Source organism: Trachemys scripta, chromosome 7 (genome assembly GCF_013100865.1).
Source record: "Trachemys scripta elegans isolate TJP31775 chromosome 7, CAS_Tse_1.0, whole genome shotgun sequence".
NCBI lineage: Eukaryota > Metazoa > Chordata > Testudines > Emydidae > Trachemys > Trachemys scripta.
Window position 1 is genome coordinate 77,200,411 of NC_048304.1, and position 72,089 is coordinate 77,272,499.

The 72,089-nt window shown below is 42.7% G+C and overlaps 1 protein-coding gene across 6 annotated transcripts; it reads right to left on the reverse strand.

The window, feature by feature from the left end:
- Positions 1–20,434: 20,434 nt before the first annotated feature.
- SLC16A9 (solute carrier family 16 member 9) lies at positions 20,435–54,329 on the reverse strand. 6 transcript variants are annotated; one of them, XM_034777249.1, is made up of 9 exons: positions 53,647–54,117; positions 52,699–52,877; positions 52,055–52,139; positions 44,032–44,097; positions 40,189–40,399; positions 26,612–26,755; positions 25,128–25,223; positions 21,974–22,885; positions 20,435–21,593 (listed from the first exon to the last, which is right to left on the reverse strand). In XM_034777249.1, exons 5-9 carry the CDS (start codon positions 40,382–40,384, stop codon positions 21,415–21,417), a joined length of 1,527 nt encoding a protein of 508 aa, XP_034633140.1. In that variant the 5' UTR covers positions 40,385–40,399; positions 44,032–44,097; positions 52,055–52,139; positions 52,699–52,877; positions 53,647–54,117; the 3' UTR covers positions 20,435–21,414. The 6 variants fall into 6 exon arrangements, with proteins under 6 accessions (XP_034633140.1, XP_034633139.1, XP_034633141.1 ...); XM_034777248.1 differs by having other exon boundaries at positions 52,471–52,877; XM_034777250.1 differs by lacking the exons at positions 52,699–52,877; positions 53,647–54,117 and adding an exon at positions 54,166–54,329.
- Between the last annotated feature and the right edge of the window lie 17,760 nt (positions 54,330–72,089).

Genomic DNA, 72,089 nt, shown 5'->3' on the forward strand with positions numbered 1-72,089 from the left:
TAAACATACCAAACAAGAGAATTCTCAGTCCTGCCAGGCTCAGCCTTCAGCCCCCTTTCTCACAGGCAGGATCCCAGCTACAATCAGCCTGTTTTCCCATTTAACAACCAGTTCTATGGCTCTTCTCTAATCAGTCATCCAGGACAAGCCTACCTCCTCCCAAGGCAAGCTACAAACCATCTGTAGTCTCTGGTCCCAGCCAAGCTCCTTAACTCACACAGCAGCAGCTTGTCTGATTCCCTTCTCAAAGAGCTATCTACAGCTGGGAACTCAGCACAGGTGTAGTGAGGTAGGGCTAACTAAGCCCAGGGAATACACTTTAAAACTTTCCTATCTTGTGTAGGGTTTGTCTACTCTACCATATCATCTTTCTTCGATAAAACCGATATTGGTTACAAACAGTCAAACCTTACCCGTGATCTGAGCAAGTTAGAACCAGGGAAGGCCTATTTTAGGCCCTAATATGGTCCCCATTGCTATAGTATCTGAGATCCTCACAATTGTGTGTATATTTATCCTCACAGAACCCCTTTAAAATAGGGAAGTACTATCAGGTCCATTTTACTTATGGGAAACTGGGTGTAAAGAGGCCAAATAACTCACCCAGCAACACATAGGAAGTTTGTGGTGGACCAGGTATTTGAACCCAGGTCTCACAAGCCCTAACCATTGGACCATGCTTCCTCACCAGTTATCCTACTGAAGACTACTTGTTGATAATGAGATCAGCTCATGTTAGTAAAACAAGCAGGATTGCCCTCAAATCCTTAAAAAAAAAAAAAAAAAAAAAAAAAAAAAGGAAGTAACTTTGTGTTCTGATAAGTGCACACAACCATGTGAACCTCAGACTTTTTCAACAACCAGTGAAAATAACATTGCAGTTAAACTGTGTCTATCAACAGCTCGTTGAGTTACAATCCTTTTTCTGGAAAAATGTGTATTTCATACGGGTGCTATTAAAAAAATGTGTCACTAGGTAAGATTTTTCTCTTTACTGTTAACACGTTACACTGTTCGGTAGGACGCAAGATGGATGTTTTGACTGCTCATTATCTTCTTCATACCATGAATACGAACACCATTGTCTAGAGCACAGTGAATCCATAGTTAAAAAAAAAAAAAAAAACCCACTAGCAGTGTTCTCCTGACTCCAGGTCAGAAATAATTTCTCCTTTGGGCACATACAAATAGCATTTATTAAATTAACTGGAAAAGTTAAAAATGAAATTGACAATGAACATTTTATTTTTCTAACAACCCAAATCTATCATTTGCAAGCTTTCTTATTCATTGAAGATCCCTGTGTATGCCACAAATTTCATGAAAGAACATGAACTGCTAGACATTATTTTTGTACCACTTTTGCTTAATTTGCTATTATTTTTGCATACCTCAAAAGTTCTCAAATGAGAATAAATTAAAGCAGATAGTTTCCAAGACTGAATGATTTGACCTCTGGCATGGTGTAGGGAGCCAGGGTGCCTTCCCTCCAAACTTGAGGGTAAAGGGCTGCTCTCTCAGCCTGAGTGGGTGGGGCCAGGCCAAGCTCACTCCACCCCCCGGAAGGGGAGGGGTGGGACAGGAAGTATAAAGGGCGGGGCCCTTAGCTCAGTCAGGGCAGCACCAGGGAGGGAGGCAGACGCTGACTGCTCCCTTCAGACCCTGCTGCCACACCAGGGGAGGCCCTGGACTGGGGGAAAACCTCACCTGCAGGAAGGACTTGGGTTACCAGGACTGCCAGCAGCTGAATTCCCCGAGGAACCCGAGCCTGAGGGAGAGCTGGAGCTGCCAGCGGTGGACTACCCAGCCGACCCGCCTCGGGGCCAAAATCCAGACACCGCCACAGACCTTTGCCGGTGCTCCCCTGCCTGAGGGGTGCGCTCCAGACTCTCCCTGCCACTAGCCAGTGACGCTGTAGCTCCCCACTGCCCCCTAGTGGCTCGGGGGGGCAGCTGACAAGGATCACACATGGTTTGTATAAAATAGATGAAAGCATAACAATTCCAATATCACATTCATCGGACATCGATTTTTAGTGAAGTTAGGAAGTGCTGTATATTGAAATCATAAAATTGTAGGACTGGAAGGGACCTCAAGAGGTCATCTAAGTCCAGTCCCCTGCATTCATGGCAGGACTAAGTAATGCATGTATACAGCTCACACACTATTGTGATAGAGTCAGATCTTGGACTAAACTGGTGATTCATTTGTTGTTGCAAAGACCATTGTAGACAAAATTTATTGCAAGAAGTTTACAACCACTAGAGATCAGCCAGCTAATATAACTCTTACAAAAGGAGTCCCATGGAGTGAGTTTATGTTGCAACAAAAAGGGAGGTGCAATAAAGAAAGCAACTGGAATTTTGACCAAGTGACTGCAATTTCATTATAACAGTTAAACTTCAGACAAGGTAACTCCCAAAGGCAGCCTATCCTAGTAGTAAGGGGAAGCAATAGCCAACTTGAGCTGTCTGTCACAAGCCTCCACACAGTCAGTACTCAAATTAAAGTAATGCAACATACTAGGCTTGGCCATCCCAAATAAATCCCAGGCTTTAAAACATCTGCATCATTCCGAGGCCTAATGAAAATCTGCAGCCCCATTCAAGCTACCACACACGAGAAAACTCCTAAGTATTGTCATAAGAGCTTAGGTCCCCCTGGGAATGCCTTCTGCATGGAAGTCATTTAATGCCAAGTTTTCAAGAAAGGGACATTACTGCAGCTTCCAACCCTTGAGGTCAGGAAACTCAATAATTGTATCCCTACTGAAGCACATCTAACCTCAGCTGCTGAGAACTTCCATACAAAATTTTAATCCTGGTTAAACAGCCATAAGTTTTGTGAACTAAGGAAAACATGCATCTTCAGCTGCTCATGATTTTATTGCATGGCTTAAAATAAGAGATATCAGCAAAAACTGATGGCTGCAACTGTAACACCACATTAATAGAGCAACAAGGAAGAATAAGATTTAGGAGAAAGTATAGCGTGTTTGTAATAGTGGGGGGCAAAACCACCATCTGTTTCACCTGGCATAGCCTTTTATTGATGCACCAGCACTTCTGAGAAGCGGGATTAATCAACAACAGCGTTTTTGACAAGAGGGAACTACCATTGGCCAGTAGTCCTGTGATATCACCATCCTAGATCTTGCCGAATATGGATGAGATGGCAAAAATTAGCCAGTTGAGTAATAAGCTATATTTCCATACCTCAAACTATGATCATCAGTAGGTTAGGTAGGAGACATTTCAAAATAAAAAGAGAATAAAAATAAAGGCTATAAATCCTATTTAAGTAGTATAATTTAAGAACAATTTAAGTGGTATGGATATTTCATTGTTTGAAAAGGAATCTTTTTAAGTTTTCCTAGTATCTTCCCAAAACACTTTAAAACTAGTATCTTTTCAACTATTTTGTCACGTTTTTTTAAAAAAAATTCCATAAAGATCTATAGTAGAAATGCCATTCTGTCACTTCACAAATTCGCTTCCTAACAATGCTAAAAGTTAGGACTTATTTGACTTAGCTTTGTTCAATTCTGTTGCCATGGCACATATGCACAAAAGGTGTTTCTTACCAGTATATTAGAAAGTTTGACACTAGCTCAATGCTGCAGTATATGATTAATCTACTTAAAGAAGCAAATACTAACATGTAAAAAGAACTATAATTTTGTGCTCCATTTACACTGTATTGACTTTAAAGTCAATGAGATTAACAATTGTATTAAAAACTCACACTTAAGGGTGTCCTGGTCTAACAATCTCTCCCTCCCATGCTGCTACATATTACAGTGGGGGGGAAAAACCTGCATCTTTCTCAGCAGCTTTTGTGAATGCAGCTAGGACACAGAATAGAATAAATAAGCCAATGAAAATCCACTTACACAAACCAAAAGGGAGGCACTTGTTCCCATGTTAGACCTGCGTTGGTGTGTGCTGCATTTTCAGATGTTCCACTCAGAAGACATGGCCACATTGCTTCTGTTCAGTCATGCAAACTTAACCACAGCCATTCAGAATGTTAGCATGGAGAGTGAAGATAGTTAATTTGCTATTTCTAACTTTAGTCTAGAATGTCACAGATTTCTACTGAAGGTAGAAACTGAGTACTTGTAAACATGGATTCCTCAAGGTAAACACTTGCTGCTACAGAGTCATATGGCAAAAGCTCACTCAAGTGCACTATCAAGAGATGTTTCCATGGTACCTAACACCCACACAATATCATAGCTTCCTGAAAACTCAGACTGATCATTTGATATTCAGTTTCCTTTTCAACATGGAGAGATGTAAACAAAACAATCTCATTGACCAATCGTCCTTGCCACCTGCAAACAATGGTGAAGAGCATGTTCTGAATTTATGGAGTAAGCAAGGGCAAAACACATGCAGAGTTAAGTTTAGTTAAGTGCTTTCATTCCTTGCTTTTGTGAAGTTTTTGCAGGCTTTTAGCTATGACAGGTAATAAAAATATGAAGATCCCTTTGCTAGGCAGGGAGAGAAAAGGACAGGGGTGTATAATATAGTAGCCACTGTAGTAAGTGAAGGCAATGTAGTAAGTAAAGGCCTAATGAAGGCCCAGTATGAGGCCTGAACCAAACTAAAGTAATGGTCAAGACTTTGCTAATATGAAGCAAAGTTAAGCTGTGAGCAAGAGGCAGGCCCTGCTCACAGAAGTTGGCAAGGAAAGGGCTGATGTTGCATAGTTACAGTATAAACATGGTACCAAGACACACTATACCGGAACATTCCACAGATAACATGGAACAGGCCGACCCATCCCAATGACAGGGGCAAAAGGGTAAAATGATGGATAGAGTTGTTTTGATCGAACCAACAGGTACAAGGTGAGAGGTGGCACCTTATTACGTAGAGGGGTTGTACCTTGCTACGTAGAGGGGTTGCATCTCAATACGTCAGGAGTGATGTGTAACTTGTTTGTACCTGTGTATAAGAATGTGTCCCTGGGGTGGTGTCTTTGTCCGGCCACAGGGGCAGTGGAAAGTCCCGCCACTGAGCCGGGTCCTTGCCAAGAGGCATCTATTAGTAGTATGCCCGGTAGACTAAATAATCTATGGGGAACTGCAATTGTGTCCGAGATCGCAATAAACCTGGCCGAGGTGCCTTTGTATCTTAGTAGACTCTGTGGTTATTGGGGATTCTCGTCGGGTCTGCTGTGTCAGCTATCTGCGCAGAGCTGGGGCAGCACACAGAGGGAACACACGCACGCAGCCGAGTGATATCAACAGGAGAAAGCAGAAGCACCACACCGGTAGCCTCTCACAACAGCCACTACCCAAGCACTCCTCCTGGCCAGAGGCTGCTCTACAGTACTCTACCTCTGATTTCCTTCTTTTCACAGGGCACTAAAGATCCATCTCAATCTCCCCTCATATCAGGGGCCACTGACATTCAAATACCCATATGGGACACAGCAGGGCTTCTCCCCAGCCTAACAAGCACTCACTGCCATGCCCAGTCTTCTTTAAATAGGTTTCTTTATCCAAACCTAAGCACATACAGCCAAGACAGTTCCTTAGCTTACCTTTTATCAAAAGGTTTCATAGCCTCCCCTCCCAGAGGGCTCTGTTCAGGGCTAGCTCCAGGCACCAACAAAACAAGCAGGTGCTTGGGGCGGCACATTTCTAGGGGCAGCATTCTGGCACCGACTATGGGGAAAAAGTGCCCCCGCTGCCCCAGCTCGCCTCTGCTATGCCTCCGCCTGCTCCCCTGAGCGTGCCGCCACTGCTCCGCTTCTGCCCCCTCCCTCTCAGGCTTGCTGCCTGCGAAACAGCTGTTTCACACAGCAAGGCTAGGAGGGATGAGAAGCCGAGTGGCGGGGCACTCGGGGGAGGTGGCGGAGGTGAGCTGGAGCAGGGAGTGGTTCCTCTACTCCCCCCATTACTTCCTGCACCCCCCTCACCCTAGCTCACCTCCACTCTGCCTGTTCCCCTGAACGTGCCGCTGCTCCGCTTCTCCCCCCTCCCTCCCAGGCTTGCCGCGTGCGAAACCACTATTTCGTGCAGCAAGGCTGGCTGGGAGAGAGGGAGGGAGGGAGAAGCCGAGCGGTGGGTGCTCGGGGAAGGCGGTGGTGGAGCAGAGGTGAGCTGGAAGGGGGAGTGGTTCCTCTACTCCCCCCACCCTAGCTCACCTCTGCTCCGCCTGCCCCCCCTGAACGCGCCGCTGCTCTGCTTCTCCGCTCTCCCTCACCTGAGAGGGAGGGGGGAGAAGCGGAGCAGTGGCACGCCCAAGGAAGCAGACAGAGCGGAGGTGAGCTAGGGCGGGAGGCCCGCAGGAAACAGTGTAGGGGGGGAAATGCGGCATGCCCAGGGGAGGAGGCAGGGCTGGGGATTTGGGGAAGGTGTTTGGAAGGGGTGGAGTTGGGGCAGGGCTGGGGGCATGAATAAAAGGGGGGACGGCCAAAATTTTTTTTGCTTGGGGCAGCAAAAATCCTAGAGCCAGCCCTGGCTCTGTTTCTGGTAGTTTCTCAGTCCCAGCCAACTCCCTTCTCATAACCAGCTCTCATTCAACCAGATCTGCTCTCAGCTAGTTCTGTTCCCCTTCTGATCACCAGGAGTAACCCCCACCCACACCTGTAATTCCTCTCCCCAAATATAGTCTACCCCAATCACTCCTCCACTTACTGCCCTCTGACAGGCCTTTATAGCCCCAGGTGTAGCCCTGCTCTCTTTAATTGGCTCATCTGGGCCCACTTGCTCTGCACAGGGTGGGGGAGACTGGTCTACGGACAGAGACCAGTTTCCTTGGGTCTGCCTGTCACAAGGTAAGAGAAAGGAAGGCATTTTTATCCTGCTAATACAATGTGCTCTGTTGACCGACAGTGTAGTCTAAGTGGGTCCCCCATCTGCTACCCAAGCTGGGGGCTCATAAATATGGTGGTCTTATCCTGACATTATCCCACCTAAGACAAGGCTCTGTGAGGTATTGTCCCCCCACCACTTCAGCAGAAAGTCCTGCCATATGAGCCTCTCCTGCTACCCCAACACAGCTTTCTACTGGGGTAGGGTAAGGATGAATCTCCTTACATATATGGCAGGCTCCGGGCAGTGACATGCCACCCCACAATTTTGTGTTCCAGGGCTTGAGATAGCCATGCACCAGGGCACTCACTCTTAGAAGGAGTGACTAGGCACTCTCTCATCTCACTTTCCTTAACACACCCAATAAATGGCTTTGTTACCAAAATGGAAATTTCTGCAGGAAATGTCTGTTTTTGACTAAGTTTTTCAGATTCTCATAAAAAATCCCCAAACCCTCCCCCTTCCACAAAAAACACCCTTTGGTTTTTAGGCCATTAAAATCTGAAACTTTCATCCAAAACTGAAAGCCAGAACCAGTTTGTTTTTGGGGGGGTTCTTGTTTGATATGAAAAGAAAGTTTTTGTCTCAAACATTTTTTTTTAATTTTCATAAATTTGACATAGGGGAAAAAACATTTCCCAACCAGCCCATTGGTTCCACTCACCACATGTTTACAAGATTTTCCTCATTACCAGGAGCCCAGAGACTTTTTTTTTTTTTAACTGAAAACCTAGATCCTGTGGAAAGTGGTAGCTCTTGCCATTGGTTAGTGGATTATTCAAGCTCTGATAAACATTCTGGCTCACACGCAAATCTGGATGTCTGCAAGAAGAGCAATAACTCTAGCTGTATGAACAGAAACCCATTTATATATATAGGAAATAAAAAGCAACCCAAACAAAATCAAACCAAACAGCCTTCAGGGTTTGAACATTGTTTCTTCATTATTTGATCAGCTCTGCTTATTATCATGTTGTAGATAACTTGATTGTAAGGTGGAAACAGATCTTTATTGCTCCTGTACCTGAGTTGTTAAGCCATTTATTGAGGCAGAAGTTGTATCATTTTTTTCCCCACAGGATTCCTTAGGAGCCTGAATCATGCTCTCTATTAAAATCTCAGAAGATAAAAAAGCATATTCCCTAACACCTGTGGTCATTTAGTTTAAATATATTTGAAATAATTTCTCAGCCAATTAATGAAATGAATAATTCTATATTATCTATTGTCACCATGTATTTCCCTATCAGGAAATCAAGGAAGACAGACTTGTTCTTGGAGGAGGTCTGTGAATTAAAAGATATGTATCTACTCAATGTTTGTCCAGGGCTAGAATCACTGGAAGAACGTCTCCCAATCTCTTTCTACTTCCAAGATAGAAAAAGCTTTCTTAAAACCATAGTCAGTTAGAAACAGCTTTTCTCTTGCTCTACAGATAGGCTTATGAGGTAAATGTCAATAAATATTGATTTCAGCATACACACAAATGGATGAAAAAATATTTCCATAGATAATCTAAACTTACAGATGGACAAAACAAGAAAAATGCTTTGTTTGCTTAGTATATTTTGACATGTAATGTTGACAATTTGTGTTTAACCAACTATAAAGCTTTAGCTTTTTGCCTCTCAATGTGTCAATTATTGTCTGATCCACGCACGACTTCCTGTAACTGAATGTTTAAATAGATAAAATAGGAAAAAAAAATGCTGAAAAATATTGATATTATCTATTGATATTATTTAAATATTATATTCAAAATATTATACATCAAAATTATATTAAAAAATGAGTTCTGTTAAGTCTATCTATAGATTTGGGATGTCAGGAGTTCAGCCAAAAAAAAAAAAAAAAAAAAAAAAAACACCACACCTCAGTCCAATTTAAAAAAGAACATGAAACAGTGTAAGAATTATAACTGACGTAATCCTCCTCGGACCTAGTAGATAACATTAGCCCTAAGCAAATACCTTTTAAAGCAAGTTGACAAGCAGTGGCTGAACACAAAATGGATTTTCTGTTCATTTTTCATGGGCTCTTCATCTGAGGTAGCACAAACAAGAAAAAAGGAGCTATGAGTCATCATTTATTAGCCTGGAAAACTAACTGTTCAGTCTCTTTGGTTTTTTAATCGCCATTATTCTTTGAGAACTCATTTTCAAGAGCAACCTGCTGTGTTTGAATATCAAATACAAATAGGCCCATTTAAAATGAAAGGAAAACACATTTCAGTTCCCTTGAAACAGTGAGGGGCTAATTTTAAAAAGGTGCACCATGTCATTGACATCAGTGGGCGCAAAGGGCCCTCAGCACCCCACCAAAGGTGTTCAGTACCCTGCAAGATTGCATCTTTCAGTTGCATGCCCCAAACAGTCACCAGCTCACTCACCAGCGTAATAGCACTTGCTCATTTTCAATAGGTGGCAATACTGTAAGTACAAAAAATGCCCATCTAAACTAGGGTATGAAAAATAAAGGAGTGATCATGTATTCAGGGCTGTAACAGAAGGCTGGGAGCTAGCACCTGAGCCAGCACTCTGATCCCCCCTGGTACCAATTAGCGTGGGGAATGGAATGAAATTATCTAAGGTGGGAAGCTGTGGGAGCTAAAGAATTAGTCCACCAGCTGGAGCCTGATAAGATAAAAGAAGGAAGTGTTGGGAAGAGAAAAAGGGTTGACTAAGCCTAGACTTAGAGCTAACAAGGAAGGGAGATCTCCTCTCCAGCCATAGGGAGAGGGGCTGATGGTACAAGAGTCACTGTAAATAGCATTGCTTCAAGGAAATGTGAGAAGAGGTGGTTACTGAAATAAGCCATACAGTGTGGATACGTAACCTATGAAGTCTGAACAGGGGGAGTAGAAGCCAGGAGCAGTGTGCGACCTGCTCCAAGGGCATTCACTATTTAGTTAATAGCATATGTTGTGCTACTTATGATGTAAATCTCCATCATTAAAGAATCAGGGGCTGCCAAAGAACGCTGCTGGTAGGGGTTTGCTCTCTTTTTTGGTATAAGTAATATATGAGTGACTACTTAAAAACCAGCAATAAGAACCTTTTGTAAGTGTCCTTTATATTCTAAAAAGCAGGAGTCCATCACATAACCCAGTTGTGACAAAATGCATCATATGTTAAACAAGAATGGGGGAAAAAATTAAACAGAACAATTGTAGGTCATAACAGTGGGCCTGCCCCTCCAAGCACTTACAACCAGATGGAGGTGGTGACACATACTACTCTTAGTAGTCCCAATGACCTCAAAGATCAGGCCTGCAGTTATAAGAGAAACCCCTTGTCTGTGTTAGTAGATCTAACAAATGCAGATAGTTAAGCATGTCTTTCAATGATGAAATGGCTCTTTGACTATTAAATGTTGAGTGCCACTGTCTTAAAGGGCTTCTTCCCAGACCTGTTGCAGTCATGAAAAGAAGAACACAAATAGGAAGGAAAAGGAATAGCTTGCTGGTTTCTCCTGGTAAATGAAAAAGGTTAGTTCAATATTTTTACAGGAATATCAGAGATGCCAAGATCACAAGTGAGGCTAAGGCAGCTATAGTAAATCGGTGATCATTCAGCATAAATTATAGAAAAGCAGCAGCAAAAAAAAACAAAAAACAAAAAACGTATTTTATAGTTCACTACAAAATGTGATTAGGTTAATCCACTGGTCTGCATCTCATTTTGGTACATAAGAAACTATCCAGCCATGCCAGGAAATAGAGATTTTATTCTAAACCTGTAAGATCTTTTCTATTTTAAGGAAAGGGGTATAAAATGATATTTTTTTAAAAAAAAGACTAGGCAGGCAGAAATAGCAGTTGTCTATGCATGTACTTTTCAGTATGGCCACAGGGTGGTGATGCAACACTGGGAATTATTTTAATAAAATGATACTTTAATTATTCTATATTCAGTAGCGGAGTCGGCAGTATTTTGGCTCTGGTCAGGGACAGCTCCAGGCACCAGCGCACCAAGTGCGTGCCTGGGGTGGCAAGCCACAGGGGGCGGCCTGCCGGTTGCTGTGGGGGTGGCAGTCAGGGAGCCTTCGGCAGCATGCCTGTGGGAGGTCTGCCGGTCCTGTGGCTTCAGTGGCAATTCGGCGGCGGGTATGCCGAAGCCGCAGGACAGGCGGACCTCCCGCAGGCATGCCGCTGAATCCGCTTTACCAGCGGACCTCCCGCAGGCGCACTGCCAAAAGCCGCCTGACTGCCGTACTTGATAATTGCCCTGTTCTATTCATTCTCTTCGAAGTATCTGGCATTGCTCACTGTCGGAAGACAGGTATCAGAGGGATAGCCGTGTTAGTCTGGATCTGTAAAAAGCAACAGAGAGTCCTGTGGCACCTTTAAGACTAACAGATGTATTGGAGCACAAGCTTTCATGGGTGAATGCCCACTTCGTCGGCTGCATCTTAAAGGTACCACAGGACTCTCTTTTGTCGGAAGACAGGATATTGAGCTAGATGGACCATTGGTCTGATCCACTGTGGCCAGTCTTATATTCTTCTTATTCTGCCCACCTCCATCCTGCAATTAATGGACGGTCTTTTTCACCTTGTGAATTACCAAAGGCCAGGTTGCTTATGGCATATGCCCATTTCTGCTGTCTCCCAGTGACAGTTGAATTATATGGATAAATGGGTGAATGGATAGGGGTGAAGATGGAAAAAGAAAAAAGAGAAGGAACAAGTGAAGATGACTTTGTGTCCTTATATATGTGTAAATATTTAATAAACTCTCCTATATCTATTTTCTTTTTTTGAGTCTTTCAAGTAGTCACAAAACCAAATCCTTATCTGAGATCTCCCTTGCCAATTTTGTAGAGCTACAAAGATGCAAAAAAATGGCAACAACTAAGCTCTTGTGAAAATGTCATGAAGACGAGTTGGAGCCTATCTGTAATGTTTTTTAATGTAATTCCCTCCATAGACCTAAAGGTCTCTGAGTGGTCTTGGCTGGTGTTCTGGGTTTATGGGAAAATAACTGAACATTAAAAGAATATTACCTCACATTATTTAAGAGCACCATTCTGTGGGTGCACCATGAGTAAGAATTCCACTGAAATCAGTGACAGTTTTGTATGAACAACAACTACAGAGTAAGTCTGAAAATCAGCATCATATAGGAGGCCTGCTCAAGGCCCTGCACATTATTTAAGATCCACCTAAGCCCATATCACATTTAAAATGAGGGTTAGGGAGGCATAAGACTTTGTGAAGGCCATCTGCATGGGATGAATTACATTCATGATGGGGAGGAGGGAACCTAAGCCTTTTAGATCAGTAAATGGAACAGAGATGATAAACTATCAAGACAAACTGACAACCTAAAATTGCTGTAGCTGCAAATGCATCCAGTAATCGAACATAGCATAGAAAGAGCTGCTGTGCTTTGGAGTGACTGGTTTTGAGCATTGCTCTAATTACAGCAACCTGTATTTAAAGGGCATACACTATTTCTTTCTGCAAAAGAGCTATAGAGAAGTATTTAACTGGGAAAGTTAGTTAAGTTACCTCCCTCCACAGTATTGCTATTACTAACTTGCAGGACTGACAACAAAGTACTGTCTTGTTTCTTCAGCTGCTATGTTATAAATAACCGACAGCCGCTCAGAAGTGCAAGATCACTCAAAAGGCTGTTTGACTTGAAAAATTAAATTTCTGACTGGAAAGAAGTTGTTCCTTGGTCCATGTAAATTTTAGTGCTATTCTGAATTGCTTGTGCGTTTTGTCCTTTGCCATTTTTAAAGCAGAAACATGTTATACTATCCGATAAAATGCATATCTGGTAAATATTGTAATTTTTTTAAGTAAACTCTCTTTCACTATAATGAGGACCTTGGTGCCAATGGGAGTTGCATGCAATGATGTAGGGTAGTATACACTACCTATGGTTGCTCTGGTCATTTAGTAAATCCTCAGACTTCAATATTTAAGTAAACAGTGGGCTCTAGGAACAGCAGTCTCACTAGGGGATCTGAATCAAATGAATTTACTTTTTTAAAATAAAATGGCCAAGTGTGAAATGAGGTGTCAAAATGCTCACAGTACTCAAGTGGCTTCCATCTCATTTCAGAACACCTGAACATTTAGCATCTTTAATTACAATAAATACCATGTTTCTGGGCATGAAACAATGACTTATTAATGCTTAAATTGAAATTACTATGACTACAAATAAGGTTATGTAGAAGTGTCATAGGTGAACAAATTACATTACCATTTTTGAGCTGGTGTGGGCGATTGGCTCGGGGAGGGAGGGGGAAAATCAAAGGAGAAAGAAAAGGAACAAACTTAACTTTCATAACAAATCCAAACCATTGACTTTTTTGACACTTTGAGGGCTTTAAAAAAAATTCCCAGTGGGTGCTCCATCTATATTTCCTCAGAATTTTGAAACCTATATTTACATAAGACAAGACAATTACTAAAAAGGGGCTTCATCTTCTTGGGTTGAATTGGAATGCTTAATGGAACTGCTACAGACATCTCCTCAGTGTTTCTCAGCAGGGGTTGTAACTGCGAAGTGTCTTTCTCAATTTTGAACTTTGTCTGGTATGATTTTGCTTAGGAACACAGAATCACAGGACACTCTAAATCCAGGAAAGTAACAAATCACTTGAAGCTAGCAGACAGGAGGCAACTAATCTAAAATAACAATGATTCAATCAAGACAGAAGGTTCCAAAATTATAAGCCTTTAAGAAGTCACAGATACAGACTGACTCTGCCTGACCTGTCCACAACTCCCTTCCCCCCATGCTTGTACCCCTCCTCACACCATGTAATAGGTGATGCAGGTGCCACCCTCTACTGCTCTGGACCTTGTGGAGATGCTCTCCAAGTCCAAAATCCATGTGGCAGGAAAGGGAAAGGCTGGTGCTAAACATATATTACTCTCTTGCCAATCCTGCAGAGATTCCCTGGAAAATAATATAGTTTAGGAATGTATTTATTTATGTGGAGCTCCAGCTCATGGTGCAAGGGCAGCCACACTGGCTAAGGATGCAAGGGGGGTCCAGAACAGATGTGCAGGCACATGGCTTCCACAGGATCAATGGGAGTCTCTCGCGTTTATAGATGGCCCCCATGACCCAGGCTTATGGATGGAGTGGCAAACCCCATTGGGAAAAGAACCCTGTGAGATGATTGTTGTGGATACTTCTTCCTTCAAGGCCCTTGCACTTTGTCTCTTATTAGAGGCAGTTGAAATTTTTCAAAATTTGTAACTACATTTTTCTTTAATGCCTCCCATTTTTTTCATCTAAGTAAATTTTTTATGCCATCATGCAGCAAGGAAAGTCTGGGCTTAATCAAACTGAAAGAAAAGAAGAAGATACTTTAACTTTTTGGCACATTTGATTTTTTTTTTTTTTTTTTTTTTTGCCCCAGTGAACCATATGAGTCATTCCTACTTGTTACCACAACTGCTACTGTAGTAGCAACCTCAGAAGTAGCATTATGCTCTATGAAAGAAAGTGCCCTTAGTCATAAAAGAAAAATCAGTGAATCAGTTTTTGGAAGGGGGACTGAATGAGAACATGACCTTATGAAACTTGATATGCATGTCATGTTGCATCAATTTTTAAAATAACTGCAAAAAACTAAAGTGCGTAATTTGGATATGCTCTCTCACTATAGGTCAAACTACACTGGCCACCTATAAAGTTGACTAGCTATTAATATTGTTACTCAAGAACTTCTTCTAGCTGTCACCATAAAACAGAGCATCCAGTGACATTTCAGCACAAACAGTACTTCCCGGAGAAGAGGAATTATAGGAGGTCAGCAGGTGACACATGCGGACTTTCTATTTAAGACAAGAATCCTACTACATTATAGAGTTCATGATCGAACATTATAATGTTGTTCTTAGCAGTTTAATGGATATAGTGTTCTATGCACCCTACTCGCATTTCCAGATTTATAACCATGTATGATTTTTGCTGCTAGAGGCTCTGGCACAATTCAAAAGTGGCCTCTCATTTTGGGCACCTCTGCTTCTGGGTATTTAGCTTTAGACAACTGAGTTCTTCTTTTAAGAGCTAATAAATATGCACAATTCTAAGTCAAGGCAGTGGTTACTGTGGGTGCTTAGCATCTCTGGAAAAAATAAAATCAAGCTTTTGATCTCTAAAGTTGGACATCCAAACAAAAATACCACAAAAAAAATCAGAGGCTACACTAAAAAACATGGACCCCTATATTAAGTCCCCTAAAAAAAATGGTGATTAAAGGCATCCCTTCCCAGTCTGACTAAAGAGATGGCACTTCAGAGGGAGTGTACTTTAATTAGGGTTATAATTGTTCCTATGAAACCAAATTTTTAATGCCTTTTGGGCGCAGGGAGAGAAGGGCACAAACTGTATTGTGAAGTCAGGGATCAATTGGGCTACCTGCAGAGGTGTTATGTTGTATATCTCACAGTGACTCTGGCTACAATTTAAATGTAAATGTAGGCTGGATCTGGTTCACCCTTTTCAGTGGGTCTGCACTATGGATGAATCAGCAACAAAACAGAGATGAAAAATCAGTGAGAAACTTTAAATTGCTGTAACATCGAATGAACGTAATAATTAGCTTTATAGTAAGAGCACAGCATAAAAATGAGAAAACATTGCTGGGCTTTACAGCAACTGCTTCTGCAAACTGTTTCAGTTACATCAGGCAGCATTTAAAAGGCATATAGTATTTCTCTCTTCAAGAAAGCAACAGGGAATTATTTAACTCGGACAGTATGTTCATAGCCCGCTCTCCAGCGAGTCTTGATATAACTCTGAAGAGGATGATAAATCACTGTCTGCTTCTGTGGCATAAATAATTGAGCTAAGATCAGAATCATAAGATCACTGATATGGTCCTTTGGAGTTCAGCTAAATTTAGTATTAGAAAGTGGTTTCTATTATTTCTTTTCAAATTGTTGTGCAATTCTGACTGTGTCGTGGGCAGATTAAAAAAGGTAAAAGACCAATGTCAGACTTATCTCAAAAATGTACCGTGACACTTGCCCCTAATAAATTCCTTAAATAAAAATCCCTTGAAATACAAAGAGCCATGACATCAATGGGTGTTCCATGCCAACATGTAAGCAGCATAACCCCATATGGCCCCTAGTTCCTCTTAATATATTCTTAACCATCAACATTGATTACAAACCATGGGACTCAGGAATACTTATCCATTTGGATGCACAAATAGGCTGTCAGTGGACTACAATATGTTTTTGCAGTAAACCATAAGAATTATCAATTAAGTAAAGCACTGCAGAGATTTAAACCCCAATAATCCTTTTGGAATTAATTGCCAAAAACAAAGAAATCGACATAAATATTCTTACTATCTGCTAATAAGAAAATAGATTGTTCTACTGCCTGACTCACTGCTAACTTGACTGATTTAAGCAACAACCATTGTTCATATATTGAGTGTCCACAAAAAGGGGTACAGAGAATAATTTGATTAGTATTCCATTTCTGCTCCAAAAGTTGTTACAGGTCTCTTTGGCAAGGACAGGTCCATTCTGAAAAGTTGTGTGCTACTTCAGAGTTTGCCTCTACCCAGAAGATGTGTTCACCTAAAATTGGACTGAGTCACATTTTTTTCTTCACATTAGACACCATCACAGTGGGGTGTCTTCAGAATCTGAAGACTTCAGTAATTCACTGCATCACTGGAACACTCCAGAGACAGTAGTTCAACCTTCCTAGCCATAAGGTAGTGTGCTCACAACAAGCTTGTATAGAGAAAGTTCAAGTAGTATATATAAATTGAGACAGCTGGAAAAAAAAATTCACAGATTTTCTGTACTAAAAAATGCTATTAAATTTTAATCCCAAATCAGTCTAAAAAGCCAAAATTAAAAGAAATGAGAAACCAAATCCCTCCCCCGCCCCCAAAATGGCTTTGGGGCCATTAAACATTTTTAATTTTGACCCCACTGCTAGGGTGTCTCCTCTTGGCTGCTCTGAGGATTAGCTCTTTCCAGATCCAATGCTCCCTTCTGCCACTCATTTGCTCACCCTTTATGTGCAATTCAGTATGCTCTCCCTTCGTGTCTTGGTCTTCCAGCCAAGTCACTATTGTCCTCCCCTTCCAGGGTTTCAAATTCCTATCAGATGACTGTCCCAGGCAGTCTTCTGCTCCACTGCCCAGTCTGTTAGTAGGGGAACCCAGGCTACATTCCAGCCCAGGGACCCTACAACTAAGGTCTGTACTATCCCAAACCTTGCTACTACTTCACCTACATCAGGCTTTCTCCACCCTCCCCTGGTAGACCCTTCACTCATGGACAGCACTCCAAGGCTTCTAGTTTCCCTCTTTCCACCAGCAAAGCATGGCTGCAGGCTTCACACTGTAGCCGCCTCTGGCCTCAGCTTCCAGCTTTTATACCAGCCTGTTCCTCTCCAGCTGGGCTCCATCTTCTATTAGGGCTAGCCTAGCCAGCTTAGTTCTCCCCAAGTGCAGCCTATTAGGTTAGTTAGTCCTTTCCCAGCTACCTTAATACTTTCAGTGAGGGGTGGAGTGAACACCCCATCACTGTATATGAAACCTTTCAAAATGAAGTCATTTTGAAACAACAACAAAAATCCAAAAATTTGAAAGCTTTTTTTTTTGTCTAAACAAAAATTGTCAAAGTGGATACAATTTTACAAAAAAAAAATTATTGGTCAACTCTAAACATTTTTTGACTGAAAATTGTTTTGATTAAAATTTTCCAATCACCTCTATGCACAAGAGGGAAAAATACATTTTTCACACTGGCAAAGTTCACACACTCTCTAGTATCCAATATTTGAATTTCATGACCTGACCTGCCTAGTAGCTCCCAATACCTGGTGGCTCATACCACAGAGCTAATGTCATGTGGAAATCTAATATTTGAACAAGATTACCCAGAATACAGAACCAAACGAAAAATGATGCAACCATAGTAAATGCTGCTAGTTGTCTTCTCTCAATATATCATACTCACTGAAAAAGATGAGATTCATACCCTCAGCCATGGGCCAGCTCCTTAGCTGTTATAAATCAATGTAACTCCATTGAGGTCAATGACCCTATGCAGATTTTGCGCCAGCTGAGGATCTGGCCCTATGCCTCTCTTCAAAGTGAAATTACATCAAGGATGTAGACTACAGCATGAGTGCCATCTTTGGACAAATTGCCTAATAATAAATTCCATTTCTTATGAGGAGATGTATGATATTGCTCTATCATTACAGTGTTTAATTTTTATAACAGAATGACAAGTATTGTAATTATATTTTCATATTCATGAAATAATCAAAAAGTAGGTGTACAGGGAGAAAAAAGAAATAAAGATTTAAGATGAGGCAATACTGATTACAATGTATTCCTCTTCAAGTTGGATATGTCCTGGATAAGATGTTATACACTTTGCTAAAGATAATACATGATACTGCTATGGCTATATATTATATATTCATAGGTAAGGCTATGATTTTGTAATGGATATTCTTAGTAAAAGTCAGGACAGGTCACGGGCAATGAACAAAAATTCACAGAACCTGTGATCTGTCCCTGACTTTTACTAAAAACATCCCTGACAAAATGGGGAGGGAGGGAGGTCCAGCACCCTGCCCCACTGCATACAGTGGCAGAGAGCTGCAGCCCCTCACCCTACCTAGTGGCTGGGAGGGGGGTATCCCCTCTGCCCACAGGGGCTCGAAAGCACCGGGGAATCCCATGCCGCACTGCAGGACTGGAAGCTGGGGGGACAGCTGGGAGCTGTGTGGGGTCCCCCGCTGCCACAGCAGCTGGGCTACTGCGGGGCCCCAACGTCACAGAGGTCGCAGAAAGTCACGGAATCCGTGACCTCCATGACATACATGTAGCCTTATTCATAGGGCAGACCCTCAGATGATGTAAATTGTCTTCAATGGAGCTAAGACAGTTTGCACCTGCTGAAGATCTGCCCTATAATTCTGAGTGTGTGGCCATATGGATTGCCCAGCCTAGAATTTGAAAATACTTTAGGCACTCACATTTGAAACTTGGGTTCTCTAAGTGGCAAATGTGTACACACTAAATAATTACCTAAAGTTCTCCAACACACATAGTTTAACACCTCAGGGAAAAAAGTCACTTTACACACCCAAAAGTGGCCAGTGATCTGCAACATACAAAAACCAGACCTCCCCTACCTCAATCCTATTGGCAAACACTAATGAAAACAAAAATAAAGGAATAAGAGATCCCACTCGTTTGACACAGTGCAGATTTTCCTGCTGTATGAAAGTACTCCCTCTTCCACTTGCAGTTTATGAAGATGGTGCATGCCTGTGTGTGTGTAAATCAAGAGGGAAGAGGAATGGGTAGAGTGGGGGTTCTCATGACCCCAGGAGGGGGGACCAAAGCCTGTGACTGCCTCAGCCCCCACTGTCCTGGGTGCGGGGACCAAAGCCCAGGGATTCAGCCCCTGACAGGGGGCCTGCAATCTGAGCCCCACCACACAGGGCTGAAGCCTTTGGTCTTCAGCTTTGGTCCCGGGTGATGGGGCTCACGCTTTGGCCCCAGGCCCCAGCAAGTCTAACGCCAACCTTGGTGACCCCATTAAAATGGGGGTGTGACCCACTTTTGGGTCCAGAATCACAGTTTGAGAACTGTTGGGCTTGAGGAACCAAGCAGGAAAGGCAACATCATAGCCTAGATAAGGAACTTCCTAAAACACACACAAGCCAGGTTTATAACTGTGAAGAGATGACTCTTCAGCCCCAACCTTGGTGAGACAGCTCCTTTGCCAAGGCTGGAAAGAGAATCAAAGACAACACTAAAACATTAGAGGAGCCCAGGGCCTAGCCTTTAAAGGAGTGGGCAGAGACTGCCCAGGAAAGTGCCACCAAAACATTGACCAGGCTGACCAGGGAACACACAGACAGACAGAGGGAGCATGTTTTGAGCAGGACAGTGTTTCTCCCTAGCCAGAGGTTGAGGTTAGCTGGGATGAAGAGAACTTGCAGAAGCTGGCAAGGAAAGATTAGAGTACGAGTAAGACGTATAAGGCTTTACATTGTACTTTCAGTGAATAAATAAATGCTGCTTTGTTTTGAAGACCCCCTTTTTTTTTTTTTTTGAGCCACTCTAATCAAATTGGTGGTCACAGCTCCCCACAGTGAAAGAGCTTACAAGTGCCAAATGCAGTTGGGCCTGTTGCATTAACCTAGTTGATAAATAGGAGCAGACACCTAAAGACCGAGTTCCAGAGTGGTTGGACCATGTGGTTCTGCTCAGAAAGATACAGGAAGCCATGCCCGTCATCTAAGAAGGACTAAAAGGGGTCTAAAGTGCAGTTCATAACCATGACAGAAAGCACACAATCAATCTTCGTGTAACGGTTTAACAATAATATTTCTTAATTATGCATCTGTTTTTCTTAAGGAATTTAAAACCATGCAGTGACTTCAGTGGGAATTTGGGTTGCAGAAAGTTGGTGAACTTGATCCCACTGCACAGGGCCTGGAAAAGCCAGACTCAAATAATAGAACAAGAATAAGTGAAAGTGCCTAGGAACATGTCCTTGGGGGTGAGATCCCACAGCTCCAATCCAATGTAGGATGAAGCGCTTGCATAACTGAGTCAGAGTTTAAGGTGGTTTCAAAAAATCATATTTATTCCTTGGTTTGAAAGATTTTGGTTCAACAGTTTTTAAACAAACTTCAAAAAGTGTGCAGCAAAATATTTGGAGCATAGCATCTTAGTTTGCAGTGGTATGCAAAATGTTAAGTTTTACCATAATGTTTACTTCAGTTATACAATAGAAGTTTTTCCTCATTAGCACTTTACAGTAAAGTGGGGAACCTTAAAAAAGGAAACATTTACCTTACCATGATATAAGCACCTCATCAATGTATTGCATTCTAGGTGATAAGGTATTTTTTTCAAGCCTCTCATTGTACAACTATTGGAGACATTAGTGCCATCCTTTTCCATTAAGAAAAGGGCCTTCTAATATATTCCAAATTGCTACAGCATAAGATTTTTTTTCATAAAACAACAACAAAAATAGAGCTGATGATAATACAGCAGAATATCCCCATTACTGGGTGAAAGGAAGTGACAGTAGATGGAGGCTGAACACATGGAGTACAGCTACTCTGCAATAAGAGAGCGTTGGCACAGCTGTGGCTGGCCCTGGCTAGCTGACTCAGGTTTATGGGACTTGGGTTGAAGGGCTGCAATTTGCAATGTAGACACACATTCAGGCTCAGACTGAAGCCCGGGCTCTGAAACCCCATGATGGGGGTGGGTCTCAGAGACCAGACTCCAGCCCACTCCCAAAATATCTACATTGCAATTTTTAGCCCATGCCCCCAGCCCAAGTCAGCTGACCCAGGCTCCGAGACTTGGTGCTACAGGTTTCTTATTGTAGTGTAGACAAACCCACAGTCTAAAGTAGAAGAAGCAAGACCATTCTTAAAAAAAAAAAAAAAATGAATGTCAAGCATCATTGGATTTTTTTCTATTTGTAAAAGGATTTTTGTATTTCATAAATAAGTGGAAAAATTACTAAAACATTTTGTTATATAGTACATAGTATAAAAAGGCATTGAAGTGTTTTCCAGCTGCCATTTAAACACTAGATGCAACTGTGTAGGAGTAAGTATTTGGAGGTGGCTTTGCACTCTGATAATTACAGTTGTCCCAGCATGGCAGAGCTGCCACCAACAGAAGAAATCCACCCAGCAGAACACAAAGTCCACTAAAGCAGAATGCAATGTCATATGTCTGTGTCCAGTCATAAAACCAACCTGAAAAAGAATAAAACTTAGATCAATGATATGCAATTACTGAACATACAGCAGAAATGTATTGAGAATCATCATATTTGAATTCACAAAAAAATGTAACATTACAACATTATATACTAAACCATAAAACATGCAAACTAACAAATATAATCTAAAAACTGTTTAGCACAACATGTAATATTTCATCATGTTTATATTCCCCTTACATTCGTCTAGTCAGCTATAGAGAAATGTGTTTGTAACTTTCTAAATATTTTAATTTCATCATTCTACTATCATCACAACTAACTAGAAAGGACTTCAGTGTAAACGCATTTAATTTGGTACTGAACTGAATCTATAACAATTAGAATTTGACATCACTTAATCCAATATCTTACCAACAATTGGTGGTCCAAGGCTATTTCCAAGTCCAGCAAAGAACATTAATATCCCATATGCATGTGCCAGTTTCTCAATTCCCACAGTCTTTGTGGTTACATATGGAAAAATTGACCAATTCCCAGTGAGAAAACCTAAAATTCCAGAAAGAACTGCCAACATAATGTAACTTTTGGCAAATGGAATTGCAACCAAGGCCACGCCTGTCATTATTAAGGTAATTACATATAGGTATAAAGTATTAATCCATTTAAAATCTGCCAGTACTCCTAAAACAAGTTTACCAACTGCAGTCATAATCCCTATAATGGAGATAAGAGGCATAACATATTCTTCTTCACTAATGTTTGAACTTCTTGCTACATCTTCCATAAGCAGTGAAGGAGGAAATCCACCAATGTCAAAAAGTAAGATGGCAATAAAAAGTGATGAGAATACTTTGTTTTTAAACAGAAACAACGTTTCTTCCCAGTAGTTTAAATACAGTTGCCATTTCTTCTTGGCAAGCTGTTTGCAAAAGTATGTTTGTTCTACAACTTTCTGTTTATAAGTGTCTGTCTCTTTTGCATGTATTGATATTAATCCATTCTTATTTAAAATGCTGTCCTGTTTGCAATCACGACTGGACATATTATTCACACTTTTTTCTTCACTGTAGCCCTTTTCTAGGATGCTTGTATTTTCTTCAACATTTTCTTTCTCGTAGTAAATCAAGTATTGATCTGGAACTTTTTCTAGGCATGACTTTTCTGGCAAAGGGGAATCAGATAACTCCAAAGGTCTCATTAGACTGCCACATGCTAGTATATTTAGAGATAATGCTCCAACTATTAGCAAACATCCATCTAGTCCATATAGCTCAATGAGTTCTCTTTGTAATGCTGCGTATATAAAAAGTCCAACACTTGAACCTAGAAAAGGAAATAAGATCAGTGTAAGTTATTTCATGAGGTTACCTCAGTTCTCCAATAGCAAGCTTTAATATTAAAGAGACTGAACTACAACTGACAGATAAGGTCTTTCAAGGAAATTGCCCTATTATATTAAGTGTATGTATTATCGTGGGCTAGGATTGTATGAAAGATACAAAATCTGGAAATTATAAAGTATATACTGAAAATGTGTCAGACAAGTATGGACTTTTAGGACAATAAGTGTTAAGTAGACTTCCTGGGGAATCCCTAGGAAGAGGTTAATGAAAATTACCCAATTCCCACTATGCAAATAAATTACCATGAAGAGAGTCTTTGTCTGCTGATTACCTGCTACAGAAGACCATGACCAAAGCCCGAGCTCTATAAATAAATGGCTGCTCTGGACAGCCATTGTGCTAGTTCCGGATTTAAGACAAATATGAACCTGTAACCATGCAGAAAACCCAGTTATGGGTTTTGAGGGAATAAAACCTACCAGAGCCCTAGGCTGGAGTGGGGGGTAACCTCTGCTAAACTTTATCATATATGTAGGTTCTTTTCTTGTTTTAATAGGTCTTCTCTGTAATGTTTTTACCTTAAGAATGAATGTGCTTGCTTAGAAGGAACTGTGTGATAACTTATATTGTGGGCAATACACTGGTCACAGCCATCAGAGACAAAGCAAAGCACAGGTACTGGCCTGTTTAGGCAGTCTGGCTTGCTGGGGATATCAGAGTGTAAATCCAGGGAGTTGTGCCTTTTGACATTAAATTTTCTTTTTTTGAATCTATGCTTGTAGTGAATGAAAACCCTTGTCATTTCAATTTATCTGAAAAAAACCATACTGGAAGTAATCACGTCAACAAGGATTAATACAAGTTAAAATATCAATATGAATAAAGTATGAAATGAATGACTAAAAGGGTGTCATCAACTTGAAATACAGTGTTTTTTAAAAAATGAATAAGGACTCAGCATAAGCACACCAGGTAACCATCTTTCTCAGAATTTTTCTCTGGGGTTTTGCAGAAGGAACAGGAGGCTGAAGCCAGAGGGGTTCTATAACGCAGCGCGGCCAGTGGTGCCGTCCACAAGCATGAATATTCAAAGGCAACATTCACAAATAACTGCCAAGCAATCGTTTTATACAGCCTTACCACAATAACTATTTTATAAGAAATCTTCAAGCCAAATTCAGCCCTTGGTTTAAGTGAATGCAGCTTCACTGCTGTCAATGGCGTTCCAACTACTATACAATATTGAATCTGGTTGTTTGAATAAAGTTAATGGGACGTTGTCATGTAAATTTGTTATAATATGGTGGAGAAAGTCTACCAATTTCTAAATTGGGGGGGGGGTTTAAATTCTACATAGCTATGACATAAATCTGAACTTTTTTTATTGTACCACATTGGGAAAAATTTAGACATAAAAAAATTCACAGAATTATTGGTCTTCCACACGACATGATCACCAAAAACAACCACAACTTTGACAAAATTAAAAAATAGTATGGATCAGATCATGCCCTGCCACAGTAAGACACTGAGATGGGATAGTATTTAGACTCTATGCAGCAGGACTCCACACCTGGGCAAAACTGCTCCAGAAGGGGACTCAGAGAAAAAGATAATGCAACCCACAGGGCCAGAGGTGGGACAATGTGCACTCTCAACTATACCCTGCTCTGCCCACTCCATGCTGGCTTACTCGGTCTACAACCCCTTATCTGTAAGGATGATGGACAATTCCAGGAGACCAGAGGATGGATGGGACAGCACTGTGAAGGAGGCTGAGCCAAACTGTCTCAAGAGATCCACACTCGGTGGATCCCTTCCATGTAAATATTTAAGTAGCTTGGTTTGGGCTGTTGACTTCAAGCTTTTTAAAAAAAAAAAATTAAAAACTTTTCAGTGTTCTTTTAAAAGTCAAAACCAACGTCTAGAAAATGTTCCATTTAAATTACAGCTTTGCTAATTGTCCCCTAATAAGCTTATATAAACAGCAATTCTAATTATAAACAAAGGGCTACATTTTATTCTAGAGCATCATTTTTGTTATTTTGCACTACCATTCACAGCTATATAGACTGCTAACAACTACTGACCCAAATTTTGGCTTTGTTAAAGATATTTTTGACTAATCCTTTCTGATTCTCCATTAGTCACTAATATCAGCAGTAAGCAGTTTAGGACAAATAATTTATAAACTAGAGATCTGTAATATTTTAAAAACATACCTGTTGAAATCAAACCAAGTGCAAGGCCTCTGCGTTTATCAAAATACTGACAGGTGATGGTTACTGTTGCTGTATATAATAAGCCACAGCCAAGCCCTAATAAATATAGGAAGTTTATCAAAGCGTAAGGCATCCTGTATAACTATACATAGTTTACCTTTTTTTAGAAAATTCAAGAACTAGCTAATACTTGACAACATTCAATTAAAACATGTAGAGCAGTATCATTAATGAATATAATTAAAGATTGGATGTGAAGGATCAACCTATAAATAAAATCTTAGGTCTACATTCTTGTTTCCCTCAAGTTACATTTATGGTTTGTTTTTCCTTACATCAGATACATTTTTATAAATATGAATTTATCTTTCTATCCAGATTTAAAAACAGAAACAAAAAACAAACCACCAGACTTCTGAATTTTAAAGACTTACTTTCAAAGCACAAGCAATACTTTTTAATCACATGGCGTAAATTCGGTTGGTCTGTACCTCCAGATCCAACAAATCGCAAAGACCAATAATGCTCTTTGTATATTTTCTTAGTCTATATCACAACTACCTTAATTTTGGCCATACATAGCCAGACTGTCTAAAGCTACTCCTGCCATTTTTTAAACGATAGTCATTTTTCAAGACTATTACAATAAAAGGAGCCTAAATGTGAAACTTCAATATTAATCTTCCTGTTTTCCATATGAATCACATACTCTACCAATTACTACTGCTTCATTGGCTTCCATCCAAACAGCTGTAATGACGGATTTTCCAAATTACTAGGATGGCTAATTGTGTGCCAGGTAGTTTAAGATTAGAATACTAATCCAACCATTATCAAATAGGAATGCTTCCTTCCTTTGTTTTACTCTACATCAGACTATTTCAAACAGAGTGGCTGGTTGCTAGCTAGTTGGAATACTGCAATTTCGTGTATCAGTGTAACTTCAATTCAGTTACATGAAGAAAACATAAGATCATTTGCTAATGATCTCTGGTTTGTTATCTAAAATTAATAAACAACTACTCCTTCTACTACATGATTCCTTATAAGCTTTTATTCTTACAAATTTACAACTTCACAGCTGTGGGAGAGAACATGAAGAAAGTAGGGTAATAGATAATCTCTGCCTTCTTCCACCACCAATCAGCAATATCAAGGAAAGGTAATAACACATTAGTTTTTAGACTAATCTTCTGAGGAGTCCTCAAAAGCCTTCATACTCCTTGTATTTGACAGTATTGTAACACAATCCATTAATTCTTAAAATAAACAGTTCTCTATATCTGGATAACTAAGGCCTCAATCCCGCAACTGCAAATGTGCAGCAGACCCCTATGTCCACATAGCCCTAAAGTAAGAACTGCTTGCATGAGTAAGCATTTACGGAATCTGGTCCTTATTCTGAAAATAACAGACTTTATACAAATTCAACATTTAGTTTCTGAATGATTAGTCTCAATATGAACAACAATGAAATTTCTTACCAACAATAATTCCATATGAAAAAAACAGAAAATATATATTCGGTGCAAAACTGCTCATCATCAGGCCCCCAGCCACCATAAAGCCACTGAAGATTGTCACAGGTCTTGCTCCGAAAGAAGACACACATGCACTACAGACAGGACCTACAGCGAGGGTGAGGGAAGAGAAGAAAGAAAATAGCTTTTAAATATCAGTCCCAATAAAAAAGAACTCAAAGGTTTTTTTTCCCCAATAATATATTTGGTGTAGTTCTTAAAAATTGTTCAGGATCCCAGTGGTATTATAGTCTTCAATACAATACATCATAAACCTACAATGTCACATTGCATTTGCATGTATTATACATTCTTGACAAGTTTCACTCAAACAGTACTGAATGATACTGGAAAAATATGAACATTCTATTTTACATCTTTAATGATATTTTAGAAAAGCCTGGTGCTATAATCATAAAACAACATAGGATAACATTTAAAAACGTCAAGCTGGTTTGTTCTGTTTTTCTTTTTCTTTCTTTTTTTTTTTTTTTTGCAGTGTTATTGTAGCCATGTTGGTCCCAGGATATTAGAGACAAGCTTTTGTGCTACACAGAGCTCTTCTTAGGGTCCTGAAGGGCTTGTCTCTTTCACCAACAGAAGTTGTTCCAGTAAAAGATATTATCTTACCTTGTCTCTCTATTATTAATTTTTCCTTACATTCATGGCAACAGTGCCATCTGGTGCTTACACTAAGAAAACATCAACTCTAAATTACCTTTCTCCCAAATCTTTCAGGAAATGAAAGACTGACTACAAATAGACTATTTTGATAAGAGATTGTTGTAAAAAGCTTTTCTGGTGTTTATTTTAAAACCGGCATAACATGAGGGATTTAGTGTAGACCACAGCTGTGGGGCATTGTAGCTGAATTAGTCTAGAACAGTGATCATGAAGCATAGAGGAGCTCTTTTTTCATTAATTTCAAAAATAATATCGTAAGTAGAACATTAAAGTAGAGGGAGTTAAAAATCAGATACATGAGTAAGCTGCTGTCTGTTACAGGCAGGGAAATACAGAATGCAAAACAGAGTCATATGCAAGTATCTGAAATAATTCCTAGTGGCATCACCATACACCTCTAATAAGTCCCACTAAATAAGCCTCCTTTTCCCACACGTCTCCCTCATCTTTCCCATAGAGGACGAGGCTACAGAACAGAGCTTTTTTTTTTTTTTTTTTTTTTTTAAAATGAGAGGCAGGGGCTGGCACAGTTCAGGGAAATTGCACTGGCCTTTTCCTTCTATGGCCCAGCAAGGGCAACCACTTTAGGCTCCTGGTTTCTCGGCTGTCACCTTTCTTGGGTAGAGACACACATCTCTCCCTGACCAGGGTTTATCCAGGCAGCACAGTTCCCTGCTGAATGGAGTTCACCAGCAAGCCAGACTGTGCTTTGCTTTCTCATCAGAGGCTACAAAACAGGTTATTTCCCCATAGTTGTAAGTTACCACATGGCTCTTTCTAAGTCAGCACGTTTATTCTTAAGCTGAAAGCATTACAAAGAAAACATATTAAAAGCAATAAAAAGAACCTGCATGTGTGATCATAAGCTTACCAAAGTAATAATAATACTTGTAACTAGCAGCGGCCTTGAGCTGCAAAATTCAAACTCGTATCTGAAATTCCTAAGTTTGGAAGTCTTCAGAACCAGGTTTTTAGACTGGCAAGTTTTAGAGCCAGTAGCCATTTGAGAAGATCAGACTTCAGAGTTAAAGGATATTTGGATCTAGCCCATATCTAATTGCAATTCTCTAGAAGTACTATATAGAAGATGGCAGTATGGTAGATTACTACTGTACTAGATGACATTTGTCAAGTTGGTCCTGCTTATGTTAAGGGAAAACATGAGAAATTCCCAGAAGATGGGCATTAAGGCAAGGTGGGTAACATAAGGTAAACAGCAGTTGCAAATTAGTGAAGGTGGGAACTGGGAATGTGAGACAGGCTTTTAGTACGGTTAGCAGCAGTACTGGCACAGGCACAAGCAGTTCTGGGAAGGAGGCTGGGATGGAGTACAGATCTGGCAGCTGAAGGGAACCATAGGTCAAGTGAAAAGCAGGTCAGAGCTTTTGCTTCTACAGAAGTTGTTAGTTTTAGGACTCTTCAAGGTGGTTTACTTTATGGCTCTATCCAGGCAAGGGATAAGGGAGAAAGAGTTAGTGAAGGAAACCAGAAGCTTGATTCTGGAGGCTGGTTATTTTGATTTTAAAAGAGGTAAGGAAGCTAGTTGGAAGTTCAACCTTGCTGCTTGTCAAGGGGAAAGGCAACAATCAGCATATTGTGAGGATGAAAGTTCTGCAGTGCAATTAGTGAGGGCAAGTGCTAGAAGTGTTAGGTTGCTGGTGATTCTTGAAATTAATTACTAGACTGGCAAATTAAAATTGGTATGTTTCTTAAAACCACAAGATTTAAAAACAACTACACAGGATGTCTGTGTGTTACATAAGAAGTTCTGCTACATTAAAAACATTAGGCAGTGATAATTCCATTGAGCAGAGGAATCTGTACTCTTTTTCATTCTCTATTTCTTGGTCAGTACACTGTGAACAAGAGAAACAGCACTTCCTTTTCCTTCCTCCTCTTTTTATGAAGGGAATCTCCAAATTCCAGGACATCCTTCTTACAAAACTTTCCAGTATGGCTTGGTGGGTCAGTGGCAATTCAACAAGTTACCAAGCAGGGGATCAGAGTTGAAGCAGTAAGTTTGGCCCTTTGCTCCCACGCCAGCAAGAAGTCAAAACATGCAACACTGTGCAAAGTGCTGCCTCATACTACTCTCTCATAATCGGTTATCTCCTTTGGACCCCATCATGAGCAGCTTTGATAGGGTCCAGAAAGAGCCACATCCAACCTGCCCCACTGAAATATGTTTCATTCCAAAATAGGGTTGAAGGTGAGGAACGAAACCAATGGTGGAGGAACAGAGACCATTGTTGCCCCTTCCTCCCCACTCCCCCGAGGAAAAAACATCCCATAGCTGCATTATCAATGCATTATCTTACTTCCTTGTGACAGAGATATGTGGTATTCCAGTGATGAACCTATTTACCAGCAGAAGGAATGCCAGAGTAACTATTTAAAAGGGACCCCAAGGCTCTTGCTCAAAACAGACGCTCACATTGGGAGACATAACTTCTTCTTTATAAATTCCCTCTGCCACCCCTCACTCAAAAGAGGGTCCAAAAATAAAACTGACAGTTACTGTACTCAGACCTCATACAGACGTCCATAGCTCAGAATGTCTGTCTCTCTCTCCCAGTAAGTCGACATCCTGTCTCAAAGGACCCAAAACCTTTGACTCTAACTTTATGGGATCCTGAACAAGGAGATTCTAATAGAAGCATGATATTCTCTAAAATTAATTCAAATACTATAGGCAGGGCCAGCTCCAAGCAAAAAAAAAAAAAAACCACACACAAAAAACAAACGGAGTGCCGTCCATTGAAAAGTGCCGCCCCTGCTGGTGCCTAGAGCCGGCCCTGACTATAGGCTTCCAGGAAATCATTTATCTCAAAAACTTAGTACAGGAAAAGAAAGCGAAGCCTGAAGATACAGACATGTCAAATATTCTACAATTTCTGCAAGATGCTGTGGCCCTAGGTTTAGGAGCCTATTCCTTAAAGGTCCATTTTTCAGGAGTGTTCTAAATTTATATGCTGAATCTTTTAATACTTCACATTCCCAAATTCTCACATTTCAGAGAGCAGTTAAACTGGTCAATCTCCTAGATTATCCATCTTTCTGGAATGGGATTTAAACTTGGTTTTTATGGGCTTCTTCCTTTTCTATCTTCAAGGCCTTGCACATAAGATATCTACTTTCTGTCAATAAAAATATGATTTCTGGTAGCCATTATCTTTGACAGGAGAGTTTCAAAGGTAACAGTACTCTCCATGGAAGAATCACACAGCAGCCTTCACCAGAATAAAATAATTCTCAGACAAACTCATTCCTTCAGTAAAGTAATATCTCCATGGTTCTTAAGAAGTAATTACTTCCTCACGTTTGCTAAACATCTGCAAGACAATCTCTGGCATAAGCTTGATGTCAGAAGATTTATAAATATCTGCCTCACACACAAATAAGAAAATGTTCCTCACTTTTTTATTTCTTTCCATCCAAATTCTTAAGGACCGTAAATCACCTATAGCTAACTCTAAGGCAAAAAGCCACATCAGAGATCTGAAAGGCAGCCATGTGGCCATCAAGCTCCACCTTCACAAGACACTACTACTTAGATCTTTTGACCAGTGCGGACACATTCTTTGCAAGGCAGATGCTTCAGTCCAGGGGTCCCTAGACAATTCTTCTTCTTCACAGGCATCAGGGCTTCACCCTGCTTTGCAGACCATCAGTACTAACATCTCCCTCACTTCACTTTCTCAAATTGTTATTTCTTGTTTGTGATGATTTAGCAGAAATCAGGGTGGATAAAAATCAATGATTTTTTTTTAATTTAAATCCGATTTTTTTATTTAAATCCGATTTTTTTGATAAAATGGTTTGAGGTAAAAACCTATGTAAAGATATCTTAATTAAAACTATCTTTGAGCTATAATGTATCTCATCATGGAATAGGGATGATAAATTCTAATTATAAAGTATGAGACAATATATTCATGTAATGTTTAAAAAAAGTTTTGTAAATAAGTTCCAATCGTTCATAGATTAGGGACCCAATCTTATAGGGTTCCAGGGGCTTCTGTATAGAAAGATTAGCCTAAATAACCTATCTACCCACTGGGACTCGGTGCGCAATCTAGAAGATACCACCAGAGATGCTGAGTTTTGCTGTTCTCAAACGGTGGATTTGTCTCCAGAGATAACATGCTTGTTAACAGCAAAAATGTTTTTAAATAAATAAATATATAGAGGTGAGAAATAACAGACCTCAACCCTATTGTCCTTCTGCACATTTGTGTACACAGAGTCAATCCCTTACCTCTCTAAAATAGGATGATCAGACAGCAAGTGTGAAAAATCAGGATGGGGGTGGGGGTTAATAGGAGCCTATATAAAAAAAAGACCCCAAAATCAGGACATCTGGTCACCCTACTCTAAAAGGGCAACGTTTCAAAAAGTTCAATGAATAGAAGATTGTTGGGGGTGGAATAGATCTGAACAAGGAGAAGAAGTCTGGGGATAAATATGAGAAGGGAGGGACAGGCAGTAGAAACAAAAGTGAAACTATTTGAGCAGCATATTCCAGAAGTCTTGAGGTCTTTCTGAGTGTAGCCTTCACGGATTTGAGATCTACCATACCATTCTCTCACTAGAAGGGAAAACCTATAATTGCAGCAGGCTGTAAAAGAGACCCAGTTTGGGTATATTTTAATGAAGTTCTTCTACCTGTGGGTAAGACAGGCATGCGTGCAAAATGCAGAAAGTGCAACAAAGAAATGCAAGGCCTCGTGCCCGAATGAAACATCATGAGAAGTGTTCCCTCTCAGTAGGAAGCCATGTTGAAGATGATGAAAGGAACATGTCTGAACATGCAGGATCTTCAGGTTGGTAAACTTTTTTATTTCACACTTCTTTCTCAAGGACTGCCTGTCTTCCTTCTAGACTATTCTTGAATTCTCATGTTTAAGCAAAAAATATAGTTGTTACTCCATGGTATTATCATTTTAGATGCAGTTGTGATAAAAAATAAATAGCTGAAATAGGCAGATCTTCCTTTTACAATTTCACCTTTAAAGTAGTACTGTCAGTAAATGCAATGAATAATACTAAATGAGCAGTATGGTAATAATAATTAAATAACTCCATTGACTTATTTTGTTTCAGAGAATCTATCCTCAACATACAGGATTCTGAAGACTATCCAACTTCAAGATCACCATCATTTTCTATAGTTTCAGAGTTATCTGCCAATGATAGTGTTTCAGTCACATCATGTATGTCACGTAGCCACTGTATATCACCTGTAGCACAAAAAAAAAATCTCTATCCCTCCAGAAACAACGATAGATAAGTTTGTGATAAGAACCAGCAGATTACAAAGAGAGGTAATTGATGAAAAAATTGCCCAGTTTGTTTATGCAACAAACTCTCCTTTCCGTATGATTGAGAACCCACACTTCATTAACATGGTTCAGTCATTAAGACCAGGATACAGGCCACCCATCAGAGCAGATGTCTCAGGCAAATTGCTGGATAAAGTGTATGAAAGAGAAATTGAGCAGCTCCCATTGGCCTGGAGCAGCAGCCACTGGGAGCTCCGATCGGCTGAACCTGCAGATGCGGCAGGTACACAAACTGGCCCGGCCTGCCAGGGGCTTTCCCTGCACAAGCAGCGGAACAAGTTTGGGAACCACTGTTCTAGGGGGTAAAATTGTTAACCTGAGTCTTGATGGATGGAGCAATGTCCACAATGATCCTGTTGTATGTGCTTGTGTGACAACAGAAGAAGGGAATGTCTTCCTTACAGAAACAATTGATACATCAAGAAATGCACACACAGCAGAATACTTACAAGAAGTAGCAGTAACAGCTATAACAAACCGAAAAAAAATTCAAATGTGTAGTATGCAGCTTGGTCACAAACAATGCTGCAAATGTATCCAAGATGAGAAGAAATTTAGAAGAGAGTGAAGGGAGTCCCAAGCTAATAACTTATGGTTGCAGTGCTCATTTGAAGCACCTCCTAGCCTCAGGCTTCAGTGTTCTAGAAATAAAGGCTAATGTTGTTGAAATTGCAAAATACTTCCGTAACAACCACTTTGCAGCAGCTGCTCTGAAAAACGTGGGAGGAACCAAGCTAACTCTCCCACAAGATGTGCGATGGAACTCAGTAGTGGACTGTTTTGAGCACTATATCACAAACTGGTCTAATCTGATGAGTTTGTGAACAAAATTGTGAAAAAAAATAGATGGCACTGTCACAGCCAAAAGTTCTCAACATTGGGCATAAGAGAAATGTTGAACACATGCAGAGTACCCTGAAGCCTATTTCTGTAGCCTTGAACAAAATGCAGGGAAACAGCTGTTTTATTGCTGACGCTGTTGAAATCTGGAAGGAACTGAGTGAGATCTTAAAAAGAGAAATATGCAACGACTGAGTTAAATTACAAGCACTAAAAAAACCGAATGGGACAAGCACTATCTCCAGCTCATTTTCTTGCAAATATTCTCAATACTCGGTACCAGGGTCAAATCTTAACTGCTGAAGAAGAGGAGTTGGCTATGACATGGACATCCAGCAACCATCCCTCCATAATGTCAACTATAATAAACTTCAGAGCTAAGGGTGAACCACTCAAGAAATATATTTTTGCTGATGATGTTTTAAAGAAAGTCACACCAGTGAACTGGGGGAAGTCACTTAAGCACTTGGATTCAGAGACTGTTGAAGTGATAATCTCACTTTTTTAAGAGCAGTAGCTTCTTCTGCCAGTGTAGAAAGTATATTTTCTTCCTTTGGACTAATTCATTCCAAATTGCAAGATCGTTTGGGACCTGAAAAAGCAGGAAACTGTGTTTTTCTTTTCCAGATTATGAACAAACAGGAAAATGAAGGTGAAAATGACTGAGTTAGGTGCAGAAGCTAATATTTTAAGTTTCTCATGTTGACCTAGCTGACATAGTCAATTTAATTTTTGTTGGTTTTTTTTTTAAATATTTCATTTAACTATTTTAGTTAAAAACAATTTTAACAAAAACAAACTTGATTTTAAAAAACTTGAATGTTTAACTAAATTCAAAAATTCATATGCTTGTTTTATTAAAATATTATGTTTGCTGTTGAAGAAAAAAATCCAGAATACATAATGTTTAGTTAAATAAAACAATTTAAATGTCTGTCTGGTGATGTTTTCCTCCAAATACAGCCTGGCAAGAAAATCCTCCAAATATTAATGACTAAGCTGTTGATTTAGAGATATTTATGAAGTCATTGGGAGGTGAACTATCTTGGAAAATGAAATATCATTCATTTTCTGATATAGCTGTAAAACTAATCTGAAAAGTTTTCAAAATAAATCACTTTAAAAATGTATAGTGTGTACCTTCTAAAAATGAAGCCTACATCTCTCTCTGAGTTGTGAAGAACATGTATTAAGGTTGTAACAACCAACAAGAATGCACTTTTATGTAGAAATCCATCATTAAATTGAGTCCTGACTAGTGATTTAAATCAATTTGATTTAATTAAATCCACCCTGGAAGAGGATACGAGAAAGATTTTTTCCCCATTCTTTCTTTAATGAAGATAGTAATCAATCTGACCCACCCTAGTAATTAATACCTGCTTGAACCTGTTTAATGAGGATGCAGTGCCAGCATGGTATCTAGCCAGCTTATGCAAAAGTTAAGCCATTTTTATTTCTAGTGAGACTTTTGCATATTAAGATGTTTCTCTGGAACTAACAGGTCTCTACAGCTTTGAAAGAACACTTCCAAATGCTTCCTCTTGGGTAAGCACATCAGTTCCAGAAGCCCTTTCACACTGGAAAGCAACCTACTTGTGACCAACTAATAGACTTTTCATTCAAAACCTATTTGAAAAGAATCTGTTAATCTTAAAATGACAAAACTTTGGGCCAAGTTCTGTTCTCAGATGTCCATTTATAGCTTCCACTGACTACAGTTGGAGCTGTATACATGCAAGATTTGGCCTTAAATCTGTACTCATTGAAAGATGTTCTACAAAATAAAAATTGTAAAAATATGATGTGAAATGTCATACAATGGTAAAGTTATGTACTTTATACCTCAAACCACTAAGAGCATTCCACACAAGTTTACCTTGATTTAATTTTTATTGGTTTTTAAAGCAACTTTATAGTCTCCTTTTTCCTCTTTCAGTTAAAAAAAAAAAAAGAAGTATTCTAGTTGTCTCTGGCACTGCAGGATGCTGTGATGTCATCTATAAAATGCTACAATGCAACACTGAACAGGCTCAGCTATTGGGTGGGGGGTTTTTTTGTTTGTTTTGGGGGAGGAGTGAGATTGGTTTATTTTAGTAAAGTGCATGGTTCTGATTTAATTTTGGTTTGTATACCAAGTGCATATTAAAATTTAAAAGTGTTTTCTTTAAAAGAGGGGTGAGGCATTTAGGAACATAATTAAAATTCTCATTTTTTAACAGACATTCACAATACCCTAAATTGCTAGAACTAGGTAAAAATGACATTTTGCCCCCCTTACTGAGATTAATATATTAGATCCCTGTCAGTCAGCTGAATTCAAAAACAAGAGTAATTTCCTTCTGCATTTCCTTCAGCTATAAAAATAAACATGCACAGAATTAACAATAGCTTTATTGCAAGGTTTGAGTGTCACATTTAAATATAGAAGATTTTATAAACCCTTTTCTTGACTTGCCCACAATTTCTAAGCTGAGCATGAAAAGGGAGGTTATGACTAAGCTATGCAATGATACCACAAAATGAAAGACTCCCTTATTTTAACAATACTGACATGAGACATTGCCTTAACAATGTTTTCAGGATTATAGTTGAGATGGCACAAGTGGGAAACCAGGCTAATGTGAAATTCACCTCAATAAAGAGGGTGCTGCACAAGGCCCTAAGTGGTACTTGATTCCCAGTTCAGTTCTTTACATGAGTCTCATGAAATGTGCAGGGCATTGTACAGATCCTCTGTAATGAGGTGAAGGAGTTAAAACTCACCATAATCGGCAGGTCTGAAATTTACATTTTTGAAAACACTGAAACTATGAGAAAAAAAGAATACATGGATATTGCTCTTTAAAAATACTTGTTTCTTGTGCCAGTCTGAAAAACACACACATTCTTATCTCATTTACATTGGTGTACTACAATCTCATGGCATCAATGGAGCTACACCAGAATTACACCAGTGTAAATGATAATAGGAGCTGGTTTTCATTCTCTCTATAAATGAGGAAGTCCCCAACCAGTATGGTATGTTAAGAACACCAAAAACACATGAAAGTAGTAACTAAATGAGAAATTTGTCATTAACATAAGTAATATGCAAATTTTAGTGCAAAAGTGCTGGCAAAGTGGCACTTGAAGATGTTGCTTTGAAAACCGTTTGTAGAAATAATAAGAAATAAGCCTGCCATGGGTCTGATAGAAAGTGTAACCCTAATGTGTTAATACACTGAAACTACTTAAATGAATAATTTATAAATTATTAAACTGTTTAAATAAACAAACAATTTAAGTGCCATAACTTTTTATGAGCTTACTAGTGGTAAGTGCAACTGTTAAATGAACTGCTATTTAATGAAGATAATACATTAGGAAATAAACATTTCTCCTTATTAATGGTGACATTTACCCCAGGGCCCATACAAGGTTTTCTGTGCTGCCTAAGCCATGTATGATCCTTGCACTGGGGAGAAAGGAGAGGTACTAGCTCCCATGTAGCGGACACGAGAAGTTGTGATTGTATTCCAGTTCCATGACATTCATCTCTCATGTGCACATACACTCAAGCACAGATGTGAATTTCATTCTCCTGGTCTCTATTTAGTTCCCTGCACAACACCAGTGTAGTCAGACTTGATGCAGGAAGCTTGAATTTCAACCCATGGGCTAAATTTTGCCCTCAGATATATACCAGGAATGCCCATTTTTTGCCAGCTTAATCCAGGAACAGATTTTGACCCCTTAGTGTTCTGTGAAATCATTGATTCAAATGATTTAACATTTTGCCTAATCAAAATTGATTACGAGATTATTGTCAGGTCCTGACAAGGTATAAGAAACTACCTTTTTTCAGACTACAAAAGTAATCATCTCATCCGATATTATGCCCAACAGACATGAGTGTACGTCTGCTCCGTCCCAGCAAGCCATGACACTTTAGCACTTCAGGAGCATTCTAATTCTTTCTTTTTATAAGTTATGGCCTTTTCTGGAAAATATTTATATGCAGTCAATGACCAGTGGAAAATGCCAAGGCATTGGGATTTCAATTTCTGGAACACTGGGGTAAACAATTTGTTTTCAATCAAATATTTGTGTATACTGCACTTTGTAAAACTCTTATTATTATATGTTCAAAGTATAAAATATAAGAAGGGCCATTAATTAGGCAGTGTTCTCTTCCTGCTCTGAAAAGAGTAAAAACACTCAGAATACCGATAAACAGGGGTTTGGTTTGGTTTTTTTTAAAGAATTAAATGTTAAAAGAGTACTAGATTATTCAATGGTAACGTGCATTACAAGATCTCTTTCCCATTTATTTTATGATGTCACAGAAATTTCAACTTTCTGTAAAATGTAGTACTGGTGATTTGTTTTGTACCGAGTTAGAGGGATTAAAGGGTTTAATGGCTGGCAGGAAATGAGGGAAGGATTAGACAGATGTAAAAGGAAGTTGGGGCTTTTCTCACAGAGGAGGGTTTGGCTGATGGTGATAGTGAGTCACATAGCTTTGATCACTGAGGTAAAGGTAGAAAGAACATTTCTCTCATTTACTCCCCTCACAGAAGTTTCATTTAGGCCTCAATCCTTCAACACACTGAGCAGCTCCCCGGAGAAGCTGAACACACCTAAGGCCAATATTTAAGCACCACTGGCATTCACAAAACCACTGCTCAGCTGCCACCTAAGCCTGGAAGCGCCTGAAGTTTCCACTGGTAAAATCCCATAGGAGCCTAAATTTTTGCCACTGGGCCGGGACATAGCACTGAGTTGCTCAGCACTTAACTCATGCCAAAACCCCAGCAGGATTCACAAGCTAGGTGTCTCTCCTACCCTGATTAGCTTGCCTGCAGGGCTGGATTAGCATCCAGTAGGCATGCTCTGAGCACACTTAACATGGAAGATGGGGGAAGGAGGTAGAGGGGCCCTCTTTTACCCAATAGTCCAGAGGGTTAGAGCACTCACTCAGGGTATGGTATATTGGGGTTCAAATCCCTATGTGCCTAATGTGGAACAGAGATTCAAATCTAGGTCTTCCCCCACCTCGGCGAGTGCCTAGTCACTGAGCTATAGAGTCATTCTCACCATCTCTCTCTGGCCCCAGGAATATTTAATTATTCAAAGTGGAACAGCTTCAACACGAGAAGAGGCTGGGTGAGCCCCTCCCCTTAATATCCTATAGCACAGTGATCAGGACACTCTCCTGGGAGATCAGAGACCAGGGTACAATTCCCACCTCCACATCAGACAGAGAAGATTTGAACTTAGTCTGCCATATCCTAGGTGAATGCACTGACCAGGGGGCTCTTGAATAAAGGGGTGGGGGAGAGATGGATACCACTGCCACTTCCTCCTCCTCTCTACACAAAGAACATAAGCCAGGCCAGTCCCTCACTTCTGGAGAGGGTTCACGGCTGTGAATCCCAAGTAGAGAGAAGTACCTCCCTCTGACCCAGATTTAGGCCACATCTCTTCTCCTCAGCCTTTCTTTCTGGCTAGTTTAGGCAGCTCCCCACTCAGCATGCTGGCTTCTATTCATCCCTTTTTTAAGGGCCCAACTCTTCCCAGGCACTGTATGGGGTGCTTTGGCACCTAACTTAGTATTAGGTGTTCTACTACGCAGCAGGGTACCTAACCTAATACAAGTTAGCCATAACATCGAGCACTGCAAAGCATACATCCCACTTATGAATCTAGCCCTGAAAGTGCAAGACCCTTATTACAAATAATCACACTTGGTTACAGAACTTATTTCTTCCTTCTTTCTTGCAAAGGAGGCTTTGCTCAGAGTTTTGCTGTCACAGACAGATACGATTGTTTGCATGAAGTGGAATCTGCTGATGGAAATAATGAAGATTTGCCTTGGATATATTGTGTAAAAGTTACAGTTTCTATGTATGAATCTTTGGATAGTGAAAACTAGCAGTTACACAGCTCTCTAATCAGTGTTCAGTATTAAAGTCAAACAGCAGCACTGTTATTTCACCTATAGACATCCCAGAAAATATTCTATCACACAAGATCCAGCTGTTCCTCTTGGGATGATGCACTCCTTATTGAAGAAAGACTCCCCATTACTGAAGTTACTGCAGTCGTTTATATATGCCTTTTCCGACTTCAGTGGGAGTTTTTCCTTGAGTAAAGAAAGTGGAACTGAATCCTTGACCTCCTCCAACTGGTGGTTTCATACCTCAAGCTAGAAAAATGACTAACTAGTTTCTTAATTGATCTCTCCTTGGGATCCAACAAATCAAGATAATGGTTATTTGTTCACCTTTCAGCAAAACAACAAAAGTGCCATGCCCCTCCCAAGCTCTTATTTTTTGTTCACAGTATAAATTAGGATTCACAGAAGCAGTTTCTCTCAGCTATTTTTAGTTTGCTAAAGTAATCGTTATTTTGGATTTATCTTTAGGACAACATTATTAGTGGCAGGTTGCTTTCTGTTAAACTGACATTGTACTGTTTTGCATTTTACTTGTTTAATGCACAACAATGTAGTTATGAATATAATGCCATTAACCACATTGGATTAAGACAAAATACAGTATGAAAGTCCTTTCTAGATTCCCATTCTTAAATGAATCATTTAGTGCATTTTAAAAGCATAAATAGATTTAACAGCTATTAAAATATGAAAAAAGCATGTCATTTACAAACATATATTGCTTCTAGACTTACTGGCAAGCAATCCAACTCCACTTGCAAGGGATCCAATCCAAGCAGTCTTTCCTTTCCCTTCTCCAAAAGTATCCAGCCATTCTAGATACAAGACTCCAACTGCTAACGGAGACCCATAACAGAAGAACTGAGTAAAGAAGGAAACAAGGACAATCACCCAGCCCCATCCACCATCTGGCGACTTCAGCAATACCATTTTCTAGTGCCGGCTCTGTACAAAGCAGAGAACAAACAAAACATACAACTAAAAATATGAATTAGTCCAACATTTCTCAAATGTGGCCACCATGGCTTTATGTGGCCACCAGGGGCTTTTCATGTGGCCACGAGAGCCTCCTGAGTGGTGATGAGGAGAGGCAAAGCTTAGACTCCTCCCCCTCCCTTCTTGTTGCTCCTGGATGCTCTGCCCTGCACCGCCTCTGGAGAGAGGGGCACAACACTGCAGGAGAAAGGTGACTTCTTGATCCACACTGGGGGGAGAGGGTTTGGGTGGCAGGCTCCAGCGATGGGACTTCAGGAACCTGACCACACGGCCCCAGGGTCCGACCGTGGGGCAGTGGTTGTTGACCCACCCGCTCCCGGCTCTGGCCATGTGGCCCTGGACTCCAGCTGCGGGGCTTCAGCCTCCAGCCCCTGGTTCCAGCTGCATGGCAGCAGGTCCTGGCTCCTGGCTCCAGTAGCAGGTGCTGGCCACAGGCACCGACCCCCAGCCCCAGGGCAGCGAGCTCCAAGCATGGGGCTTTGGGCACCAACTCCTGGGTCTGGCCATGGAGTTTCATTCGGCCTGTGGCTCCCCAGTTCCAGCCATGCAGTGGCAGACGCTGGCCCCAGGCTCCAGCCACACAGTCCTAGCCCCTGGTGCTGATCCCTTGCCCCAGCTGCACAGCAGCAGGCACCGACCCGCAGTTGTGTTCCCAGGCTCCGGCCATGGTGGGAGCTGGTCCTGGGTGCTGACCCCTGGCCTGGCCGCGGAGCAGCAAGCACTGGCTCCAGCCACACAGCAGCAGCGCTGACTCCTGGCTCCAGTCACGCACTCCTGGACTCCAGCACCCAGCTCCAGGCTCTGGCCGCATGGAGGCAGCACTAGCCCTGGGCGCTGACCCACAGCTCCAGCTGCATGGCAGCAGGCTCAGGTACCTGGCTCCAGCCACGCAGTTCCTGTCCCCAGCTCTGGGTTCTGATCACGGGCACTGAGCCCTGGCTGCATGGCAACAGACACCAGGCCCTGGCTCTGGCCATGCAACAGCAGTGCTCATCACCCACCCCCATTATCCCTGGCCCTCGCTGCCTCCCACAGCCCTGTATCCATCTCCCCCCTTTTCCCCAGGACCCTGCTGCCTTCCTGGTCTCACATCCATCTCCCCCCTTTCTCCCATGGCCCCCTACTGCCTCCCCCTTCGCCCCCCACCTCCATCCAGGGCTTAATGGGTTCTGGGGCTTGCTGAGAAAAGTGATATTAACAATTATGCACGTATCACTTTTCACAGCAGATTGACTAGCTATCTGTGAAAAGTGATACTTGTATGTTTGTCAATATCACTTTTCATAGCCTCCCAGGTAGCTATTAAGTGGGCTGTGATATTAACATATATAATGTCTCACAGCAAGCCTCACCACCCACTAAGCCCTGCATGGGGGAGGGGGGACGGCGAAGGGGAAGGCAGCATAATTTTTGTTATTGAGTTTACCAAAAAACCCTACAAATATACATTACAATGATTTGGATGTGAATCTGTGCAGATTTAATTATTTTTCCTAAAGTTAATTGAGTATTTTAGGAAAAAAGTAGTGCGGCCACCAGTAAGAGTTGGTGGCTGCACTCTGAGGCCACCAAAAAATTTGTTGCGAGAACCCCTGAACTAGTCTACACTTGCTAACACAATCATTTGATTCTTGTAACCAAAAGTATTATTTACACATAGAGCTGAACTTGTCAAAACAAAAACAAAACAAAACAAAAAAACAAAAATCCACACAGCACAAAGGTTCTTGGACAGTAACCAAGCAACACTGCACAGGAACAAAACACTCCTTAGCATTTCTTATAAAACATGCACAAGATGTAACAATACATGAGATGTCAGTGATAAGCCATTATATTTATTTTTATATATATACACACCATACACACACACACACAAACTTACATCACTTAACTTTTTTTTTTATTGCTCCATCTGGAGGTGCCTTAGTTACCATGAGTCCAATTGTACAGGGCTCAAAAGGAGGGGAAAATTAATAAAGATAAAACTGCTCCAAAAACAACATAAAATAGCTTTCTACAAATAAAAATGTCACAGATTTGAATCTATTATCTTGGGGCTAGAAATGAGTACAAGGTCCTTATGGAAAGTGGGGTAATTTGCTTTCCAGTGGTGCAGAGTTCACTTTTTAATCCATGCAACACCACAAAGTATCAGACACTAACGATACTTATGTATACAAAGCCTGTCATGCAGCCCCAGACTGAATCTTGCCCACCCTAGACCTCAGGAGGTGTTATTGTGTGGGAGGGAGATTCCGTATTTGGGGCAGAAGTAACAGTAGAACTGGAAACAGCCCTCTGCTCATTCCTGCAGACGAAATGACATCTAGGGCACTGGAACTACCAAAACCACCACCTTAAGCTTATTGCTTTTATATGCTTTGGGAGCCTCAACCAGCAGGTGTAAGTTTCCTGAATTGCACATAAATACTGTATGTACTTGAAAAACTTGATCATGATTTAATATAAGTTTCCTAAGCAGGAGGGGTGCCAGGGTTTTTGGTGCCCTTGGCGGGGGTCCTTCTGCGCTCCCGGTCTTCGGGGCACTTTGGCGGCGGGTCCCGGAGTGAGTGAAGGACCCACCGCAGAATTGCCGCCAAAGACCCGGAGCACGGAAGGACCCCACGCCGCCGAATTGCCCCCGAGGGTGGCAAAATGCCGCCCCCCCCAAATCCTGGTGCCCTAGGCGACTGCCTAAGTCGCCTAAATGGAAGCGCCGGCCCTGTTCCTAAGACCTCCATCAGAGCTGCCACACTATGCAGAGGTCTTAAGATGCACATCACTAATGAGTATTTTGGGAAGGGTATATCTGATTTGTATGGGCTTCCTGAACTCCAGACAGCTAACTATACATTTAGCAGCCCTGTGAGATTCCTAATGTAGAAAAACTCCTTTTAGTAACAGATTGCCCACAGCTGACCAAAAGCACAATCCATCCTCCCCTAGACCAACAAGTATAAAATTCGGAGTTTCCAGGCCAAGCTATTTTAGAGTCATGAAGAGTCAACAGATAAATCACTACAGAGGTGACTAGGAGAAGTAATGTGTCCCAGTGGATAGTACACAGGACTGGTATGCAGGAAGCCCAGCTTCTAATCCTTCCACACGTGACCTTGGGCAAGTCACTTCGCTAGTCTGTGCTTCAGTTTCCCTATTGTAAAATGGTCATAATGATACTGACCTCCTTTGTAAAGTGATTTCAGATCTATGTGCAAACTGTCTAAGTAGAACTGGGTATAAAGTTTAAATCACTGGGAAGAAGGTGCTGTGATAGTGCTATAGTGAGAAACAAAAACAGCAGCAGAGAAGTAACTTAGAGCATGTCTGCAAATCAAGCAACATAGGGAATATATACTTTTTCTTCTCCATTAAAATTCAAAGATATTTTACAAAAATAATAAAGACAGACAAAATTTAAATGCTCAGAATTGCATACCTCTTAAGTGAAAATTCAATTAAGAAATACATTATGGAAAGCTCACAGGACAAAAAGTCCATATCATTTTTACAGATGTTCATTACTGAGACATGGGAAATGGTGGGAATAGAGATGCAATTGATTTAAGAAGTACACTTACAGAAGATGGTCTAGACTCCTTCAACCTTCTAGAATATATTACTCCAGTTCCACTTGGTAATTCTACCTGTGGGGAAAATATTAAATAAAAAGTTCTTCAGCACAAACAGCCGACAGCTAGCATAGTAAAACAAATATGAAAGTCTGATCTCTTGGTGAAGGCTTGATCCTTTTTTTAAAAAACACTACTAGGAACTTCAAAACTTATTAGAGTGGAGAAATACTGACCCTCTCTTGATCAATTAGGGGCTGACAGCAACCTTGGACCCAAGAAGAGAAAAATACAGGCCTACAAACATAAAACAAACTTTGACCACTCTAGGGCTCTTTAGGAATGATTTACAGGGTTATAAGACGACAGACTGTCTTAAGAATATATTACTATCAGTTATAAATCAAGGGCTTTTTTCTTTTTATTTTCTAAGTTTCTCTCATAATTTATTGTTAGTAAGTGTCTCTTGATGTGTTAGCTGCTATCAACTCTGTATTATTTGTATGCAGATGTGTTATCATATAATTGCAGTTTTGATCAACAGAATTTAAAAATATATACATTTTCTGTAGTCAGAACCCTTCAAACTATATAAAATGGTACCTTCTCATTTCTGCAAAAGATTACACACACAACTACTGAAGGGTTTGCAGAAATCTTCTTGTATTAAAATACCATCTATGATTTGCATTTTTGTGCTCAACATGAATAGATATAAACTGTTCAGGAAGGACAGGCAGGGCAGAAAAGGTGAGGGAGTTGCATTGTATGTAAGAAATGAGTATGACTGCTCAGAGCTCCAGTATGAAAATCTGCAGAAAAACCTGAGAGACTCTGGATTAAGTTTAGAAGTGTGAGCAACAAGGGTGATGTCATGGTGGGAGTCTGCTATAGACCACCAGATCAGGGGGATGAGGTGGACAGGTTTTCTTCCAGCAACTAGCAAAAGTTACTAGATTGCAGGCCCTGGTTCTCATGGGAGACTTTAATCACCCTGATATCTGCTGGGAGAGCAATACAGCAGTGCACAGACAATTCAGGAAGTTTTTGGAAAGTGTAGGGGACAACTTCCTGGTGCAAGTGCTGGAGGAACCAGCTAGGAGCAGAGCTCTTCTAGACCTGCTACTCACAAACCGGGAAGAATTAATAGGGGAAGCGAAAGTGGATGGGAACCTTGGAGGCAGTGACCATGAGATGGTCGAGTTCAGGATCCTGACACGGAAGAAAGGAGACCAGCAGAATACGGACCCAGGATTTCAGAAAAGCAGACTTTGACTCCCTCAGGGAACTGATGGGCAGGATCCCCTGGGAGAATAACATGAGAGGGAAAGGAGTCCAGGAGAGCTGGCTGTATTTTAAAGAATCCTTATTGAGGTTGCAGGAAAAAAACATCCCAATGTGTAGAAAGAACAGTAAATATGGCAGGCGACCAGCTTGGCTTAACAGTGAAATCCTTGCTGATCTTAAACGCAAAAAAGCAGCTTACAAGAAGTGGAAGATTGGACAAATGACCAGGGAGGGGTATAAAAATATTGCTCAGGCATGCAGGAGTGAAATCAGGAAGGCCAAAACACACTTGGAGTTGCAGCTAGCAAGAGATGTTAAGAGTAACAAGAAGGGTTTCTTCAGGTATGTTAGCAACAAGAAGAAAGTCAAGGAAAGTGTGGGCCCCTTACTGAATGAGGGAGGCAACCTAGTGACCGAGGATGTGGAAAAAGCTAATGTACTCAATGATTTTTTTGTCTCTGTCTTCACAAACAAGGTCAGCTCCCAGACTGCTGCACTGGGCAGCACAGTATGGGGAGGAGGTAACCAGCCCTCTGTGGAGAAAGAAGTGGTTCGGGACTATTTAGAAAAACTGGATGAGCACAAGTCCATGGGGCTGGATGCGCTGCATCAGAGGGTGCTAAAGGAGTTGGCGGATGTGATTGCAGAGCCATTGGCCATTATCTTTGAAAACTCATGGCAATCGGGGGAGGTCCCGGATGACTGGAAAAAGGCTAATGTAGTGCCCATCTTTTAAAAAGGGAAGAAGGAGGATCCGGGGAACTACATGCCAATCAGCATCACCTCAGTCCCTGGAAAAATCATGGAGCAGGTCCTCAAGGAATCAATTCTGAAGCACTTAGAGGAGAGGAAAGTGATCAGGAACAGTCAGCATGGATTCACCAAGGGCAAGTCATGCCTGACTAACCTAATTGCCTTCTATGAGGAGATAACTGGGTCTGTGGATGAGGGGAAAGCAGTGGATGTGTTATTCCTTGACTTTAGCAAAGCTTTTGATACAGTTTCCCACAGTATTCTTGCCAGCAAGTTAAAGAAGTATGGGCTGGATGAATGGACTATAAGGTGGATAGAAAGCTGGCTAGATCGTCAGGCTCAACGGGTAGTGATCAACGGCTCCATGTCTAGTTGATAGCTGTTTTCAAGCAGAGTGCCCCAAGGGTCGGTCCTGGGGCCGGTTTTGTTCAATATCTTCATTAATGATCTGGAGGATGGCATGGACTGCACTCTCAGCAAGTTTGCAGATGACACTAAACTGGGAGGAGTGGTAGATACGCTGGAGGGTAGGGATAGGATACAGAGGGACCTAGAAAAATTAGAGGATTGGGCCAAAAGAAAGCTGATGAGGTTCAACAAGGACAAGTGCAGAGTCCTGCACTTAGGATGGAAGAATCCCATTCACTGTTACAGACTAGGGACCGAAGCAGTTCTGCAGAAAAGGACCTAGGGGGTACAGTGGACGAGAAGCTGGATATGAGTCCACAATGTGCCCTTGTTGCCAAGAAGGCTAATGGCATTTTGGGCTGTATAAGTAGGGGCACTGCCAGCAGATCGAGGGATGTGATCATTCCCCTCTATTTGACATTGGTGAGGCCTCATCTGGAGTACTGTGTCCAGTTTTGGGCCCCACACTACAAGAAGGATGTGGAAAAATTGGAAAGAGTCCAGCGGAGGGCAAAAAAAATAAGTCATGTGCTCCAGCCCCCCTAATCATGAGGAGAGGCTGAGGGAACTGGGATTGTTTAGTCTGCAGAAGAGAAGAATGAGGGGGGATTTGATAGCTGCTTTCAACTACCTGAGAGGGGGTTCCAAAGAGGATGGATCTAGACTGTTCTCAGTGGTAGCAGATGACAGAACAAGGAGTAATGGTCTCAAGTTGCAGTGGGGGAGGTTTAGGTTGGATATTAGGAAAAACTTTTTCACTAGGAGGGTGGTGAAGCACTGGAATGGGTTACATAAGGAGGTGGTGGAATCTCCTTCCTTATAGGTTTTTAAGGTCAGGCTTGACAAAGCCCTGGCTGGGATGATTTAGTTGGGAATTGGTCCTGCTTTGAGCAGGGGGTTGGACTAGATGACCTCCTGAGGTCCTTCCAACCCTGATATTCTATGAAAGTGGTGCATATTGCAATATTTTCAAGAAAGACTACTTTGCAGACACAAACAAAACAGGGAAGTTCTCAGAAAACTAATAAAATACTAAAAGTGGTGATTGCACTTAAAATATGGTTAAAATATTTATTCTGCTATGTTCTCTAACAATTCATGCCACAAAATATTTTTCTATGATGAATATTTTTCTCTACATTTTAGCTGCAGCGTCAAGCCTTTAATTTCTATTGTGTTGAAGCTCAGAAACTTGGCATACAGGCTCAGCAAAAATTGTTTAAATCAGTTGTTCTTGTTCCAGACATTAAACAAAAAAAAATGTCTTGGTCACAAATGTTTTGTCATGCTCTAATTGAAAATGGGGGTGGGGGGGTGGGGAGATTAAAAATCTGGATTAGATACTCATCTGGAGTAAACCTGCATAACTCCAGTGACTTCCATGCAACTATGCCAATTTATACCAGCTGACAATTTAGCTTGATACACTTTGGAAACACTTACTTTGCACTATGAAGATATTTTTTGCTTTATTTTGGTAATTAAAATTAAAGGTACTTAATATAGGCACATTATTCTTTTTCCTAAACATATCTTTTACATTGCAATTAACATTAAATCCTATAAACTGATATCAGTGAAAGCGTACATCCTATCATTTACATAATAGTTCCATTTACATATCAGATTTTATTTACTAATAAGACAAAGATATTATATTGATTTACTATTTTTACCAAGCACAATCAAAGCCTCTAGCAAACTTTATTATGCCATAGTCACAAGCTGAAAATTTCCATTGATAAGCCTGATTTTGTCCTCATCCTAAAATACTTGAGTCATTTCTACTTTAAATTTTGTGTTTTCTACGCAACAGATTTTTTTGGTATCTGATTTGAGGTAATCTGGACACACCATTTTTGAGATAGAGATCTAGAAAAAAAAGAGACGTTAGATGTAACTGCCAAACTTTAAAAAAACAGCTTGTTCAAGAAACTTCAAATGTAATTTATTTGAAAGGTCTTGCTGAGATCAAGAGCACAGGACTAACTTTAACGAGTGTGCAGCCATACTTGAGAAGTTACTCATGGTTGAATTGGAATCAGAATGTTTCATTGGGCTCCAGCAGACTTTTAATGAATGCCAAATGACACACAGACACCTATTTTTTTAAATTAAGTCTTTGGTCCTTTTCCTTGAGGGGGGGGGGGGAAACAGCCTTCAAAGTCTAAACATATTAGCAGGAAGTTTGTCAGTGATTACTTTGAAAACAAAACTCTTCCTTGCCATTCTCACAAGCTGCACTCTTACCCAGTACACCACAGCCACTGACAGCCAGATCTTTACCTCAATTACCAGTTGCTGGTATCTTCTCCAGTCATCACATTGTATAGATGGGGACAGCAACAATGGAATTTTCATTCTCAGTGCAGTGTCCTCAGATACCTACTCCTGCCTTCTGTGCTGTCAGGAGAAACCTAAGCCAGCAAAGGTTCCCTTCACTCTTCCTTGAGGAAATAAAGTCCCATTGACAGGAATGTATCTCCTGAAAACATTTCTGTGTGCTGGAAAGATTCCAGTAATAAGAACCCCCTGTGCCATACTTGGCAACAGCACTGGCGGGAAGAGGAAGTGACTGTCCATCACTTCCATGTCCCTGGCAGCAGTCTGGTCTCACTGAGGTTCTCTCAAAATCAGACATGGAAGCTGTTGTACTTCTTTGCTGATAGAATCTCCAATGCTTCCCTGAACAGGGCATGCTGTAATGTAATATTTAGAATCATGCATAGAAGACGCCAGTGAGAGCAGAATCTTCACCAGTACCTCCTTGTCTGGAGATCTGCTGCCTCCACCTGCATGGGAGGCCCTGAAGATTTTGTTGCTATTTGTCTTCAGCCCCAACCCCATGCAGAAGGTACCAGCAGAATATACAAACACACATCACAAGCAAGGACAAGTAGTAGAATTTTCACAGCCACACATAGGAGGGTCAATGACATGTCTTGAGCCAAGACAGGGAAAAGATAATGGACCCTAGAAAAAGGGGACAGGAAACGCTTAAATAATGGGACCTCAGAAAAAGACTTAGAAATCATGGAAGTTATGACTTCCATGAATACCATTACTAGGGCCCTACCAAATTCACGGCCATGAAAAACGCGTCACGGATTGTGAAATCTGGTCTCCCCCCATGAAATCTGGTCTTTTGTGTGCTTTTATCCAATAGTATACAGATTTCACAGGGGAGACCAGTGTTTCTCAAATTGGGGGTCCTGACCCAAAAGGGAGTTGTGGGGGGGGGTCACAAGGTTATTTTAGGGGAGGCAGTATTGCCATCCTTACTTCTATGCTGCCTTCAGAGCTGGGCAGCCGGAGACTGGCAGCCGGAGACTCTCTCCCCTATCATCAGCTCAGAGTGCCTGAAGTGTTTCCAAGCTCTACAGGAGTCACCAAACACTGGCAGATCCTGCCGTCATTCTGGCTCCCTAGTCAGCTTCCTTGAGTTATTCATTCTCTAGCTTGATTTCCACAGCAGCTCTAGACTTGTCTCCCTGCTGCTGTGTTTTTTTTTTTTTTTTTTTTTTTTTTGTGGTTGTTGTTGGTTTGTTTTAAGTATGCAGCTGCTGCTAAAGCATTCCTAGAGTTTGTATCAGGCCCATTGTTTCAGCAGGCATAATAAGCAGATCTGCAGAGAATCAATATAAGAGTCAAAGTATGGAGTCTGTTTGAGTAGTGAAATGCTGAGGAACCAAGTCATGGAGCCTGGCTGGGAAGCAAAAAAGACCACACAAAATTAAGCTCCAGAGGGTTCCCTGGTTCCCTAGCTGCCTGAATATCAGTCATCTGCAGATGTTAGGACCCTGTAGGCTATCCTGCTCCCCGTCTCCCAAGGTATAAAAGCATTTTTTTAAATGTGTGCAATATACACAAAAAGAAAATTCATAGATTAAAAACGTTATTAAGATGGAATTAATGTTAGAAATACATCTCAGTAATTTAAGAGTAAAAGCAACCTTACAAGAACACTGCAATCATCAAAAAGCCATTAGAACAGAGGTGAGCAAACTACAGCCTGCAGGACCCTCCTGCCCAGCCCCTGAGCTCCTGGCCCCTCCCCTGCTCTTCCCCCTCCCCCGCAGACTCAGCGCACTGTGCCGCCGGCGCAATGCTCTGGGCGGCCGGGCAGCACAGGTGCAGCGCCGCAGCCTGACCCCGTGCTCTGTGCTGCGTGGTGGCGTGGCTGGCTCCAACCAGGCGGCATGGCTGTAGCGCCTCCAGCCACCAGTGCTCCAGGCAGCGCGGTAAGGGGGCAGGGACCAGGTGGGGTTGGATAGAGGACAGGGGAGTTTGGGGTGGTGGTCAGGGGGCAGGGGTGGGGATAGGGGTTGGGGCAGTCAGAGGGCAGGTTGAATGGGTGCAGGGGTCCCAGGGGGCAGTCAGGAAGGAGAGGGGGGGTTGGATGGGGTGGCGGGGGCAGTCAGAGGACAAGGAGCAGGGGGGTTGGATGGGTCCCGGGGAGGCCATCAGGGAATGGGGGGGTTGGATGGGGCAGGAGTCCCGGGGGGGACATCGGGGGGGCAAAAAGCAGGGAGGGAGGATGGAGGGAGATAGGGGGCGGGGGCCGGACCACGCCTGGCTGTTTGGTGAGGCACAGCCTCCCCTAACCGGCCCTCCATACAATTTCTGAAACACAATGCAGCCCTCAGGCCAAAAAGTTTGCCCACCCCTGAATTAGAAACTAAAAAAAACAAAAACAAAAACAAAACAAAACAAACAAACAAACAGTGGATTTAAAAGAAATCCAATCACTTGAAAAGTATGGAAATACAGTAGTTTAAGCACTTTAACTGTGTATCTTAAACTTTACATTTAGAGGAATTAGCATCAGAATTTCCCATTATGTAAAACATTAACCTGGTAATCATAAATTTTAACAGCCACAGAAGAGACCCAAAGGAGAAAATGTTTCATAAAAGCTTTATGAAATCTACAGTTTGCTGTTGTGACATCTTACATTTGGAGACAAAACCAAGTTAGCAGAGGTTTAAAGTGCAATATTGAAAATGAGCAACATAGAGGACTGGTTTTGTAATTTGCCTCATCACAACGCTAACTTCATTTAATCCAGTGCTTTTATCTAGCTATATAAATATATATGAATGAACTTGGCCTATGGTAAGTGTGCATATGGTAGGTACATTAACTCTAAGCACAAGGATGCCTGTATGTGGAACATAGCATCTTAATCAAGGGAATAAAAACCTTCAATTTACTATTTGTCTAGCTACGAATTTGTAAAGTACATTATTTTCTGTTGACAGCATATGGCTGCAAAGGAAGCAGAGGTCAGCATAACAAGTTCATGATTAAAACTAAATCATTCCATGTTCGCAGGGCATTGGTACAGAGTTAAGAGAATACGAGTACTTTAGCTGTACATTTTCATACTTTCAAATGGTAGAGGTTTCTCTGAAGTTTTATTATAACTCTGAATTTCAAATTATTCCTTAATTACAACATTTTTGTAGTTTTTACTTTAAAGTTACTCATATGCACTTTCTACCATCACTCCAGCTTACAATTTTTAAATTTAAACTTCCATAAATTTCACTATTTCCCCTCAATTTCTCTTTTCTGTACTTACCCCCTCCACTCTCTCTCTGCTTTCCCTTTGATAAGTAACCTCTGAGGTTCAAGAAAAAGTAAATAGTTTCTTCCACTACATTTTTCTGTAAAAGAAAATTATCACCAAATGAATCAAGGATTTTTACTCCAATTACCATATAATAATTTTCTTGCACAAACTACATCCACATAAAGAAGCATCAACATGTTCTTAGATGAGCTGACCTCAGATACATCAGTCTGCTAAGTATAACCAATTATAACTGTTTTCAAATTCTGATCACTCCACCAAAAAAAGTGAAAATAACTAACAGTCAGAAACAGGCTACTATTAAAAATAATTTTTGAAACCATATGTATTAGGAATGGTCCTTTGACTTCCTTTAATAGTAGATGTCAGTTGCAAAGGTCAAAAGCTGACAGCTGTAGCCTTACATATCAGAATCCATATCTGTTCCTTCTGTTGTTGGTTCTCTCAACAAGTGCACAGGTCTCTGACAGGTCCCTTTTCTATTAATTGATGCAATGTTTTATAGCCACCAATTCTCATGGTCTTCCTCCCCCAGTACAAATCTTCCTCCTTGCTGGTATAGAGAGCAAAATTACATGACCTACCCCAAATCCAATTTTGGATGATAAATGTTTACACAAAGAGAGACACACCTAGAGATCATTAAAGCAAGTCTCCTCTCAGATTGCTTAGTTCCCAGATTCTTCTTGTCTACCTGTTCGGGATGTTACATCCCTAGTGTGACATCTTGGAAGAAAATGTTGTTGTTCAGTTCAGTCTGTCCCATTCAAGGATAAACAGAAACTAGACACTCCCTGTGCTCTTGGTTCCCCTACACAGAGTGTTGAAAGATATTGAAATGAATTGGATTTTTTGCTGCACAAGTTTTGTAAAACATAATGCTTTCTATTTTCAGCCATCACTATCCAAGCAGAAGCAATTGTGAAATTGCTAAACACATTATTACTCCAAATCTAACACCAGTACAAATTCTTTATCATGCTGATTTAGGGCAGTAACATGTCAGTGTACAGTAAAAATACCATACTATTACTGTACTAATATATGCTACCTAGAAATATGAAAATATATAAAAATAATAATAATAATAGTCTACACTTTTGTAGCTTCTTGCATTAGAATGCTTAGCAATGCTTCAGAAACTTTAAGGAAGTCTCATAGCGCCCCATGCAAGGAAAGAATTAAACCTAGTTTTATTACAGATTATGGAAAATCTCTATTGCAGTAAGGCCTGGACCGGGCTGGCCTCTACACACTATATGCAAGACATTATAAAAACATATCAGAAACGTCAGTCCTATAAGTAGGATAAACTGAGGCACTGTGCTAGGAAATGCTTTACCCAAAGTCAAATACCAAGCTGGGGGCAGAACCAGCAACAGAATCCAGCGATCCTGAATCTTAAATTCCTTCTTCTAACTACTAGTGACTATTGCTTTCCCTATTTAGGGCATACGTTTACTGCACAAAAGCCCCTCAGATTATACTAGTAAAAGCCGATAAAAGAGAAGTTTACACCCAATCAACTGTGCAAAGACAGACTCCTTATGCCTGCACTTAACTTAAATCCAAAACACTACCTCAACAAGCGCTGTCATCGCCTCATTTCAACCCCCCAAACTCGAGGGCATCCGGAGTTTCGGCTCTCTCTCTGTCTCTTGTCGGCCAACCAGCAGCACTCCGGCTAGTGCACGCCCGGCTCTGACACTCACATGCTACCCGAGATGAACCGAGCATGGGGCGGCCGCCCTCAGCCACCCCTTGCCCTGTAAATGTTGGCAGTACAAGGAGTCACCCAGCGGGGCTCGCCTGGGGCAGATAGAAGAAGTCAGTGCGGCTGGGGCATCTCTGTGCCCGGCCTGGGCGGGCGGGCTCCGAGGCAGGGGTGGGCGCGCGCGCTCGGACAGGGGCTGCGGCCCCGACCCGGGGCGTGCTGCAGGGACTCGCGGAGCGGACCCGTCACCCCCTCCATGGGCTGCCCGGGAGCGCGCGAGGCTCCCGCCGCACAGCCCGCAGCGAGGCTCTGCAAGCCCCGGGCACTAGAGCAGGGGCGATGCCGCCATCGCCGCTGCCCCGGGCACCGGCCCCACCCGCGTTACCTGCAGCCCTGCTGGGTGCAGCCAGCAGCGCATCGGGGACGCGGCGCAGCCCGGCACCGGCTGTGACAGTGGGGCCGCCGCCGCCTATTTATGGCCGTGGGCGAGCGGCTGCCGGCGCATTCAGGGCAGGGGCCGCTGCTGCGCGCGGGGCCGGACCCCGGGCCGGTCCGAACCGGTTGGAACTAAGGAGGAAGGCGGAGGCGGGCGGTAGGGGCGCTGCAGCCGCCGCCGCCCGCCCCGGGGCACCGAGAGCGGCCGGCCGACGGGAGAGCCCTGTGTGGGGCTGAGCTCGTCGGCGGGGTTCGCCCCCGGCTGGTGTCCGTCTGCCCCCCCGTGTCTCTTAGCCCCCCGCTAACCGCTGCCAAACCCCAGGCAACCGCTCGCTCGGCTGAGCCCGGGGGACGCGCTTCGGGGAGATGCCACTGGGTGACTCGGGCCCGCTCACCGGGCATTGCTCCCCCGCCTTACAGGTGGGAAACGGCCTCTAATGAACTCGCCCAGCTGTGAAGCTTCAGGCATCGAGAAAGTCTTGAATTGTTTCTAACACAACTACAACCACGGAACCCCGGCTGCCTAGGGGGCTGTAGGCTTCTGGGCGGATGACCAGATCTCCACCTATTATCAGGCCCACCCCCACTCTTAGCAGCGCTCTCTTATTTATGCAACTATACTACACCCCCCTTCCCCCAATTAAAGTCCCTATTTTTCACACTTGGTGTCTGGTTACCCTAGCTCTTAGAGCCCCTTACAGCTCACTCCTGCAACAGGAAAAAGATGGTTACTTATCTCTCCTAACTGTTGTTCTTCAAGATGTGTTGTTCAGGTTGAGGGCCAGTTCCAGCTTTTCTGCGGCACCAAGCTGCAAAAAAAAAAAAAAAAAAAAGCCGATTGGCGGCACTTCTGCGGCAGTTCAATCGCGCTGCTCCATTCTTAGGTGGCAGGTCCTTCACTCCCTCTCTTCCTCTTTGGGCAGCTCAAAGGGGAAGAGAGGGACTGAGGGACCCGCCACCGAATTCCCATCAAAGACCCGGAGGTGCCGCCCCGCTACCAGACAGAATGCCGCCCCTTTGTATTGGCCGCCCCAAGCACCTGCTTCCTTTGCTGGTGCCTGGAGCCAGCCCTGTTCACATCCATTCCAATTAGGTGTGCGCATGTCACATGCACGGACATCAGAAACTTTTTCCCTTAACAGCTCCCATCAAGATGGCAGAAGAGCCCCCTAGAGTGGCTCCCTTATTGCGCTATATATAGTACCCTGCTGGCCCGACCCCCTTCGGTTCCTTCTTGCTGTTGACTCCGAGAGAGGGGAAGGGGGGCAAGTACTGTAATGGACGTGAACAAACCTCTTGTAACTGTTGTTCTTCAAGATGTGAAGTAACCATCTTTTCTTCTTCGAGTGATTGTTCATGTCCATTCCAATTCAGTGACTTCCAAGCTGACCATTGGAAGTGGGTAGGAGTCAAGGAATGATTGATTGGAGGACAGCCCTGCCAACTGCTGCATCATCTCTGGCCTGTTGGTTGATGGCATAGTCAGCTGTGAACCTATGCACTGAAGACCAGGTAGCTGCTTTGCAAATTTCATGGATGGGTACCTTCATCAGAAAGGCAGTCGGAGATGCTTGCACTCTCATTGAATGGGCTGTGATTGGTGGAGCTGGGACCTTAGCCAACTCATAGCATGTGTGAATGCAGTCTGTGATCCAGAACAAGATGCGCTGAGAACATTCTGGAAAGCCCTTCTTTCTATCGGCTATGGCCACGAACAGTTGGGTTGATTTGCAAAAAGGTCTTGTGCGCTCTATGTAGAATGCTAGGGCTCTTCAAACATCTAGCATGTGCAAACTCTGCTGCTGCAGGCTTGTGTGAGGCTTTGGAAAAAGCACAGGCAGACAAATGTCCTGTCCCATGTGGAACTGGGAGACCACCTTGGGAAGGAATCTAGGGTGCAGTCTAAGTTGCACCTTGCCCGTATGAAACACCATATAAGGGGGTTTGGAGGTGAGAGCGTTTAGTTCAGACACTCTCCTCGCCGATGTAATGGCCACCAAGAACGCTACCTTCCATGAAAGGTAGAGGAGGGAAAAAGTGGCCAGGGGCTCGAACGGTGGGCTCATGAGCTTGGAGAGGACCAGGTTCAGATTCCAGGTTGGTAGTGGTGGTCGAGAGTAAGGGTACACCCTCTCTAATCCTTTGAGGAAACACACCACCATGGGATTTGAAAACACCGAGCACCCAGATTCTCCTGGATGGAAAGCTGAGATAGCCATCAGGTGTACTCTGATGGATGAAAGTGATAGGCCTTGTTACTTGAGGTGAAGCAGGTAGTCCAGAATAACTGGGATAGATACCTGGAGCGGTAACAGACATCTGGGTTCACACCAGCAGGAGAACCTTTTCCACTTGGCCAAGTAAGTTCACCTAGTGGAAGGTTTCCTGCTGCCAAGAAGTATTTATCTCACTGGTTGAGAGCACTGGCTCTCCATCGAGTTTAGCAATGGAACTTCCAAGCCATGAGGTGCAGGGACTGTAGGTTTGGGTGGAGGATGTGCCTGTGGTCCTGAGTGATCAAGTCCTGATACAGGGGTAGGGCTATTGGGGCCTCTACTGATAGTTTGAGGAGCGTTGTGTATCAATGCTGACGTGGCCAGATCCAGGCAAGCAGGATCACCATTGCTCTGTCCCTGCATATCTTGAGCAGGACCCGGTGGATCAGCGGGATTGGAGGGAAAGCATACTTCAGACCCTCACCCCACTGCATTAAGAACGCGTTGGAGATGGAGTCTGGGCTGTGGTTTTGAAATGAGCAGAACTGAGGGGACTGTTTGTTGTCCTTGGTAGTGAATAGATTGACTTGGGGATAACCCCACTTTTGGAAAACTGACTGCAGGACATCTGATCGGACTGACCACTCATGAGCTTGGAAGGACCTGCTGAGGCGATCGGCCAGCTCATTTCTTACCCCAGGGAGGTAGGATGCTTCCAGCTGTATGAACCGGGCTATACAGAAATCCCAGAGGAGAAGAGCCTTGCGGCAGAGGAATGAGGAGTGAGCTCCACCCGTTTGTTTATGTAGAACATGGCGGTGGTGTTGTCTGTCAAGACTGTCACGCTGTGACCTTGCAAAGTGGCGTGAAAGGTTTGACAGGCCAGACAAACCGCTCTGAGCTCCTTCGGATTGATATGGAGGGGTATCTCGTCCTGTGACCAGAGATCTTGTGTTCTCAGATCCCCTAGGTGTGCACCCCAACTCAGATCTGACGTGTCTGTTACTAGCGTCAGTGAAGGTTGGGTTGTGGCAAAGGGGACTCCCGCACAGACTACTGGTTGGTCCAGCCACCAACGCAGAGACTCTAAGACTTGCCTGGGTACCGTTACTATCATGTCCAGGATGTCTTGTGGCAGGCAGTAACATGATGCAAGCCATGCTTGTAGGGGCCTGAGCCTCAGTCTGGCATGCTTGACTACGTAAGTACAGGCTGCCATATGTCCTATTAACATCAGGAAACCCCTGACAGTTGTGATGGGGTATACAATATCGTCTTGAAAATTTGTTCTATGGCCTGTAACCTGGGTTCTGGGAGGCTTGCCTTTGCCTGTACTGAGTCCAGGACCGCCCCTATGAATTCTATCCTTTGGGTCGGTATGAGTGACAACTTGCTTATGTTGAGAAGGAGCCCCAGGCTGTGAAAGGTGTCCCTGACCAGTGTAACGTGGGACTGCACCTGTTCTTTGGAGCGTCCTGTCAGCAGCCAATCATCGAGGTACGGGTACACACTTGAACCTGTCTTTTGCGCAAAAAAGCCGCCACCACCGCCGTGCACTTGGTGAACATACGGGGGCTCTGGAAAGGCCGAATGGGAGCACCATGAACTGGTGATGCTTGCAGTTTATCACAAACCGTAGGAAGCATTTGTGTACCAGATGGATGGCAATGTGGAAATAGGCATCCTTCATATCAAGGGCAGCGTACCAATCTCCTGGACCCAGTAACGGGATGATAGTGCTTAGGGAGACCATGCGGAACCTGAGCTTGACTATTAATTTGTTGAGTCTGCGAAGGTCTAGAATGGGTCATAGACCCCCCTTTGCCTTGGGGATTAGGAAATAACGGGAGTAAAATCCCTTTCCCCTTAGCTCCTGGAGAACCTTTTCTACTGCCCCTATATCGATGAGCAATAGTACCTCCTGCATAAGGAGTTGTTCATGAGAGCGGTCCCTGAAGGAGGATGTGAAAGGAGGGTGGGAGGGAGGGAAGGAGGAGAACTGGAGGGAGTATCTCACCTGTACCGTGCGTAGGACCCAGCAGTCCGATATTATACAGGACCACGCACAGTAGAAGTGGGATAGCTGGTTTAAAAACTGTGGGAAGGGATCCTGGGACTGGATTGGTAGGCTGCCTTTGTGCATGCTGTTGCGGGGTGGTCACCCCGCTCCTGCCCTGAAGGACTTAAAACAGCCATGGGAGAGGGCTGTGGTGGGGAAAATCTGGGCTGATGAGGAAAGAGCCACAGCTGGGGCCACGCCCCAATCAGGTCACAGCTGGCCCTATAAAAGGGCTGTCAGCCAAGAGCTCAAAAGAGACTCTCTCTCTCTCGCTTCATTGAGAGAGAATGACCTGGCTGCTTGGGAAGCTGAGACGGGTACCTGAGGTGGAGCAGTGCTGGGGAAGGGCAGAGGGAGCTGGGGAGCTCCAGCCTAGCTAAGCCCCAGGAGATCCCACAAAAAGAGTACTAGGGCTGCAGAGGGGCAGCCCAGATATAGGCAGAGGCAGCTGGTCCAACCCCCCTTGCCGATGATAAGTGGGTTACAGACTGCAGTCTGTCCCAGGGAGCGGGGGCTAAATGGGGACTGGCAGTAGCCACTAAGGCAAGGGGAGGATAGCGGGTTGGGGGTTCCCCTGGGTGGGGAGACCCAGAGACGAAGAGGTTACTGCTGGGGGCAGAACCCTGGTATACAAGGGCAATGGGTCCGGGATGGACACGGGGGCCAACAGCAGGCGAGGCATCAGCCGGCAGAGGGCACTCCGAAGCTGAAAAAGAGCTAATTCCCTGGACAACCAGCAGGAGGCACCCCACCAGTGAGTTGTCGCCCTGCCACAGTGCCTTCAAAACCCTTGCTTGTTTCCTGGCTGGGGCTTATTTGGGCTTTGGTTAGACGCGTTGTTCGACGGTCTGCATCTATTATTTCTGCCTCGCCTGTGGTAGGAGTCTTGTCTAGGGCGAGGTTGATATTGCCTCTGCTGTGGAGGTTGAGGCTTGAAGGGCTTCCTCTGGGTTGCTGGTGTATGCATCCCCAGGGATTTCATTGTAGCCCTGGAATCCTTCAGGCTATGCAGCCTGGAGTCCGTTTGCTCCAAAAAGAGGCCAGAGCCTTCGAAGGGGAGGTCTTGAAAAGTGATTTGGACCTCGGGAGGGAGGCCTGATGTCTGTAGCCATGCTGAACGCCTCATAATCACTCCTGATGATATGATTCTGGCCGCAGAGTCAGCTGAATTGAGGGAGACTTGCAGAGAGGTTTTGGCTACTGCTTTTCCTTCCTCAATTAGCACAGAAAACTCTGCATGTGAATCCTGTAGCAGGCGATCCTTAAACTTGGACATGACATTCCAAGAGTTGAAGTTGTCTGTTAAGAATGGCCTGTTGGTTGGCTATCCTGAGTTGCAGGCCTCCCGACGAGTAGACCTTCCTGCCAAAGAGGTCCAATCGTTTGGCCTCTTTGGATTTTGGTGCCAAGGCCTGCTGACCCTGGCGTTCTTTTTCATTTATGGCTGACATGACCAGGAAGCAGGGTGGAGGGTGGAAGAACAAGAATTCATAGCCCTACGTATTTTCTCTCCACTCCCCTAGCCATTGGGGTAATAGAAGCCGGGGTTTGCCAGATTGTCTTAGAGATAATCTGGATAGTCTTGATCAGTGGCAATGCTACCCTTGAGGGACCTTCCGGAGCCAGATATCAACCATCGGATCCTCAGGCTCAATGGCCTCTTCCACCTGAAGGCCCCTATTAAGGGCAATTCAGCGGAGAAGTTCTTGATGGGCTCTATGGTTGATAGGTGGGGGACCTGATACAGATGTACCAACCACTGCTTCATCACCACTGCTTCATCTGGGGAGGACGAGGACCTGTGCTGTGGCTGGTTGCCATCGTCCTGACCTTCTTGTAGTCCCCCATAGTCCTGGGCCATGTTGGGGCCTGTCAAGGCTGTCGCTTCTTGAGAGGTAGACTGTGCCGCTTGAGGTCTTGGGGTCGTGCCTCTCGGTAATGGTGCACGCAATGGATCTGCCTCTGCCAGCTGCTCTGGGGGATCTAAGGTCGGACTAGAGAGTGTGGCAAATTGCCACTCCCAAGAGACAAACCATGGGAGACAGTTTCTCCCTCATACCTGCTGAGCTGAACCTGTTTAGTGGTGGGTCTCCCTTCAGAGATCCTGTCCACTACAACTGGGCTAACATCCCTGGGTTCCCCACTGTAGCCCTCAGAGTAGCTCTCCTCCATACGTCGTATTGATGTCTTGCAATCAGCTGGGGAGGCCCGTGGGGAACTGGGCACTCCTACTGATCAGCAGACTCCCAGCGCCTCCTGTCAGAAAAGGGTCAGGGATCTGGCTTTCACAGGGTGTGGGTGTGGGGGATGCACTCCGTACCGGGGCAATGGATTGTGGGGGAGCTCCCTGCATTAACTCAGTTTTCCGCATGACCTGAGACAAAGCATTAATCAGGATGCTGAGGGGCTGGCGATTGTATTTTCCCATATCCTCCCCTAAATTCACCAGCTCCTTCCAAATCATGTTCCTAAGGGTCTTCTTGGGTCGGTGCTCTCAGAGTTGTGGGAGGTAGGGGAATTAGGATTGTGAGGGTGCCTGGCAGAGTGAGGACCATTATTTGTAAATGTGATAGCCTGCACGGGCTCTGAGGTAAGTCTTTTTGCTGACTTGTCTTTTTAAGACACCAGTTTCTCGCAGCAAATCTCCTGCCTGTTTGATTTTTGCCACGAGTTCACTCCAGGTTAGGTGTTCTAAATCCACAGTCCCCATGGTCAATTTTGTCTGAGAATTTAGTCCTGCATAAGTGCTCTGTACTAATTCATGTCCCTGATACTGGAAAGTGATAATCCCATTCTCTTCCGTCTGGGGTAATGAATCAGAGAGAGCTGCCAGCATTTTTTTTCTGAATTAGGTAAGCTTCTGAGGCCTCTCCTGGTTTCTGCTCTTCCATTATATACAGTTTCTTAAGGGAAGACACAGGCAGTAATATTTTAAAAGCACTTATCATCCATTCCCGGGGTCCAGTGGCAGTCCGCTCCCAGTCTAGAGCATCTGCATCACAAGGAGAGGCACATAACTAAGCCAATTGGGTTACGTCCATGCCATCAGCAGAGGGGTACATTTGCCAAACACGGGCCAGCCATGCAATGGCTGTGTCATGGTTCAGTGGCCCCAGTCTCTCAGCAATAGTCTTGGCTTGACTAGGAGACCACCTTACTACGTCCGTGACTAGCTCTGTTGTGGGAAGATCGGCTCCTGCAACTATGTGTTTAACCTCCCTTGTGGAAACAGGGCAAGAGTATACATGTGTGGCCAATCGGGGTTGAATGGGTTTTTGGGGACAGCATCAGGGGGTATCTTTATTTTCCCAGGGGGCTCCAAATCACAAACCTCTCTTAACCTTACAGCTGCTACCACCCCCTTATGGGCACTAAGTTGGGCACGCAATTTACTAATCTTTGCCTCACGCTCCTGATGGTCTGCTGCTGCCTTTGCTGTCCTGTTCTCTTCTGCCAAGAAGCAAGTTGCTGCTCTTCCTTCTTCTAACAGAACTTTTGTGTGTGTTAACTCTTTTCTATACTGTTTTGCATTCCTACTTGCCTTGTCTCTCTCCTCTTATATATCTCTAAGTACAGTCACCATTCTGAGCTTTTCCTATCAATTCACACCCGTCTGTCTCACATTTGTTCAAACACTGTTGTAACTGCTTTTTTTCAAGCTCCAGTTCCTGCCTTGTCTTTACCATTTCAACCATATCCAGACATGCATAAAATAATGCCTATGCAGCAGCTGCATCCTTTGCACTACCACGTGGCTTAAAGGTTGTGCAATATTGTTCAAAGCTCAGACTAGCTTCAGTCAGGGGATTCTCACCCTTAAAACACCCTCTTTCCCAGGGGCATTTCCCCTTCTTCATTACTCATCTCTCTAACCTGTTGGTTTTCTCCTGTCTCAAGCAAGCAGCAAAAAGGTCTTTTTGAGCCATCTCTATTTCTTTATTTCACTAATGATCCCCACCAACAGCTCTTTCTAAAACCTTTATTTCTTAACTCCTTATGGCACAGTTCTACAGGTATTCTAAGTACGATTCTTAACAGAAGGTTACCAAATAATCTATGAGAGAGAGAGCTTGCTAAAGAAGCTTGGTCTGAAAAAGGAAAAGAAAGAAAGCTTACGCAGGTCTGTGCCTCAGTTTCCCTACTCTACCGCAACTACTCAACAATTACCACGTGATTAGGGTCAAGTGCTGCCCATGTATCTCCACCAATTTGTTACCAGATTTGCCTGTTACTTTGGGGTATGCTCATTTATTCAGATTACTCTTCTGGGGAAGGGGATTCTGTAATTCTATCAATGTACTGCTTGTGTCACTTGTGTTTTCATATGGAGCTCTAATTCTCCCTTATGCAAGTCCCCTCCCAATGGAGCTATCCTGCAGGACCTAGGTTCCCTAGGGCTGGCTTCCTTCATCCCCAGAACCAAATGAACACCCACACACCCATTAACAGAGCATGTCTGAGCAGACCAGGTCAATCAGCACTTTCAAGCTGACCCCCCCTTATGTGCTCCTGGGCTCGATGGACTGGGTCAAGCAGTACTTTCAAGCTGCCACCTTTATGTGACCCAGATTCAGCACATCCCTATCCCCACTCTCACATCACAATTGTACTGGTAGTAACCTACTTGATGAGCAAACCCCACAGTATTTTGGGCACTGCAGAGATCTTTAGCTTAGGTAAAAAGTGTTGCTGCAGAGTAAATGGGGGAATCTAAAAACACAAAAGAGTAAAGTTCAGCAAGAGAGAGAGAAGCAACCAACTTAACCATAAAAGTTATTTATTGAATAATAGTGATAACTACACTAGGAGGGCTAAACCAACATAACATACATTATTAAACGTTAATACCTAAGGTAGAAAGGAAAACAGAGAGGAAGAAAGGGGGATCTCACTCACTCCATGAGGCTTGAACTGGTCGGGGTTCCCAGGTGATGGTGGTAGCAGAGGGTCCTGAGTGCTGGAGAGAGGCAGAGCCCCCAGCACGATCAGTCAGGAGAAGATGGAGTCCCAGTGGAACTGATGCATAGTTTGGATCTAAGCATCAGAACACTTAGGTGGGCATAGGCAGGAGTTTTTGCAGAGAAAATACAATGGTTCAAGGGAGAACACTAGATTTGTTTATAGGTAAGCTGATGACACGAGGGTTTTCTTTAGGCTAGACAATAGGAGCTGATCACTCTTGGCTATGGGTGGTGTTTTCTTCCAGGGAGCTCACAATGCAACTAGGCTGCTTCAGTATTTTGGATATCAATCAAGGATTCATTACTAGAATTGGTCTGATAACAGCTGAGTTGGGTGTGGGCAGGCATAGATTCATTAACATCTGGAGCAGAGATTCCCATGATGCAGTGCTTCCCTGCTTTTCTGGTCCCAGAGTTCAGTGCGGTTCTCTGTTCTTCATTCTGTATGCTAATCCCGGTCCCATCTTTCATGCAGATGAGGCTAGGGGAGTTGTCTCTGCTCTCCATTCTGTATGCAGATTGAGATGTCTTAATCTTGTCACCCTTGTCAGGTCTAGGTGAGTCTCCCAACGCCCTTCACTGCTCTCTGCAAGCCTTTTCTCTGATTGGTCTTGGTTCAAGGAGAGACCGGGAGTGGGGGGTGTCCCTCATGAGTCAAACAGGCCAAACACTGCACCCTGGTTCCTCAAAAACACAGAGCTGACTGGTATCAGAGCCTAAATGCAGATTGGCAGCTAGTAACACCCTTCTTTTAATCACCATGTCAATTAGAGCAAGATTGCATCCTTAAAGTACAAGTGGCAAGCAATGGTCCATCAGCTGGTAGAGTTGAACCTATGTTAGCAAAGATATAAGTACATTTTTTAGAAAACTTCCCTAATACTTTGGTTATAGCACTGGTGTGTTGTGACCACTGCTCATCATGGTGACTAGTACAGTTTCATTATTTCTCATGCTCGCTCATCCATTTGTTCTAGCCACTTGTTGTCTATAGTCTTAGACTGTAAACTCTTCAGGGCAAGGGCCATCTCTTTGTGATATGTTTGTACAGCGGTAGTAGAATAGGGGGAGAGGGAGGTGCAATGGAAGTCTGCACCCCCCAATGGAAATAGTGTGGGTGCTGATCTGTGTTTCCACCCCCATGCATGGTGAGTTGTTTCACATGCTCAGGCTAGGCCAGTGGTTCCCAAACTGGAGTTTGTGAACCCCTTGGGGTTCACAAAATGTTACAGGGGGTTCTCAGGAAAAAAATCTCTAATGGCGGACAGAGCTGTCCACAGGGACTCCAGGCAGCACAGGGCCAGCAGCCTGGACCCTTGGGGACTTCCAAGAGCTAAGCAGATCAAAGCAACCATATCTATCACACTGAGGAGATTTAAACTTCAAGATTCCTTATATGAAATAGAAAAGGAGATGGATATTTTTTGCAGTTTTTAAAATTAAATAGGCTGCTAGTGTTGTTTTTACTTTTTTATGAAGAACAAGTTTAAGCTTTGTTGTAACGTGCATGGTTTGCCTGCACTGCTCAAGACCTGAATGCTTGTGTAGGAGGAACTCTGAGTTGGCTTCTGAAATACCTTCATGCTATTTCACATCTGGTAGTCCTTGATGAAACAAGGGAGCTAGAGGCACCAGAACGGGGGGGGAGGGGGAGGGGAAGGGAAACGAGGATCACATGCCGCCCCCACATTGGCATGCCCCCCCCAGGTTCCTCCCCTTTGTTTCCAGCAGCCCCTGCAGGCCCCCCCACTTTTCCGGCCCTGGGATGCGTGCAGGCTTCGTCCCTGCACCCCTTTTTTCTACTGGCACCTCTGATAGGAGCCTTGTCTTATAACAGGCTTAATCAAAAGTGATACAAGCTACAAAAGTGAGATCTTGGAAGAGTGTTGCCATTTTCATAATGTAATAAAAGCACTGTAATGATAAATAATTAATAAATAGTGTGTAATGAGCGTGTCATAAAAACAAATTTTATATTTCCAAGATCACTGCTATCATTTATGCTGAGGTAAGGGAGAAAAAATTCCCTGGAAATATTCATTTTTAGGAAGGGGTTCATGAGACTTGACATTTTAGTGAAAGGGGTTCGTGGGTTTTTAAAGTTTGGGAACCACTGGGCTAGGTAAAGCTCTGTAGCTGCTGGGTGTGGAGGAGAGAGCAGGATGCAGAGGATCTGGAGTGGCTTCCACAGTGTCTGGGATTGGGCAAAGAAGAGGTAGGAACTGGGGTGACTGGACCAGGGCCAGGAGTAGCTATCCCTGGAGAGAGAGAGAGAGAGAATCTGTGAGGACTCTCATTCACAGCCTGGAGCTGGCTGCTACTCCTCCCCAGCTGAATCTCAGTATCTCCCCTTGCTCCCTATGCAGAGCACCCACCCTGACTTACCCTGACATCTTGACTTCCTTATGCTAGCCCTGACATGCCCTATTCCCCATACTTTGTATGTTAGGTTTTAGTATGCAGTTCCACACTCCCATTCAAAGTGAGAGTTCACGCCTCTGTTTATGCAGTTTGTATAGTTCCTATTATAACTGGGCTAGATCCTCCAGGCGCTACTATAAAAAAAATAATAATTTACACAGAGGCTCAGAGAGAGGGAATTTCATTAATTCCTTAGCCCTCGGAGCAGGGCAGTTCTTAAGTATTCCAATCAAGGTGTGCTCCTCATGTTAATACGTGTAAGGGTTAGTGAACTTTTAAAGGCCTTTTTAGTTTAGATCAAGTTAAAGTACTTCACAGTGTCTCCAGCATTCAAATCTGCTTGAGATTGAGCAGTGTGACAAGGCGCGACTCACCACACTAGTGCTTCCTGCTGGTCATCTTGCAGATCAGCTCCACAAGTTAGTACACCGATGCTTGGTGGTGTCTCACCTGCTGTCACTTCTACTCCTGGACCCACAGCACTCCAAGGACTGTGGCGTCCTCTTCAGAACACAACCCTCAGGCTGTGCCACACTCTGTGCTTCTCTCTTCCGGGAAACATTACTGCAGTCCAGCCACTTCCTCAGTGATGAGTGGGGGGGAGGGGAGGTCCCAGGCCAGGGATCCTGTAGATAGCAGTCACATGCCGGATCTCCACCAACCTCTCAGTCTACTTCCCTGGGCCACTTCCCCACAGCCCCAGTACCTTCTCCACCCTCATCTCCAGGCATCAGAATGCCAGTCTTAGCAGTCAGCCAGGAGCTCACTCTCACGCCCCGATCCTGTCCAGCACAACTCTGTCCAAGGTGCTAGTATTCTTCCTCCTGCAAGGCAGGCAACTAGTCCTCTCTCCTCAAGCTCCAGGGAGCAACTGAAGCTGCTCTGCCCTGCAGCCCTTCTTATATGGGGGTCTGTGTGGCCCTGATTGGCTGCTCCTCACAGCACATCTCTAATTGGTTGCCTCCTGCACAGCCTTCCTAGGGTCCTCTCTAATTGTCTGCTTCCTGCACAGCCCACCAGGGCTCTATTAACCCCTTATGGGCCAGTGTGGGACAGACGCCCCATCACAAGCAGGGAATGTTAAGGTCCACTGCCATAGACTGTTTTATTGTTTCTTTGCTCAATCTATGGATTGGAGCACAAGAAACCTAACTGAAACTCCTAGTGTGCATACATGAATAATTTCAAAACTACTGATGTATTTTTTTAAAACTTGTTTTGTTTCCTGGATTTCAATAGTTCTACAAAAACAGCCAATTATGAACTGAATTGGTTCAGTCAGTGTTGCGTTTTATATATACAAAATTTCTGATTACAGTTTATTTTTAAAAAAGGGTTTGCTTTTGAATTTTGCTGAAGCTTAAAAATAAACCTTCTAAGATAAGACTACACATGAGAAATTTCAGCCTCAAGGAAACTAATAAAGTTATGAGTATCTGAAAAGGTTGAGTTAAAATGGAAGTTGCTCCGGCCTGCATCCCCATGTATAGTTGCACCATTGATATGAACATGGCCATGTGTAAAGTTCATAAATAATTCAGGTAAATCTATATCTTCTGAAGAAACTTTATGTAAAAAAGCAGCACAGGAAAGGGAGCTGAAGCCAGTGTAGTTTTCCCCTCTGTTCCACTTTGATCCAGATCTCTTGGTGGTTCCTCCTCCACTCCTAGGCCTCTGTTCAGTTCACTAGCATTTTGGCAGCACCAAATTTAGCCCCTCTCCCCTCAAATCACTGAGAGCATCCCCTTCACAAACATACCTCAAGTAGAGGATTGAATGATAGTTACCTGATGCTACCTTCCCATCACAGGAACTACTTTAGGGGCTCATCTTCACTGCTTACAGAGGGCCCATTTTCTACCTCAGGGTAACTAATACCTGTGAGCTATCCAAAGGGGAAAAAACACAGTGAAGATAAGGCACTTTAGTTCTACTGTGAGGTAAACTCACTGAGGTCAACCTTATATACCCACCTGGGGTTGACCTGGGCAAGTTTACCTCACAGTAAAACTAAAGTGCCTTATCTTCACTGTGGTTTTACCTCAGGATATCCCATATGCATTAGTTACCCCAAGGTAAAATGCAGCTTTTTAGGAAGTAAAGGCAAGCCTTCTTTCTGCCCCATCCGCCATCATCAGAACACCAAGGCTTTGTTGCAAAACAGGAAATGAAGGCAGAGGTGGAAAATTAATTAGAAACTCAAGTTATCCATAAAAATTAAAGTTGTTAAAAAAATAACCACCCTCAATTGGAATTTCTTCCCAAGGACCTATATATTCATGTAGATTGTCACTAAGGACAAAAGTGGTAAGACCAGCATTCACCTTGTTTTTGGTGTGGTTGTGTGGCTAGGCTTGTGATTCCTGATAACTTACGGTTAAGTTAGTGTACAACTGATTTAGGAATGTTGCTTGTGTTATTTTTTACTCCCACAGAGTATGGGGTGACAGAAGATCATAGGAGTACAGCAGTTAATACGAGGAGTGATATAACAATGTCTAGCTACAGGACAGAGCCCCAATTAGGGTGACACCTGATCATATGTTGGAGACTACAGACTCTCTGAGAATCAACCCTCACTGTGGCAAAAGTGATGCTCTAAAATAGGACACAGTCTGCAGTGGGAAACTCAAGATGCAGATCTTTGGAGCAGCTATCCCCTAATGACCTATCTACCCACACTGGAGTTAAATATTATAAAAAAATGGCTGCAACCTTTTGCACCTTAAGTTCATGCTCAAGATGTGTATGAGGAAGGATTCTGGAATGAAAATGAGAAGCTAACATGTTCAAAGTTCACTGATTTCCCAGGTGGCATGTTAACTTTCTGGTGAAAACATTCATTAATGATTGGGACAGAAAGAGATGAGAAAAGCAGTCACTAGATTTGCTTAACAAAATCCTAGCCAATGTGTTATATCTTTGCATGTAGAATCTAAAGGGCACTGAAAATTCAATCTTCAACTGCCTTTAAAAGCAGTAGTTTAGTAGTTACAATTCAATGCCTCATATGAAATAAAAAGACTGAATCTTGTCAAGTGCTGTTTCATCATAGATGATAAATAAGCAACATTATTGTACAGTCTTTCAAATTAATGAGAGAAGATGCCAAATTAGGACACTTATTGTCATAGAGTACCTAGTGCATAGCAACCAGAGCTGATCACTTGCTGTAAGAGATACAGAGAATATTATGCAAATTATGGGATTATATTACATGTATATGCTATGGAAACAAATCCAGGAATACAGATAAATAGCCTTACTACTTTGATAATGCACTCAGCAAAAAAACAGTTCAAATAGCATAGAGAAAAAGCAAGAAACTTCTTCGTACAATAAGACAGGAGATCTGATTAATTGTATCCCAAATCCCAACAACCCTCTGACAAATAGCTAGCCTGTGGTGTGTTCAATGTAGATTTATGAATCAGCCTTTTATTATAGCAGTACATTTATGCTGCTATTTGTAAAGCTGTCAGCATTTTTCATTATAATAACTCAGCTGTAAAACATTGCTGTTACATGGAACTTGGCATGGAATTTTAACCCCCAATTGTAAGTATTTTTATACATTTTCAAATAAATCAGTTTGTATATTTTAAATTATATGTGGGTAAAAACAAATATTTAAAGATGCTAAAAAACTTTGTAATGCTTATAACACAAAAGAGGTTTGGTTGTCATTTTTTTAATTTGATAAATGAGATTTATATTGGCTTTTGCTATTGTGGTTTAAACATTGACCATATATAGTAATTAATGTTTGTCAGTTTCTTACGTGATTTGATCATACAAACTCACTGTACATACTCAGTAGATTGATTAATGCAATACATTAATGTGTTGGCAAGTTCCCTGTTTAAAAAAAAATCTGACAAGTAAACTTAAGGGAAGAGAAACTCCTTCCCTGCCACCCTCCTCCACCATTGTAGCCAATAGCGCAGTGGTTAGAGCTCTCACTGGGGGTGTGGGAGACCCAACTTCAGATCCTTGTTCTGCTTGATTTGGAGCAGTGACTTGAACCCTGGCCTCCCAGGTGACAACCCTAAACACCGTCTTATAGGGTATTCTGGCATGGGTCTCAATCTCTGTTGTTGGAGCTGTTCAACTTTGTATAAATAATTAAATATTCATTGGGCCAGAGAAAGAGCACTGTAGTTGGGCACTTATCTGAGAGGTGGGAGAGTCAGGTTAAAGTCCCTACTCTACCTCTCCTACCTCCCAGGTGAGTGCCCTAACTACTGAGCTATTGAGTAGTCTAGGAACAAGGGCATACACATGCATACACCCCAAAAATCAAGAAATTCCCAACTTGCTCACCCCCAGCTGTCTTTTCTACAGGGCCCACTCGGCACATATATGGGATCAGGGCCAACTGGGGACATAGGTGGGAGAATGACTAATTTGAGAATCCCACTGGGGTTTCAGCTTGAATAAGGGCAGCTTGAGCAACTTGTTAGCTATAGGGTGGTGTTAAGACTTAGGGCATGTTTATACTACCACTGTAGCGCATCTGGTGAAGACGCACTTTTGTTGACAGGAGAGCACTCTCCCATCAGCATAATTACTCCACCTTCATGAGAGGCAGAAGCTATGTCATTGGGAGAGTGTCTCCCACCAACATAGCACGCTGTGGACAGCGCTTTAAGACTATGTAATTTACATCACTCAGGAAGGTGTCATTTTCACGCCCTTGAGCAATGCAAGTTACATAGACTTAAGCGGTAGACCCGTCCCCAAGTTTCCATTGTGGGGCATATGCAAAGTCACCTAAGTGGCTATGGGTATTTAGACACTTTATAGGGTTAGGCAACAGCTGAACAGTGATTTTGAAAATGTCAGTGTTACCTAAATGTTGGACTTAGGTGCCAAAGAATCTTGATGAATCTGCCCCTAAGTGACTTTGATTCACTTCATTAAACTGAAACAAAACTCACTAGCACAAGTCAACAGACCAAGTTATTTTCTACATCACTTTTAGGAAATGTAGTCTTTATCTCTATCACTAAATAAGATAAATGTGATTTACATACTATACGATAGTTACTGGGAAGCACACTAGCTTTACAGGTTAAAGAACCCATAATATATGGTGTCTGGATGTTTACTTTTGTAAACTCTCAGAAAAGTAGCAAAAGTTTAATATATTATAAAGGACTGTTTTTTCAACTAAATTTCATATGAACCATCAAAGAAAATACTGTTACCAAGATATCTTTGCTGTCTCATACTTGACCTGATTTTTCAGGTAACTATGGCCTCAGGCAAAAATTCACCGGTAACTGAGTCAATAATTTCCATGTGAAATAACTGCGATTATGCATGCAAATTGTGTATTTGTGCATGGAAATGGATAGGTAAAGGCTTAATAGGCCATTTTGTGTGAACAAATCTCTGATTTGCATGTGTGATTGAGGATTGTGCGTGCAGATTAGGCTCACAAATATACTGAGAAATTTTAGTTCTAAGCTAGACAACCGACCTTTGGAAAAATCAGGCCAATTACGTTTCTGTGAAAGTTTAAAAGTTTTTGAAGTGTTTATGCCAGGCTAAACATTAGGGATAGATCTCATTTCTCCTCACAGAGGCTGTAAGTAGGCATGCTCGTTGTCTATGAACTTTTCCCATAACACTGGAACCCTTAGTAATCATGCTTCAATTAGTAAATTTAGATGATAGTCATGATGTAGTTTAACATGACAGATTTTGAGACTTCACTACCCATGATTCAGAACACCAGTTAAAAATCTTTTCTGTGGATATAAAATTAAATTTCACAAAAGTGCTTACTAAAATTAATTAGAAATTTCTTTAGCCTGGCTAAGAGTTGTCTACGGGGGGAAAAAACTTTAGCCCATCTATGGGTTTGACTATATGGGGGAAAAGCCAGGAATAGCTAGTGCTGAATTCTGCATTTGCTCCCCCTGGGGCACTCTTATTTCATGTTTTGGGCTTGTCTTCACTACGGTGAGTCGACCTAAGTCGACATAGCTTAGGTCAACTTACCCTGGTGTCTTCACTGCACTTCATTGACGGGAGATGCTCTTCAGTTGACTTACCTCACTCTTCTCAGGGAGCTGGGGTACCGAAGTCGACCGGAGAGTATTTTGCCATCGATTTAGACCCACTAAAATGGTATCCGGTATTAATTATTCTTGGAATATAAATTAGTATTTCTGATAAGGAGCTGGAAACATCTGGTACATGTGGTATT

What these genes read in the sequence shown, in the direction of transcription:
- SLC16A9 (XM_034777251.1), bottom strand. Translation starts at nt 40,384, where the DNA reads ATGGTATTGCTGAAGTCGCCAGATGGTGGATGGGGCTGGGTGATTGTC. An exon ending in TTCATATGGAATTATTGTTG is followed by an intron (nt 25,224 to 26,611) that starts GTAAGAAATTTC and finishes TATATTTATTAG; the next exon opens with GGCTTGGCTGTGGCTTATTA. An exon ending in CCTTGGACCACCAATTGTTG is followed by an intron (nt 21,594 to 21,973) that starts GTAAGATATTGG and finishes ATTCTTTTTCAG; the next exon opens with GTTGGTTTTATGACTGGACA.